The sequence below is a fragment of the Mus caroli genome, unplaced genomic scaffold, assembly GCF_978045245.1.
Source record: "Mus caroli unplaced genomic scaffold, Mus_caroli_1 scaffold_14, whole genome shotgun sequence".
In the NCBI taxonomy this organism is placed as follows: domain Eukaryota; kingdom Metazoa; phylum Chordata; class Mammalia; order Rodentia; family Muridae; genus Mus; species Mus caroli.
In genome coordinates, this window is record NW_028227269.1 from 54,165,358 (window position 1) to 54,237,446 (window position 72,089).

At 40.5% G+C, this 72,089-nt stretch overlaps 1 pseudogene; it reads left to right on the plus strand.

The window, feature by feature from the left end:
• Positions 1–26,858: 26,858 nt before the first annotated feature.
• On the plus strand, positions 26,859–27,515 carry LOC147001241 (glyceraldehyde-3-phosphate dehydrogenase pseudogene; annotated as a pseudogene).
• The last annotated feature ends 44,574 nt before the right edge of the window (positions 27,516–72,089 follow it).

A 72,089-nucleotide genomic window follows, 5' to 3' on the forward strand; every position in this document is an offset into this window, starting at 1 on the left:
CTATATTCCACATGCTGCTTATATATGCTCATAACATATATAGTTATGTGTATATATCAATTCTGCAGTTAAACATGAGTATGTATAAACTAACATTGCATAAAAGTGAGAGGGGCTTATGTAACAAAGAGGCTACACATGACTATGTCAAAATCCATGATTAGTTGAAAACTATGGATTTGTAGTTTATTATGGATTTGTAGTTTATTTCATTTAAGGAAATAAATTCCAGTAACTTAGGGAGATGAATAAAAAAAAATCAAAACAGTGAGAATGCTTTCTCATGAAAAGAAGTTGAATTTTGTTGATTACTGAGGTGGTTTTAGTAAGAATGCCCCTGCCTTCCCCCACCCCCTTGTAGGCTCATATATTTGAATGCTTAGTCGCCAGGGAGTGGGACTCTTTGGTAGAATTAGAAAGATTAGGAGGTGTGGCCCTGTTGGAGTAAGTGTGTCCTGATGGAGGTGAGCTGTGAGGTTTTAAAGCCCATATCAGGCTCAGTTTCTTTCTCTCTTTCCCTGCTGCCTGCGAATCAAGATATAGAGCTCACCACACTGAAGACTACTATGACAAACTAGTATAGTAATGAAATTATTTACACTCTTATTTGGAACTAGATCCATTAATTAAACAAACTTGTTATGATGTATCCTGTTTCAAAATCTATGATGGCTGCTGTGTGCTGTTGGATTTTTTTCTAATTTTTTATTAGGTATTTACTTCATTTACATTTCAAATGCTATCCCAAAAGTCCCCTATACCCTCCCCTTCCCCTCCCCCTCCGCCCTGCCCCGCTCCCCTACCCACCCACTCCTACTTCTTGGCCCTGGTGTTTCCCTTGTACTGGGGCATATAAAGTTTGCAATACCAAGGGGCCTCTCTTCCCAATGATGGCCGACTAGGCCATCTTCTGCTACATATGCAGCTAGAGACACAAGCTCTGGGGGTACTGGTTAGTTCATATTGTTGTTCCACCTATAGGGCTGCAGACCCCTTCAGCTCCTTGGGTACTTTCTCTAGCTCCTCCATTGGGGGCCCTGTGATCCATCCAATAGCTGACTGTGAGCATCCACTTCTGTATTTGCCAGGCACTGGCATAGCCTCACAAGAGACAGCTATATCAGGGTCCCTTCAGCAAAATCTTGCTGGCATATGCAATAGTGTCTGCGTTTGGTGGCTGATTATGGGGTGGACCCCCAGGTGGGGCAGTCTCTGAATGGTCCATCCTTTCGTCTCAGCTCCAAACTTTGTCTCTGTAACTCCTTCCATGGCTTTTTGCTCCCAATTCTAAGAAGGAGCGAAGTGTCCACACTTTGGTCTTCGTTCTTCTTGAGTTTCATGTGTTTTGCAAATTGTATCTTATATCTTGGGTATTCTAAGTTTCTGGGCTAATATCCACTTATCAGTGAGTGCATATCATGTGAGTTCTTTTGTGATTGGGTTACCTCACTCAGGATGATACCCTCCAGGTCCATCTATTTGCCTAGGAATTTCATAAATTCATTCTTTTTAATAACTGAGTAGTAAATGCACACATTCTTCCTGACTCACTTCCTCACTTTCTTTAGAGCCTACATTTTGAATTACAGAAACTTTTAGAAGTAACTGTGGCTAGCTACTGCTTGTAAATTGATGGCACATTTGTATTTTCTAAGAATTACAGACTAACCTCTTACTGCCTCCTTAAGAATATGTACAACAAGTATGTGTGTGTGTGTGTTATCGGATTTTGATTAAAAAACTATTTTGTTCCTGGTTGTTGATATTTAACTTAATAGTTATTTGCATTAGGGATGGAGGGTCAAGCATGCCCTTTCCCTGTGCTGGGTTCTATCACTGAAATACACTGAGGGACACATTCATTATTCTGGTGGATAATGGCAAGAGGTGGGGTGATGTCCCGTGTGGATCTTATGGAGCTGCCCATTTCTAACGTATAGTGAGAGGTTAACCTTCTTAGTAATTTTCAGAAGCAAATGTGGTCATAGAGTGTAAAATAAGAACGTGCCCACCTTTGGGGGTAGTGCTTTCTCTCCTTGGCATATGTACTTCAGAAATATTTAATTGTGTGTTAGATGACATATGGGGGAAATTAAAAAATATATTAACTTAAGGGAAAAACATGAAATGAAAACATGAATGTGTGTACCCACACAGATATAATTTGGTTGGGTTTACTTACATACATATTGATGTACCTGTCTGATGTTAAGTGTTTTGAGAATGCTTGTATGGCAAACCCTGAGCAATAGCTATCTATGAGCAAGGAGTGGGACTTACTTGAAGGGCCATGAAGAAATAAGGTACTTTTTTTTTTTTACACTGTATAATTTAGTCTTGTTTGAAAAGTTTCAAATACGTTTAAATATGTATGAGCTACCAGGGAGTGGAAAGATGGCTCAGTGGTTAAGGGCACTAGCTGCTCTTCCAGAAGACCTGTGTTTGATTCCCAGTTTGCCTACGTAGTGGCTAACAGCCATCTCTAACTCCAGTCTCAGGAGATCCACTGCTCTCCTCTAGCCTTCTTGGGCACTGCACACACGTAGTACGTGGGCATACATGCAGGCAAACCAAGCATATATAGAATAAAATATAAAAGAAAATTAGTAAGTTTTCTTCCAGCTAGTACATTTCATCTATGTTCTGTTTCCTCAAGGGTGTAAGATCTCACAGTTCTCTTACCTATTATTATAAATGCTAGCCCATACATTCTCTGTCATGTTTAAAATTAGCAAGATGAATTATGAGGAAGTATTTGGAAAGCAATTCTTGTTTGTTATGGAGTTTTTGAAAAAGTCAAAATGTAGTTATTTGGTTTGCAGTCTTTTGCAACTGGGTTCAGTTTTTAAATAACACAGTTTTTGGTTTAACATTTAAGTGACTATAGTTCCCTGGGTATATTATCATTTGTAGAATAGGCATTTTCTGCCTTCATTATTTCTACAATACAAGCTAGAACCTCCCCCTCCCCCCACACACAGAGTGAGGAGCCTAAGAAGAAGTGTATTTTATTTAGTATGATAATCCTCTTCAAGTCCCCTCTTCCTGCTTTTGATCTAGGGGAAAGCAAGCTGCGAGCCTAATGAGGCCAGAAGATTCAATGTACTAAAAAAAAAAAAAAAAAGAAAAAAAAAAGAAAGAAAGAAAAAAGAAAATAAAGAAATAAAGAAAAGGAAAATTGTATTCTGGCTAACCAGGTTTTGAAGTGAAAGTTAATTAAGAGCAGTATACAAATAATCCCTGCAAATGGTGACATTTAAAAAACGCATGTTGAATATTCTGAAGCAGTTATGTAAATCACCCAGAGTAAGACTCTGGAGGGAATGTGACACATGCAGGCTTAGCTTTTAATACCCTTTGGTAATGTTTTCATTAGACATAATGTTTGCTGGGGGACTGGGTATTTGGAGGTAATCTGATAACAGAAACAGTTCTAAGACATGGGGAGCCACAGAAGCAGAGGTTTCCCAGGGTTGAAACCTGTAAGGGCCAGCAAAAGATGAGGAGGGCAAGACCTTCTCTCCGGGTGGAGGTGTGGGACCTGCCTGCAGTATACAGAACAGCTGAGGAGAAGCAGGGGCTGCAGCTGCTTCAAGGGGGCATTGTCTCAGGGATGCAAGGGTCCTCCTCGTGGGCTCTTTAAACAGCATCACTGCTACAAGTTGCAGGACTGTGACAGATTCTAGTTCTTGATTTTGGTATGACAAGCAGCTCTTACTCCATAGCCAGGGAAAACAAATACAGAATATTTAAGCAGCCGAGACCATGCAGTTGCCCAGTGGTGGACTGGGGAGCAGATTCCTTGCTTTCTGATTTTAACCTTACATAAGATAAACTACAAGTTTGGTAACTTACATAAGATAATCTACAAGTTTGTTGGCTGGGCCCTCTGGCACTGCTGCCCCTTGGAGCAATTCTGTACACATAGAACTCAGCTCTATCCTGCGGTTCCTCCTGTTCCCCTCTTCACTTGAGCTGGTTTTGGTCTGTTCACATCCCATCTGTTCCCCCCCCCCCTCATCTTCTTTCTCTGGCATCAGTGGCTTTGGTGACCTCCTACATTGGTCTTATGACTGTTCCTGTACATGACTCACTTGTAAACATCTATTCTCAAGACGATCTGTTCTTTGTCTTTCTCTCTCTCTGTGTGTCCCTCTGTGTCTGTCTTTCTCTCCCTCTTTCTTTCTCTCTTCCCACTCCATGTGTGTGCATGCGTGTGTTGAGACCGCCTTAAAAAAGTGATGAATTCTTCTGTATGTTGTTAGATTTTGGGTAATAGGGAGGGAAATTGGGCTAATCTATTTTATATAGCTCAAATTTTGATTTTTAGACTCCTTGAGGACTGGAAATATACCCCCCCCCTTCATTTTGCCTGTCAACAAAACTTAATCAAGAGTACATTCTTTACTAGCAACATTCAAAAGAGATGATTCTAAGTTATGGCTTGGAAATAAACTCCTCTTATTTCATTTTGATCTTTAGTGTTCTTTGACTCCATTTCCTGCAAATACTCAGGATATTTTCCGTTCTGAAAAACTTTATATGCTAATTAAGCTATTACAAGTAACAATATTCATGATCTTCCGAGAGACGGTTAATGGGTCGGTATGGGATACAATTCTAGGTTCCTAGCAGTAATCTGATGTTCAGAACATGCCCATCTGTGCCTATCTCAATCATGGGAAACTTAATTGGTTTTGGATTAGAACCTTAATTTAATGGGGCTGTTTTATTATCTAGAACTTGCTTGGGAAGCAAGTTTTTGTTTTGTTTTGTTTTTGTTTTGCTTTTAGTTTTCCTTGGATTTCCCTCTGTACAAGCTTTCATAGAATCTGGCTTGCACAACTGCTCAAAATTAATTTTAGGCTGAAAGCAAAAGCACAGGTTATCTGAGTGACTTGTGGCAGAATCAGCTAATATTTACCAGCAGGATAAGCAGGGTTCAAGATCCCCAGGGAGCTGGGACTTTGTCTCATGTTGAATAGTTTCTGCTTAGAACCTGAGACTTGTTGAAACTCTAGCTGGAATCAGAAGAAAAAAAATCAAAGTGGGAGAAATATTTAAATTAATGGATCCAGAAAAAAATAAAATAAACTTCAAATCTCACATGAAATTAACCTTGGCTTTATCTTGTTGACATGTCAAGCCATTACACTTAGCACAATTAAGGTACATGCGATTGACGAGCACACCGTCTCTTGAAACAATATTTTCACAGTGCATTAAACATAAGGGTTTAGGATAACAGCATATTAACCTGGAAAGAGTCTGTCATTAGAATGCTCATGATTTTATATGGTGAGCTGAGCTGGGTAAAATGGGAGAATCTGTTTATGTAGATAGACTGGCTCTCAGGCTGTGAATGGATGTGCTCTCAGACCGTGTGCTTAGAAGGAGTAGTTTCCAATTCAGTCCATTTTATCACATGGTAATAGTGATCTCTCATTGACTTCTAATGCTGTTCTGTCTTACTCATAGAACTTGCTCAGCCATCAGAGAAGTTTCCTCCTGGAACAAATGCAGAGAGCCTCAGTTAAACAATGTGCAAAGAGTGAGAGACCTTGGAAAATTCAACCCTAAAAGGGATATCTCCCTCAATCCCCCACACCCCACCCCCGCTCAGAGCTCAGGGAACCCTGCAGAAGAGGAAGTGGAAAGACTGTAAGAGCCAGAGGGGATGGAGAACCGCAAAGCAACAGCACCTTCTAAACCCAGTAGCACCTTTGAGTTCCCAGAGAGTGCCTGTGTGAGCCTGGGTCAGACGCTCTCCTGGTGCTGAGTTGAGGAGTGGACACAAGCTCCCATCCCTAGCCCTATGCCCAGCAGTGGATGGACAACACAAAACAATCTAAGTGGTGTCTTTGGAGCTTCTTTGTCTCATAATGGTTCATTAAAGCTTAAAAAGAATCTCTATAGCTCATGTGCATACGTATCATGGCTTCTAGTTTTATGTTTCTATGGATCCCTGCGTGTGTGAACATGTGTGCCTGTGTCTACACGTGTTTCTTATGCTTTTGCCTTCACTCTTTTGACTTCTGTTTTTGTTGTTGTTGCTGCTGCTGTTTGTTGGTTGGTTTGTTTTGTCCTGTTACACTTTGCTTGCTTTTGTTATTTTAGTATTATTCTTTAGATACTTGTCTTTGGGGCTGGAGAGATGGCTCAGATGTTAAGAGTACTGACTGATCTTCCAGAGGTCCTGAGTTCAATTTCCAGCAACCACACGGTGGCTCACAACCATCTGTAATGATATCTGATGCCCTCTTCTGGTGCGTCAGAAGACAGCTACAGTGTACTTATATATAATAAATAAATAAATCTTTTAAAAAAGGATTTACTTATTAAAAAAAGATACCTGTTTATTTTCTAACTAGAGACAGAAGGTGTGGAATTGGATGGCAGGGGAGGTGGGGGGATTCTTAGAGGAGCTAGGGCGGGGGAAGCCGTAATCAGAATATATAATCTAAAATCTATTTTCAATAAAAGTTAGAAAATAATTAACACCGTTTTGTAGAATCAGAATTACAGAGAAATTAAAGCCCACATTTTCAATAATAATAAAAAAAAGGATTACAGAGAAATGTTTCCAAGTTTTCACAGTTGAGTCCCATGCAGTTTGGCTCCAGAATTTGTGCTCCCCAGTCCTGTAGGAGAGGTGTGAGCATTAATCAATATTGAATTCTGTTTAGAAGTTTTACTAGTGTGTTACAGTCTAGTCCTGCCCTGAAACAGTTCATGTTTAGGCATCATTTTATGTGTCAGGAATTCAAGAACAGCTCATCTGGCAGGTATTGTATTGTATCTGTCAGGCTCTCAACGGTGAAGCACATGGGGCTGGAGGAGTCACTTTTTGCATGGCTCAAATAGCTAGCAGTTTGGTATGGGATGTCACCTGAGAGTTCACCTGGGATTATTGTCCAGGGTAGCAGTTGTTCTCCATAGGGTCTGTGTCAGGATTATTGCGTTCTCCTCACAGGATGATGGCTGGCTTCTAAGGATGAATGTTCCAATGTTACATGGCAGGAAGCCTTAGCCAAAAAAAGCAGCACAGTTAATTCTTGATATACTGCATCTGCCAACGAAATGGTAGAGATCGCCTGGATTGCAGCAGGGGTCTGGTTAATGGGAAGGGTCTACCTCATGCCTCCCGAATAAATCAGACAAGCCTCCATTAATGTTTCCTAGACTCATCTTTTACTTCTTTTCTTTGGACCAGGCTAACCTTGAACTCAGAGATCTGCCTCCCAAGTGCTGGGATTAAAGATGTGAGTTGTCATGCCCAGCTTGGTTTAGGAGTCTCTCAGAGAAGGATGTATTATTTTTAAGTCTAAAACACCTAGTACAGAGTTAGTATTCATTAAGCACTTGCCAATTTCCATTTTAACTTTTGTTCTAAGGCAACTATAAATTCCCACAAACAATAAAGAATTGACTGCAGTCCAGAAGAATAGGGTGGGTAAGCGATTGAACAGTACAAATATTCTATTTTCACACATAAGCACTTCACCTCCCAAGTTACATAGCAGTGTTTTCTTGTCTATCATTGAATTCTATGTCTGTGGACTCAAGGAGCAGTAGGCTTTGTCTAGCGTATTCCTTAAACTGCATCGCCAGGACGTATTCCAGATATATTTGGGGGAGTGAAACTTGATAAGAAAATGATGTGAACATATCTAAAATAACAAATGAGCAATCTGATTTACTGGTAGATGCTTGCCTCTTAAGGATCTAAGGTATTGATGCTTAAGGAAGCAGAAATCAGTACTGGGGTACGAATTTTGATATGTTTCCTATTTTAAATGCTTAAGAACATTTGTAAACCAGGAGCATGTGTCATTAAATTCTTACAAAGAAATTAAAAGTATGTGACATTAATGTACAGTATAGTGAGGGTATATATCAAAGGCAATTTGTTTTTATTTAGAAAGGTAAAGTCGGTTTTGTTTTTTTCCTTCTGGTGAGAACGTGTTCTAATTTAATTCCTGCTGTTAGGTGTTCACTATTTACTTAAAATTAATACTAATACCAGACACTCAGCCTAAAGTACTAGCTACTCATTTGACCTGGAGTTCCTCTCAGTTTTTTCTTCCTCAGAAATGATAAAAAACAAGTGAATGAAAACAAACCAAAAGAGAGCCATTTAACTCGAACATTGACCTTCTCAGAACTAGGCAGAAACCTAGGCTGCCACACCTGTGATCAGTGTCTGGATAATTTGAGCTGTAACAAGTCTGGCTCGCCAGAAATTTTTGTCTGAGAGTTCTAAGATTATTTGATATCACTCTAAGTACAGAAATATAGCTTTCTTTTTTTGTCTTTTTTTATTAGATATTTTCTTTATATACATTTCAAATGTTATCCTGAAAGTTCCCTATACCCTCCCTCTGCCCTGCTCCCCTACCCACCTACTCCCGCTTCTTGGCCCAGGCATTCCCCTGTATTGGGGTATATAAAGTTTGCAATACCAAGGGGCCTCTCTTCCCAGTGATGGCTGAGTAGGCCATCTTCTGCTACCTATGCAGCTAGAGATATGAGCTCTGGGGGTACTGGTTAGTTCATATTGTTTTTCCACCTATAGGGTTGTCATATGAGGCTATGCCAGCGCCTGGCAAATACAGAAGTGGATGCTCACAGTCATCTATAGGATGGAACACAGGGCCCCCAATGGAGAAGCTAGAGAAAACCCATGGAGAAATATAGCTCCTTAACATACAGGAGGATGTGTTATGGTCTTACATCTAACAGGAATCATTTAAATATTTGATTTACAGAATGTATCCATGATGCTAGTTCAGGAAGACCCTGGACACCTGTCTGTACATTGCTGCCCCCAGTCACCAGGACAATCTAGGGTTATACATGCCACAGTCTGGTGACCCAGTCACACTGTTGTGTGTGACTTTCAGGCCTAGCCTTGGCTGCAATATTTGTGCGCCAGCCTACTATAGTGAATGCCAAACCAGGTGGCATCGCTTGCACACCAGCCTCATCAGACCCAGCTGTTTCCTCCACTTGCACACTTTCACGATCACCACAGAACTGGAACCACCAGTATTCCTCCAATTAAAAACCAAACCTGAACTTGAGAGAGGTGGCCTGGCATCTCACATCAGAAACACTACCAACAAAAGAAATCTACAAGCCCAGATGATGTAACAACCATAAACAATATGAAAGGTCTTGACAATATTTCTTTACAAAATCTACCTGTCCTATAGAAGTGTCCTTCAATGAGAATTTCCTAAATGAACCCCCAGCTCACAGAATTTAAAAGAACACTCACAAAAATGATCAAAGATTTTGAGAAGTTTAGAGAAGACACCAATAAATACCTCACCGAACTTAGAGAGGCTTGAAATAATTCCTTGAGTCAAATCCAAGAAAACAAACAAATAAACAGGCAAACCAAATATGCAGGAGAATGAAATGATAAAAATCAGAATCTAAAATCATACTTACTAAAGAGAGAGAATACTGAAAATAAGCAAGCTGAAGTGACAGTGGATGGAGGAACTAATAACGTAAGTTGAAAACCCAGGAGACAGCCGGGCGGTGGTGGCGCACTCCTTTAATCCCAGCACTTGGGAGGCAGAGGCAGGCGGATTTCTGAGTTCGAGGCCAGCCTGGTCTACAAAGTGAGTTCCAGGACAGCCAGGGCTATACAGAGAAACCCTGTCTTGAAAAACAAAACAAAAAACAAACAAACAAACAAACAAAAAAGACAGAAAACCCAGGAGAAAGCCTCACAAGCAAAGTGGGTCAAAGAGAAGACAGAATGTCAGGACTTGAACCACTCAAGCAAAGAATATAAAAAGGATTAGAAAACACATGAAAGGTGTATGTAGGAAACTGGGGACACTATGAAAAGACCAAACCCATGAACTACGAGTACAGATGAAGGAGAAGAATCCCAGGACAATGGTGTAGACCAGATCTTCAACAAGGTCATAGAAAACTTCCCCAAATGATGTGGAGACCTACCTATAAAGATACAAAGAGCACACAGAGCTCCAAACGGACCGACGTGAAAAGAAACTCCCCACGGCATATTATAGATAAAGCACTAAATACACAGAGCAAAAGGAGGGTGTTGAAAACTGCAAGGGCAGAATCGTGAGTCCCATGGAAGGGAAAACCATCAGAGTCACAGATGACCTCCTAACAGAAGCTCTAACAGCCAGAAGAGCACGGAGCAATGTATTCTAAGCTCACAAAGTCCATGGATGCCAACCCAGATTTCTTTACCCTACAATAACTGTCTATTGCATTTGAAATAGAAGGAAAGACTTTCTATGATATAAACAGGTTACAAGGATTCATGTCCAACAAAATAGTCCTACAGGAAGTACTAGAAGCAATATCCCAGGCTGAAGAGAGGAATAAACACCCAAGAGCTTACAGAAAGAAAATAAATGAAGTTATACCTGTTTTTTAAATGCCTATTCTTATAGCCAAGTTACATAAGTGTAACTTGTACCTCCTCCTCCCCTCATCCAAGAGGCTTATATTTGCAACATATGGAGACTATTACAGAGATTCACAACTGGTCAAAATGTAGAGACTAAGGGACTGGGCGGTGGCAAATCCAACCGATACATATGCAAAGCTGTAGTGAGAATTTGGGTCTCTTTAAAAACCCAGTTATGTGATTATGTTTTTGTTTTAAGCCCATGTGTGGGATATGGGATTGCTTCAGTGGGTCCACAGCCATTAACTATGATTGTCTAATGCTTTAGGATGGGGTGTGATTTTTGCCAGCTGCAGATAGTTTAATTCAGGTGACTCTGGAGAGGGTTTAAATGGGAGAGCCCGAGACGGACTGTGGTGGCTACTCCTCTTCCTACTGTTGTCCCTGCTGCTGATGGTTTCTGCTGTTGCATTTGCTGGACTCCTGTATATTCTGATGACAAAGATTGGACCTGCCCCTAAGAACTGGACACCCATAATCAGCAGGGAGTAGCCTTCCTTTTCTCTATAGTCTTCTTTCTCTCCTACCTAGTGTGAGGGGGTTGGAAAGGATTGGGGTGGAATAAAGGTTGGAAGGGTGGTAGGTAATAGAACCCAACAAAATAGCTCCAAAAGTGTGCTAATGTAAGTGACTGAGTACCTGAGGGCCAGGCACAATCATGGTAAAAGAGGTAGAAGATTGGAAGACTGAGAGGCCCAGGATGGGTGAAGGTACTCCCTCATGATCTGACTTTGACTTCCCAAGCTCACATCACAGGAGGAGCAAACTGGCTTACAGCTGTTCTTTGACCTCCATGTGTGGCCTATGGCATGTGCACCAATCCACAATAAATGAATGCAAATTTTTTTGTATGTGTACCGTAATCTACATGTTAGGAAAATTCAGGCATTTGAAATGAGTTTTCATAAAGATGATCATAATGATAAAAGTCCATACCCTGGTGTCCACATTAGGAGATGAGAGTAAAGCAAAGAGTGACAGATCTGAGTGACTTTTTTTTCTCCACTTCCCCCATAGTCCCTAGCTCCAGCCAAAATGCTCCAAGTCTGTAATGAGCAATAATGAACTAGGACATAAAAAAAAAAAAAAAAAAAAAAAAAAACAACCAAACCCAACCCAAAACCCTCAGTTCCAACTTCATCAAGGCCAATTGCTAATGACATCTCTCTCAGAAATGAAGAACACCTTCACCCCAGCCATTTCAATAGGGGTGGGTTGCATCTCATAAGCACACACACAGAATTATGAAAATGAGCATGTGTGGAGATTTAATAGCTAATTTTCCAAGTTGATTATCTTGGCCAGTTCATTGGGAGGCTCTTGCTTCTTTGCTAATTTAATTTGTTTCATCCTTTTTATTGTCTCCTTTAAATAGCAATTAGGGAAGATAGCACTCCATCCTGCCTCCTACTTGCCCTTTTGCTAAATCATGATTCCACCCCGTGCCAGATAGTTACGGGTATATGAGGAGATGGCGCTGGTGAAAGGCAAAGTAGGCGAACCACTTGACTCAAGCTGGAGTAAGCCAAGAGAAAGTTGCCAATGGTCAAAGTGGTGTGTGTGTGTGTGTGTGTGTGTGAGAGAGAGAGAGAGAGAGAGCGCCAGTGTGTGTGTGTGTTGAATACCTTGCAACAACTCATTTATTCACATATTCAGAATCGTGAACTGCCTATTTTGAAGTGAAAATGCACTTATAGCATGCCAACTGCCATGCTGCAGTTATTTAAAAGCTAGTTATCAACCAAGTAAAAATCTAGAGCCTTTCTGCTTTGTACTTCCTCCTTTAAAATAATATGTTTGTATATGTAGCAAGCTGCTATTAAGTGCTATAGTGAATTTTCGTGTATTGTCACTAAAAGGCATTCCCCAAGTGCTTGTTTTTATGCTGCCTTATCTTAGGTAAGCCAAAGGGAGCCTACTCAACATGTAGCACTTTACTAATAAATTTTCAGGCTGCACTTAAAACACTGTATGTTCTCATAAGGGTTGTAGAAGAGGCCTCAATTCAATACATATTGATTTTTATAAACAAAAAAAAATGTAGGAAGAGTGGACCTTGCTCTTAGGCAGCTATGGTGTGGATGAAACCAACCATGAAATAGGGTTCACTGAACAGAGCTCATGTACTGAGGGCTTTGAAGACCAAGGTGATTCAAGAAGTTAGGCTAGAAGCTCCTTGAGGTGGTGTCTTAGTCAGGGTATCTATTCCTGCACAAACATCATGACCAAGAAGCAAGTTGGGGAGGAAAGGGTTTATTTGGCTTACACTTCCATACTGTTGTTCATCACCAAGGAAGTCAGGACTGGAACTCAAGCAGATCAGAAAGCAGGAGCTGATGCAGAGGCCATGGAGGGATGTTCTTTACTGGCTTGCTTCCCCTGGCTTGCTCAGCCTGCTCTCTTATAGAACCAAGACTACCAGCCCAGAGATGGTCCCACCCACAAGGGACCTTTCCCCCTTGATCACTAATTGAGAAAATGCCTTACAGTTGGATCTCATGGAGGCATTTCCTCAACTGAAGCTCCTTTCTCTGTGAGAACTCCAACTGTGTCAAGTTGACACAAAATTAGCCAGTACGGGTGGTGAACCTCCTTGGAGACAGTGGCTGACACAGTGTGGGTGTCAGCCAAGGAGGTTCTATATATAGCTTTTGATCCTTATAGCTCTGAAAAATCCACAGAAGTTGTCATTTTCCTCTACGTTATCCCTTAATCTTGCTTCACATGCTGCACATAAATGAAGAGGAAGTGCAGAGATACTAGCTCTGCAGGGAGGCGAGTTATTAAAGAGAAAGTAGACATTCTTAGATCTTTGAAAGAGTGCTTGTTTTCAGATATGTGCTGTAAAATAAAGATAGAATTCTATGAGAAATTAGTTAGAATCATAAATTTCCTCCCCATCCCCATTTTCTTCTGTGTATGAAAGAATTCTTTCTGCTAGCTAGTTATTAGTTATAATAGCAGTGTGCAGCAGCAGGAGAGGTTTTTTTTCGCCCACTAGGAAAGTAAACAAAACTTAGGAATGCATTGGATAATCCCGACAGCAACTCCTGCCTCCAAGCTTCAGTTGTCCAGAAAAGACAAGTTGTCTTCATAGCTATGAGGACTGTCATAAGACTTTCTGATTCTTCTAAATGGGCTGTATTTTCTTAAAGGGGATATTTGTTTGCTAGGTGGACTGCCCTAGTATATACTAGAACATAGAAGGTTCTCGATGTTTGTCAAGTGAATGAGCGTGTATTGAGAAATCTGGAAGGTTACCCAGAGGCTCAGAGAATAGAAATTCCTCCTTCCCTGGCTTTGTGGTGTGTTGGCAACAGGGACATAAGTGGTCATCAATGAAGTGGGAGGTGAGGACAGTGTCCTCATGGAAGAGCCTAGTATGTAGATGGGGTGTTAAAGAAAAAAAGGCTAGGAGTTTGGGGGCAGTTTATTAACTTTGGAGGTAGAATTCTATCAGTATCAAAGAAGCGTTCTCTGGGAGAGCAGTTATGGAAAATGACACCCAAGGAAGAAGTGTGATGCTATATTGGAATGGATGAGAGAGGAGGGCTATCTTTTACCAACATTGGAAGATCTGTATGTAATGTGTAAATTGGCCTTAAGCATTCTCTGTGACCTGGTTTCCATTCTTCAGAGTCAGGGATGTGTGAGCTTGTCAGCTTACTCTTTCTTATAGTCACCCAGAAAGGCATGGCTTCCACAGAGGTGTTCAATACAGATTTATTGATATCATGAATTCAGTAGGAGGCACAGGGGCGAGAAACATGGGAGGTAGGGCTGAGTGTTCATTGCTTCTAATTGCTGGGTCTGCTGTAGGTTGCCAAAGTCTTTTTGTCAAATGAGTTCAAATCATCGTAGTGATCGCCCCCCCTCCCCCGTCCCCCTGAACGACGGATTCAACTTGTTATAATTGCTTCAAAGGGCAGAACTGAGGACACACTGTAGAAGTTAAAGGGAAATCAATTTTGCTTAGAATTTTATGATAACTAAAGTTGTTCAGTGCCTCAAAAATACAGCTTTTTAAACAGCTGTGATTCATAATATGGGAATTATGTGAATAAAAACAGAATGACCACAACTCATGGATGCTCAAGGATCTTCCACTGAGAAAGAGTTTGGTCCCTTCTACTACAGAGCTTAGTATTATGTCTGGTGGTGTTCTATGGAAAAATTTAAAACACAGGCAGCATAACACAAGTAAACCAGGAAAGGAGACATAGAGACAGTATTGAAAAGGACAATAGCTAAAAAGATCTCCATGTATCTTTTTGTTAATATTTGTATATATTTGTCATATATTTAATGTATTTATTTATATAAAATATTTAAATACTAATTTAAATATAATAAATGGCATAAATTAATTATATAAATAAATTATATTTTATATATTTATTGATAAAATAAGACATGCCAATATTTTAGTATTAACATATTGATATTAAACATATATTAGCACAATAATTAACATGATAATTAAACATAATATGTTAATATCAAGATATTAACATATCTTTATGTTAATATCAAAATATGAACATATCTTTATGTTCATATTTTTGTTTGAGATGCCAGAAAAACATCCAGGCTGCTTTCATTTATAACGTACTAGGCAGCAGGAGCACATTTGAGGAAGAGAGAAATAGGAGAGATTGAACGTCTCCATTCATTAATTGGCTCTTTAACAGGCCCTCAGAGATTGGTCAGACTGAGGCAGGGGAAGGGGAAGTCCTTTCAGTGAGGCAACAGGAGTGTCTGCACAGGGGAGGCTGCTGGGAAGCTGGTCTGTGGCGGGTGTTTGGAGGAGGTGCGCGGTGATTGGACTCACTCAGGATCTCAGTGTGCGCTTTTCACAGAGATGATGGGAACAATCAATGGCCATTTCAGGGAGGCACACTCACTTAAATCCCTCTTCTCTGAAATTCTGCAGGATTCTGACTTCTATTGGCTTGTGCGCTAAGAGACCTGGGAGTCCCAGCTGGTTTTCTAACTAGCTGTTTGGTCATGATGCTCCACTTAACCTCCCGAGGCTTATTTTCCTCAACTGTAACCCAAGGGAGTTTGGTTAAAGCATGCTTCTTAAATTTCAATGTGCAAATGGGATATCGTTCAGATACAGCTTTGAGTCCCAGTGTCTGCAGCAGGGCTGGAGGTTCTGGATTGCTGAGAAGTTTCCAGCAACCCTGGCGTTGCTACCTGCAAACCTTACTTTGAGTTGTCAGTGGTTAGGATGGCATAGGTCCTTCCACAGCATGACCACTTCACGAACTGGTAATTTACTTGTGCGGTTTCTATGTTGTTTGTAGTCATTTGCTTTCTAGTTTAAGGATTAAGGAGAGTCAGATTGAGCTTAGCCTATATAGGGAATCAAGACATTACACAAACCCTCACCTTTGGGTACTACTGTGCTTCACGTAGATAATTACTCAGTTTGATTGTGCTTTCTTACATCTCAAGTATGTAACGCAGGTTCAGCAAGCCTAATAAGACTCAAGGACAAACCTTACCATACCTTGTCAGGTCTCTCACCTTGTGTTCCAGTATTGAAGGCTGCTCACATGGTTGGTGATTGTGTTGCTTTAGGGGGAACCAATTAGACTTCCTTGCCAGATGGAAGGAGGTCTTTGTGCCTATACTTACTTCATGAGTCTTTCTCAAGTCTTCAAATACACTAAGGAGCCCTGTGAACCCAGCACTCACCTCTGCAGGCAACCAGCAACACGGTCATTGCTTGTCGGAGGCTGATGAGAGCTTACTGTCCCGGTGACCAATGTATTTAAATGTTATCACTTATTTTCTGATAAAGCACAGATGGAGATTTTTGGAGGTCTCCAAACTGTATGTGGATGCAACTTATTTTATGCACTCTAAAACATTGTTAAGCCCAAGGATCTGATCAGGTGCAATGCACATGCATGACGATTTATAGTGGAAAACATGGCACTTGAGGTTTGCTATCTGCAGCTAGCATATGACAAACGTGTTTAAAACAAAGAAGAGGAAATAGGTACCAACTTCTTTCCATCAGTATAATCTTAACAGGCCAGTAATAAAAAAATCTTTTCACAAATTTGGTATAAAAAAATCTACTAATTAGAGGAATTCATTCCAACAAGTGCTTGAATAAAGGATCACAACAATGTCAGCTGTGTTCTGAAACAGGAACTGGACACGCCAAAGCTATACTTAAGTGAATACTTCATAATTGACTCAGATTGGAAAAATCTTATTCGAGTCACTAGACGTTAAACAAGTGTATTTGACAAAATTTTCCACTTGGCTGGACTAGCTGCCTAGCCAGCTCACTGGGATCCAGCTGTCTCTGTTCCACAATGACTAACATAAATGTTAGGGATTCAAACCCAGGCCCTCATAGTACAAAGCAACTCAAACCCAGATCTTAATGCTTATGCAGTGAATACTCTTATCTACTGAGCCATCTTCCAAGCCCATAACCGAGTCTGAAATCCATATATATTTTAATATATATACATAAAATACATTTTAAGTTTTGGGGGGAATTTTAATATGAATGCTGAATTTATATAATTTCCCTTCTCTCTTTCTAAACTCTCTTCCATCCAACTCCTCCTGCATCTCTCTGTTCTTTATAAAATTCATTGCCTCTTATTTTTTTTTACATATATATGATGGGCTAGATTACATACATATCAATACTTGGATGGCATAGACTCCTCCCTTGCATTACTATATAAATTATTTACTTGTGCTTTTTCATAGTTGCTTGTAATCATTCTCTTTCTAGTTCATAAGATTAACGGGAGGTGCTGCCTACACCGCCCCACACCACACCCATACTTCCCATGTTTATAGGGGACAGCCTGGTGAGTTTCCCCCACATTTGTTTTTCATCTCTTGCTGCATCTAGGCTGGGCCCCTTAGCCAGTACCACAGCCTAGCAGGCCATCTTTGTCTTGCAGTAGCTGACCTCTAGGCTTCTACAGAGTTCTAAATCCCATGCCCCAGCCTAGTGTCACCACTTCATCCTGTGCTACCATCTAGATTTCTACCAAGACCTATCTTACCTGCTCTCACCCACAGGATCTTTATGGTCCCTCTACCACACTACTCCATACCCAGACTACCCCTGACTCTCCATCCATGCCTTTTCCATAGTCTACCAGATTTAGCCTGGGTCCCACAGCCAGTGAACCAGACTAGTCTTGCCTTCCCTGACTTCACTACAGAGGATCTCTAGGTTTGGGCCAGTATCCTCCCTACCTATCTGCTATAGAGCAGGACTCTCCCATGTCAGATCCAACTCTTCCACTCTGACTGGCCTACCCCTACACTCCCAGCTTAGCATAAGAAGCAAATCCTGCATACCACCCCACCCGCTTCTGCCCACCTGACTGCATTTCACCCAAAGCAATTCTAACCTTTAGACCACACCCATGTCCACATTCTCTCTTCTCCCCAAAGCAGCTCCATCTGTAACAAATTTAAAACTAACAAAAGTGGTCCACATGTCCAGGTCTCAGCACAGGAATACCAACAATATGAAAAGCCAGGCCAGTATCTTTTCTCTAAAACCCACTAGTCTATGGAATTGTTCGTCAATGAGAATTATCTAGACTGACTCTAGGTCACAGAAATTAAAAAGAAACAAAGCAAACCAACAAATAAAAAACCACGAAGCTTCTCAGAGAATTCAAGGAGTTTAGAGAAGACACAAAGAAACAACTCAATGAGATCATCTCAGGAAGAGAGCTTAAGGAGAATAAATACAAACATATGGCTGATAGATGTGACAAAGACAACCCGGATTTGAGGAAGAACTGAATAAAGAGGCAGAAACATTGAAGAAGAGTCAAGATGAAGATGGAATTGAAAATCCCAATAGCTCATCTAGAACTCAAAGAAAAGTCTTAGGCATAGAATGAATCAAGCAGAAGATAGAATATCAGTGATAAAATAGAGTATCTACATCAAATAAGTGAGGAACACTAAACAACCACAGCAACCACACAGTAAAGGAACACAGAAGATGTGGAACACCATGACAAAAACCAAATGTTTGAATTATAGGCATACATGGGGAAGAATAATCTCAAGTTAGTGATCAGTGGCATAGCCCAGGTCTTCAATAAGAACATAGAAGAAAACTTCCCCAAACTAAGGAAAGACCACACATACAAATATAAGAAGTACAAGGAGCACCAGGTAGACAAGACCAGAAAAGAAAGTCCCAATGATATATTATAGTTAAAACATTAAGTATATATAACAAAGCATACTGAAGGCTACAAGAGAAAAATATGCAAGTCACATATAAATGGAAACCCAACAGAATAACAGCTGAGTTCTTGGTAGAAATGTGAACAGCTATAAGAGCCTGGAGCAATGTATCATTCCAAGTCCTAATAGGACAGCTAACCTAAAATAATATGCCACCAAAACTATGTGCTCCGATTGAAGGAGAAAGAAAAATTTTCCATGACATGAACAATCTAAAATTATACCCAATAAAGCAAACCTAAGGAAAAAAATGCAGGAAACATTATTTCAGATTGAAGAGAAAAATGAGCATACCAGAGATACTTTTGAACTCAAACACAAAGCTGCAGTTATTAAGACACAAAATGCCACTAAGAACACACCACCACCAAAAATCAAGAACAGGATGACTACAACTAACACATACATTTCAATAATAACTTTAAATACTGACTGCATCGACTTTCTAACCAAATGACAAATGCTGACTGAATAGAACAAGACACAAAGAAACCCATCCACCTACCACCTAGTAGCACTTCTTAATTTTGATGATAGGCAAGCACCTTAGAGTAAAGGACAGACAAAAGTCCAATCAAATGGGACCAGGCACCATTCAGGCATCACGATCCTGATATCTGACAAAATAGACTTTTAACTAAAACTAAACAGAAGAGATAAATAGGGGCACTTCATCTGAATCAAAGGAACAGTTAACCAAGAAGGCATTACCTTCCTAAACAAATATTCATCAAACTCAGGGGCACCTAGTATCATAAAAATTCTAATATTGGAATTAAATACACAGATTAACATTAATCCATCAATAGTAGGTGATTTCAGTACCCCACTTTCTCCAATAGGTGGGTCATATGGATAAAAAATATAAAAAAATATAATTAATTGACACCATCCATCAAATGGACTTGGTAAGATAGCTGTAGAATATATTATCCAAAAGCCAACAAATACACATTCTACTCAGCAGCATATGGAAGCTTTTTAAAAACAGACCACATCCCACCAACACAATACAAATCTTTACAAAATCAAAGAGATTGAAATTACTTCTTGTGTACTATCTAATCACAATGTAATAAAACTTAAAATTGACAACAACAACAACAACAAACCCCTGTAGTAAATATGCAAACTCATGGAGATTGAACAACCCATCACTAAAAGAATGAATGGGTCAAAGGAGAAATCAAGAAAGAAAGAAAAAAAATTCCTGGAACTAAAATGAAAACACAACACAACAAAATCCTCAGGACATTGAAGACAGTCCTATGAAGAATGTGTCCACATTAAATATCATAAAGGCATGAGTAAATGGCCTAATGATACAATTAAGAAAGTGGGAAGGCCAAGACGAAACCAAATCCAAACCCAGTTAATGGGAAGAAATAATAAAAATTAGAGTAGAAATCAATAAAATGTCATTGAAGAAAACAGCAAAAGACTCACACAAATCTCAAATATGGTTCTTTGAGACAATAAACAAAATCGACAAACCCTTGGGCCAACTAACCAAAAGAAAGAAAAAAAGAAAGAAAGAAAATGAGGACCCAAGTTAGGAGAGTCAGAAATGAACAGGGAAACAGTACAGCAGACAGAAATTCAATATATTAAAAGGGAATAGTCCAAAAATGTGTACTCCATTAAGCTTGAAAATATAAAAGAAATGGATGATTTTTAGATTTAGCTGATGTAGAAAATATTTGATCTTAATTAGAAGTTTCTACCCTGCCTTGATCATTCAGTTCCCAGATAAAAGACACACAATCTTTATATTTATAAATCTTTAATCAGCACTTGAGCTGGGCAGATATCGAAACTCTAAGCTATTAAGTCTACTTCCCCATCAGTAACCCTGAGTTATATAACTTGCCATATCTGGGCAACTTTAACTCCAACTGACCAGTTTCCATGGCCATATTTTCAAGATTCTATGGAGTCTTCACCTTTCTCTATCCCTCCTCTCTCCTCGTGGAACTAACTCCTCAGATCCCAAGCCTAGGACCCAGACTCCAGGACCCAATCTCTCTGCTGCACCCATATTCCTGAGATTTCCTGGGTGTGGTTTCCCTGTCGTATATAAAAGTCATTACCACACAGCAGAAATCCTGCTTTTAAAATCTTTCTAACACCTATTCCACGGAATTCCCTGAGCCTTGGGTATAAATAGTGCACTGTTGATGTACCAAATGGGGGGTGGGTATGACATGGTCACGCTTTCTGCATCTTGCTCAGTTATGGCTTCTGTGTGCTGAAAGAGAAGTTTCTTAGGTGAGGAGGGATGGCTACACTTGTCTTTGGGTATAAGGGTACATATTTAGAATGCAATTAGAGGTTATACTAGTTTAGAAAAGTGGAGGTAATACATCTCTAGAGTTCATGGACTTACCATAAATCCTTATTTAACTTGTTTACAAAAGGAGTCTCTAGTAGAAAGATCTTTGGTTAGCCGACACTGACTGAGAGGAGGGTAGGCTACATAAGCCTTCAGAAGGACAGGGAGGGACATAGGGAATAGCTGTAGGTGTCAGGTGGCTTGTCTGCCTCACCGCTGAGGTGCCCAAGCGCTGCCCCCGCTGCCCGCAAGCTGCTCTGGGGAGGCAGAACACCGTCTGAAATAGAAGTCGAGTCCTTTGGTTCCCAGTCTCCTGTGTACCAAGACACTGCTGGGGTATGGCTGGAAGTTGGGAACGGGGTTCAAGTCTACACACCAGGCTGGAGGAGATGGTTGAACCTGGGATGGGGCAGAACCTGGCTTGGTTCCTAGTGAGTGCTGAGAGTATATGGAGGAGGAAGAGAGGCAATGGCCTTCTCTTGGAGACTTAGCCACAGCTCTTTAAGTCAAACACCCTCCTCCACCTCCTCATCAAGATGACCCTTGTTGAAAGAGAATGTCCTTGCTTTTCTAAACTGTTTTATTTGATGGTGGATATGAATGCATGCACCTTACTCAGGTGAACCAGGTATTAAGCACCCTTTGCTTTTTGCGGGAAGGGATGGCCAGGAAGGAAAGCTCACTGGCTAAGCACGCAGGGACTATCTAGATATCTCATTAGCACGGAGAACTCTGGTGTTTCTTGTTTTTTGTTTTTGCCGCGTGACTGATTATCATGGTCCTCTCAGTGGGGTATCATGGTTAAGGGTTCCAGTGTAATTTTGGCAGTGCGCTGTCCCCATGACTATTGTTCTGGATTCTGAGATTCCTGGGGGTTTGAGCCTGCTCATCCTTACCAGTTCTTCTGTCTGGTGGCATGGTCCACTTGCCCCATATCTAGGGATGTGTGAGACACTCTAGCTTGGCAGAATTTTGTTTCTCTTTTGCGTTTCCAGCTCTCCTGGCACTGACTCTTCTCTGACTGCAGAGCAGCCCACTCCCTTTGTAAATTAACAGGGTGTGGATGACATGGATTGAAACTGCCCATCTTATGGCTTCTTCAACCAGAGAGCTAGACTATTCCAGAACTACTCCTAAAACGAGTGAGAAAGAATTCTGATTGGCTGTGCCAGGCGACTGCTGTCCTTGGGCCCGTGAACTGTGAGTGGAAATGCATGATTATAAAAGAAATGTCGGCTCCAATGGTTTGGAGTTGGGAGGAGGGCAGTATATCCTCAAAGAAGGGGGATGTATGCATGTTAAGGTGAACGGTTGGGCAAGAGCTACTGATGCGTTGGTCAGAGAGTTTGGAGTAGACTCCTTGCTTTGATATTCCCTGTCCCCCAGTACTGGTTACAATTCTGTACAGGGTATTCTAGTCCCAGTCAGTAAGCTGTAGTTATACTGCTCTCTCTGCTCCTTAGACAATGAGTTTGCCAGTGTCTCCTGGACTCCACGCTGTCCCACCCTGAGTGATGGCCTGTCTGCTTCTGTAATTGATTAACCAGCCTGAGTTGCAGAAGGAAAGGGAAGGCACAAGCTGAGAGATACTATGAAGACTATGTGCAGAAGATCGGACAGTGTCCTCAGACATGTCTCTAACCCACGTCTCTCTCTTCTCTGCCCCCAGTAGCCAAGGAACATATGTGATATGCACAAGTAGTCCATATGCCACATAGGAGGCAGGGACAATAGAGTGCATGTCTTAAATCTGGGGAATCTCTGAACACAGATCTTACACAGAGTGAATAACAAATACCTGTAGACTTTATCTAAGTTTAACCTGTATTAAAAATGTCAGAGATGTAGCTTGGACTAATTGCGGTTTTAAATGTCCTCAAATCAGAGCATTTTACATCTATTACACATGTTGGTATTGTTTCTAAGTGAGAATAATAGAGCCGAGTCCTATTTGTCACCACAGAATGTATCTTTGAGAAGACTATTATATATCTACAGCAATTTTAATTAAATGCCACCAACAAATGAGTCTGAACGTCACTTAAGACGCTGTTTTTATGATTCCAGCACATTGTCTTTTACAAGCGGATACTAATGAGTCCCATGAAGGCAATGGGCGCTAGGAATAGAAGCAGATTTGGAACAAATGTATTCATTAGTCTCACTTGTCTTCTGATGATAGATAAGTTGAATTTTCAGCTGGACACATGTCCAGGTCCAAACTTCTTTAAAACAGAGGCTTTAATGTACCAGGAAACTTTATCATAAGTAGATTATGTTACCACTTGCTGTATAAAGGAATTCACTTCTTGCGGCTACCTAGTGGATCTCTTTTCATTTTTCATACATGGTATCTTTTAATTAGCTTTCCCTGTTTTAAATAGCAACATATTCCCACTGTAAAACATTTAAACAATCCAGAGATGAATGTTAAGTTTTAACAATAAGATTAGATTCCCACAATCCTATTCTTCAGGAATCTTGCTCACGATTTGATACATATTTGCTTATTTCATTTAACAAGCACTTGCACAGCAATTCTATATACTAAGCATTTCCCCAGACACTTTGCAATTGTACTTGATCCAGTGCTCATGACCTCTGTGTGAGGAGGTGTGATTATTCCTCTACTCACAGAGGAGGGAGTGCTCAAAAACGTTCATCAGTTGCACAGAGACACACATTTCTACCGGCAATGTTGCGATTCAAACACAGGCCATCTGACTTCAGACACCTTGCTGTTAATCACACCAAGACCAAGACACTCTTTCAGTTATCTCTTTATACAGCAAGGCCATCCTCTGCTACATATGCAGCTGAAGCCATGGGTCCCTCCATGTTCACTCTTTGGTTGGTGGTTTAGACACTGGGAGCTCTGGGGGCTGGGGGGGGGCGTCTGGTTGGTTAATATTATTGTTCTTCCTATGGGTTGCAAACCTCTTTGGCTCCTTCAGTCCTTTCTCTAACTCCTCCATTAGTTGGCTGTGAGTATCTGTCTCTGTATTTGTCAGGCACTGGCAGACCTCTCAGGAGTCAGCTATATCAGGCTCCTGTCAGCAAGCACTTCTTGTCATCCACAATAGTGTCTGGGTTGGTGTCTGTATATGGGATGGATCCCTAGATGGGGCAGTGTCTGGATGGCCTTTCGTTAAGTCTTTGCTCCACACTTTGTTTCTGTATTTCCTCCCTTGAGTATTTTGTTCCCCTAAGAAGGACTGAAGCACCTACACTTTGGTCTTCCTTCTTCTTGAGTTTCATGTGGTTTGTGATTGTATCTTGGGTATTCCAAACTTTTGGACTATTATCCACTTATCAGTGAGTGCATACCATGTGTGTTCTTTTGTGACTGGATTACCACACTCAGGGTGACATTTTCTAGTTCCATTCATTTGCCTAAGAATTTCATGAAGTCATTGTTCTAATAGCTGGATATACTCCATAGTGTAAATGTACCATATTTTCTGTATTCATTCCTCTGTTGAAGAACATCTGAGTTGTTTCCAGCTTCTGGCTACTATAATTAAGGCTGTTATGAACATAGTGGAGCATGTGTCCTTGTTATATGTTGGCACATTTTTGGGGTATATACCCAGGAGTAATATGGCTGGATCCTCAGGTAATATTATGTCCAATTTTCTGAGGAGCCACAAGACTGATTTCCAGAATGGTTGTACCAGCTTGCAATTCCACCAACAATGGAGGAGTGTTCCTCTTTCTCCACATCCTCACCAGCATCTGCTGTCACCTGAGTTTTTGATCTTAGCCATTTTGACTGATGTGAGGTGGAATCTCAGGGTTGTTTTGATTTGCATTTCCCTGATGACTAAGGATATTGAACATTTCTTTAGGTGCTTCTCAGCCATTCAGTATTCCTCAGTTGAGAATTCTTTGTTTAGCTCTGTACTCCATTTTTAAAATAGGGATATTTGGTTCTCTGGAGTCTAACTTCTTGAGTTTTTGTATATATTATATATTAGTCCTCTATTGGATGTAGGGTTGGTAAAGATCTTTTCCCAATCTGTTGGTTGCCTTTTTGTCCTATTGACAGTGACCTTCGCCTTACAGAAGCTTTTCAATTTTATGAGGCCCCATTTGTTGATTGTTGATCTTAGAGCGTAAGCCGTTGGTGTTCAGTTCAGGAAAATTTTCTCTGAGTCCATATGTTTGAGGCTCTTCCCTACTTTTTCTTCTATTAGATTCAGTGTATCTGGTCTTATGTGGATGTCCTTGATCCACTTGGACTTGAGCTTTGTATAAAGAGATAAGAATGAATCAATTTGCAATCTTCTACATGCTGACCTCCAGTTGAACCAGCACCATTTGTTGAAAAAAATGCTGTCTTTTTTCCACTGGATGGTTTTAGCTCCTTTGTCCAAGATCAAGTAACCATAACTGTGTGGGTTCATTTCTGGGTCTTAAATTCTGTTCCATCGATCTATCTGCCTGTCTCTGTACCAATACCATGCAGTTTTTATCACTATTGCTTGAGGTCAGGGATAGTGATTTCCCTAGAAGTTCTTTTATTGTTGAGAATAGTTTTTAATATCCTGTTTTTTTTTTTGTTATTCCAAATGAATTTGCAAATTGCTCTTTCTAACTCTATGAAGAATTGAGTTGGAATTTTGATGGGGATTGCATTGAATCTGTAGATTGCTTTTGGCAAGACAGCTATTTTTACTATATTAATCCTGCCAATCCATGAGCATGGACGATCTTTCCATCTTCTAAGATCTTCTTTGATTTTTTTTTTCATAGACTTGAAGTTGTCATACAGATCTTTCAATTGCTTGGTTAGTGTGATGGTTTGTATATTCTTGGACCAGGGAGTGGCACCATTTGGAGGTATGGCCTTGTTGGAATAGGTGTGACCTGGTTGGAATAGGTGTGTCACTGTGGGTGTGGGCTTAAGACCCTCACCCTAGCTGCCTGGAAGTTAGTCTTCCACTAGCAGCCTTTGGATGAAGATGTAGAACTCTCAGCTCTGCTTGTGCCATGCCTGCCTGGATACTGCCATGCTCCCACCTTGATGATAATGGACTGAACCTCTGAAGCTGTTCCATTGATCTATCTGCCTGTATAATACAGCCCCAATTAAATGTTTTTTTATAAGTCTTGCCTTGGACATGGTGTCTGTTCATGGCAGTAAAACCCTAACTAGGACAAAAGTTGGTACCAGGGACTGGGGTATTGCTGTGATAAACCTGACCATGCTTTTATTTGAAAGAATGTGGATTTTGGGACTTTGGATTTGGAACACAGTGGAATGCTTTAAATGGGGCTTAATGGGTCATCCTAGTAGGAATATGGGAGACTTTGTTGCTGGGAGTAATTTGAACTGTGTTGACCTGGCCCAAGAGATTTCAAAGGAGAAGAATGTCAGAATGTGGCATAAAGACTCTTTTTGTGGTATTTGGTGGAGAATGTGGCTACTTTTTGCCCTTGTCTGAAAAGTCTGCCTGAGGCTAAGGTGAAGAGACTTGGATTAATTCCATTGACAAAGGAAGTTTCAAAAAAACCCAGCAGAAACTTTGTTCTCTGGTTAAGTCTTATGAAGAGAAGTTTGAGGTATAGTCTCAGCTGTAGTTGATGGCCCAGGATAAGACTTGTCTTGGTCATGGTGTCTGTTTACAGCAGTAAAACCCTAACTAAGACAGTTAGCGTCTGTGACTTAGAGTGTTCAATGCTCATGGGAATTCCTATCAGATACTTGTTTAAAACATTTTTTTTTAGGGTTCCTCCCTGTTCCAAAGACACCCACGTCTTCTTGTCATGCAGTGAAAGCCTTCTCCCATAGACAGGATGGTGAAGGTAGGTGTGAATGGATTTGGCCATATTGGGTGCCTGGTTACCAGGGTTGTCTTATCATCTGTATCTGGCAAATTGGAGACTGTTGCCATCAATGACCCCTTCATTTACCACAACTACATGGTCTATGTGTTCCAGTATGACTCTACCCATGGCAAGTTCAGTGGCACAGTCAAGGCTGAGAATGGGAAGCTTGTCATCAACAGGAAGCCCATCACCATCTTCTAAGAGCGAGATCCTGCTAACATCAAATGTGATGCTGGTGCCGAGAATGTTGCGAGATGTTTTCTGGCATCTTTACCTTTCTTTTCTGGCATCTTTACCACCAGGGAGAAAATTGGGACCCATGTGAAGGGTGGGTCCAAAGGTGTCATCACTTCTGCTGATGCCCCCATGTTTGTGAGAGGTGTGAACCATGAGAAGTATGACAACTTGATCAAAACTGCCAGCAATGCATCCTACACCACCAACTGCTTTTTCCCTCTGGCCAAGGTCATCCATGACGATTTTGGCATTGTGGAAGGACTCATGACTATGGTCCATGCCATCATTTCCCATCTTTAGACTGTGGATGGTCCCTCTGTAACTCTGTGGCATGATGGCTGTGGGACTGCCCAGAACATCATCCCTGCATCCACTGGTGCAGCCTGAAGACCAGTGCTGTGGATTTGCTTTAATGCTTGCATCATGTTATTTGGAGTCCCCAAATTGCACAAGATTCTGCATGTAAGACGCTGAGTGTCCCTGCCCCCGGTTGTTTCTCTGTGTTAAATGAATCATGAAGGTGTTGGCCTTTTGAAGTCTGTGGAGCTGCAATGGTGCTTTGTTGTCAGTTTGTGGAGAGTAATACAAAGTCTTGGCAACAGCTTGGGTTGTTTGGGGGGGTTCCCTGGAGCCCTTTGGCCAACAACTCAATTAGATGTGATTCAATCCTGGTACTGGGAAGCTTCATTTGGTGACCCGAGATGGCCAGTTGGGTCAGTGTCCCTTCGTTATTTTGATAACCTCATTTGAATTTCTTTAATATACACACATATACTCTAGGAAGCTACTACTGTATTAGGTTCCCGCAGTATCCCCCAATACCCCTCTAGTTTAGCTTTCTCTCCCCACATTCCCTCCCCTATCACCTTCCCCCTCTCCCTCTCCACTTGATCCTCCCACTCCACTCTCCTTCCATCCACTCATAACTATCAGTTTTACTTCCCTCTCCTGGATAGATATCGTCTAGTCCCCCATTCTACACCCGACCTCCGTGTTTTATATATCAGAGCTTTGTTATTAACAGCTAATATCTACAATAAGTGAATACATAACATATTTGTTTTTCTTTGTCTTGATTACCTTTCTGAGGATGAATTTTTCTAGGTTGTTTCCAGTGTCTGTCTATTATGAATAAAGCAGCCGGGAACATGGTTGACCAGGCGTCTCTGGTAGGATGGGTATATGCCCATGAGTGCTATAGCTGGATCTTGAGGAGGATCAGTTCCTATCTTCTCGAGGAGCTGCTGCTAATTTCCATAGTAGCTGTATGAGTTCACACTCCCACCAGCCACGGATAAACATTCTCTTCACTCCACATCCTCACCAACCTGAGCTGACATTTGATAACAGGTTTTCTTTTTTCTCTTTCTTTTTTTTTTCTTTTTCTTTCTATTTCCTTTTCTTTTTCTTTTTCAACAACTCCTCAAAGAAACTAATCATTTGAAATATACACTGGCTTCAAAGTTTAGCATCTATGATAATTTATTATTCTCAGTCTAGCACTGAACAGTTAAATATTGTTGTGACCTATTTATTTATCATTAAATTAGGACTTGTTATTTACTGAATAGGACTTACTTTGTCATTTTTTTTTCTTCAAGTGAAACTTAGGTATAACAGGAGAAAAAAATCAACCCAGTTTCGTCCTGGTGCTGCTACGTACATAACTTTCTCCTCTTCCATCAGAAGCAGTTCAAAAGTCAGCCGTCATACTACACACCTGCCTTCTCTTTTCCTCAGTGCTGACTTTTTTCTTTAAAGTTTGTCTTATTGAAAATAATGGGTGGATTTTAATGTAAAGCATTCTCAATTAAGAATACTCATTAAAATAGATACATTTGAGAAGGTTGGTTTTCTCAAAGATTGACTTTTTATCCTAATGCATGTCCATTTGACATTATTATACTATAAAACCTTTTGTATGTCTTTAGTCACCCGTGAGCTCTTCATTGTTTTACTATTGTTGTTGTTTCTATCGTCTAAATGATCATACCAAGCTCAGAACAAGTTCTGTGTGGAATCTGATATCCCTGAGGTTACTTTAGTCTTTCAGTCAAGCCAAGTTTCTACTTCAGTAAAAGACTCAACTGAAGCCTTTGGATGTCCCTTTAGAAGTAATCATTCCATCAGATTGACACTCCATATGGAAATACATTAGGAGTTTGTTCAGTCTCGTTGCTTCACATCTGACATGATGGCCTTTCTACAGGGGAGGTCTGCTGACAGCATACTGCTGTATGGTTCTCCAGGCATGGTTTTCTCTGGACATCTCTCTACCAATCATGCAGTTATACATCGGATGAGACACAGAGGGCACTGGCTTTGGGAAACCTTTCTGTCCAGAATCATGACATCTTCTCTGGCATCATAGGAAACACACAGACTAACTCACCACACATCCTAGATCTGTACCCAATCTAATCTAATACCACTGGACACTGTTCGTTTGCTATTCTCCCTCAGTAGGTACTAAACAGCCCGTGGGTAAGTCAGCAAGATATTATTAGCATCCCCAACAAATCTGCTCTAGCTTGAGCGTTGGCATTCTTACAGAAGTCCCCTACAAGGTTTAAATCTTATTCCCTGACCTTTTGTGACACGGTTATGTCATGAAAGTAGTGCTTTCACAGATGCCATTATACAATTGTTCAAGGGAACTCACTCCTCTATTTCTCTGTGTGAAGGTCCAGAGACAGACAAGGTGCTGTTTAAGAACCAGGAGTTCACCAAATCTTCTAGACCCCCCCTTTTTTTTAATACTTCCTGAGCCTCTAGAATGATAAGATACAATTTGTGTCATTTATAAATGGCCTGGTTTGTGGTGCTTTATAATCCCCAGTGGACTAAGACAATGTCTAACCTTTTGGTGATTTAATTGTAGACTGAAGGAACCATTCAGGGTGCACAATCACAGGGATGTCTTTTCTCATCAGTAACACCCATTGTACAGATTCTGGAGTATCATAGAATGGTCATTAGGGGTTAGATTCTGCAAGCAGACTATGTTGCTCCTTTCTCTCACTGGCTTTGGTCGATGAACTACATTCATTAACCTCTTTGGGCTTTATGATCTCTCTATAAATAGTAATGGTTACTAGATCCTATAGTTGTTATAGCCTTTAAATGGGCTATTAGGTGTAAAGTAGAGAGTACAGTGTCTGATGGATAGGAAAAGCTTATCATTGCTGTTTTAAGAAACAGTTTAACCTCTAAGATCTTGACATTCAGGTTGTCTGTGGCTAAGAGATTCAGAAAATCCAAAGATTCCATTCATACCTGGCCTGAAAGCTCTCTGTGGCAAATGTTGAATCATAGAAAGATGCTAGAGCTATGGCTCTAGAAAGTTCTCCAGTGGCAGATGAGGTCGCGTGAGAAGTGGAGTTCCATAGTCAATCTAGCCCTTTGAAGAATTTTGGCTCAAGGTTTAGGTGTAAACCTATTGAGTCAACAGTCATGGCAGCAGTCTGAACTAACGAGAAGTTCGGTTATTTCTGCAGGAAATGCAGACAAGTGATCAGAAGACTCCAAGGTTCACAAAAATCTTGAATTCAGTCACTTGAAGTTATAGTAAATTTCAGTAGTTGAAATGTGAAAAAGTTCCAACTTTGGCTAAATCCTATGGCCCTAAACTACATGAAGGGTCTCTGGGACAGTTAACGAGTTCCTAGTCATCAGAGCTGCCTCCAGTGCAGTCTGCATTTATTTGGTCTGCTTTGTTTTCTTTTTTGTGAAGCCAATGTGACCATCCAACTTTCCTTTGACCCACAAATGCTGTGTGATGTAAGGAGGAGCTATCTCAAAGGAAAACCCTCAGAGTTCATCATCCCTGAAAGCTCTGATCTAGGGGAAGGCAAACATGACTCTGAGCCTAGCTCTCCAGAGACTGGCCTGTGCACGAGGTGATGGCGTGCCAAAGTGAGGGAGGTGGAGTGAGGAGGTCACGTTAGAATACAGAGAATAAAGCAGTGTATAACCTGCAGATAATTATAAAAATGTTAAAGCCATGTACAAACAATTCTAAAAGAGGGCCAGTGATAGAACATGAACAGGCCTCTCTCATTGCCTTCCTGACCCCATCTGACCCCAGCATTCCCACAAGTCAATTATATGATGCCCAGCTGGCCATGTGACAAGGCAGATGTCACTCCAACCCCCAGCTACTCAACAGCCCCAGCTCAAAGATCAGCTTTAGGAGAGACACCATTTAAGGTGACTTTTAGAAGGTCTCTCTGCTTCTGCCTCCAGTCTTCAGCTAACAATCACAAGACATAACCACCTAGCTGAGCCTTGTCAAACAGGCCTGTCAGAGGCTGTGGAAGGAACTGTTTTAGACGAGAGTTTTAGAGTAGTGAGTTATGTGGCAGTTGATAGGCTCGGAAGAGAATGTGAAAGAGAAAGCCTTGCGGATCTCCTCTGCCTGTCCTCTCTTTCTAAGGATGAAATAGTGATCAAATACCCTTTGCTGTGTGGGGTAGCTGGAGACCAGCTTATCATGATATTAAGCAGAAGGCAGAAATACTTGATTTCACCACTAGATGGAAATTATATCGTTGTGATGTTACTAAGCAACAAGAGATCAGAAACCCGTAAGGAGTGCCCATAGAATACAGAGTGTTACCTTGTCCTACTAAGTTCCTGCTGCATTCATTCCCTTTAAAAGCCTGACTGAAGAAGGAATAGCCACAGTGTGAGTGTGGTTGGTAGGGTGTGTGTGTGTGTGTGTGTGTGTGTGTGTGTATGTGTGTATGTGTGTGTATATGTGTGTATGTGTGTGTGTTTGTATGTGTGTGTATATGTGTGTATGTGTGTGTATGTGTGTATGTGTGTGCATGTGTGTGTATATGTGTGTGTATGTGTGTGTGTTTGTATGTGTATGTGTGTGTATGTGTGTGTATGTGTGTGTATGTGTGTGTATGTGTGTGTATGTGTGTGTATGTGTGTATATGTGTGTGTGTGTTTGTATGTATGTGTGTATGTGTGTGTATGTGTGTATGTGTGTGTGTGTATGTGTGTGTGTTTGTATGTGTGTGTATGTGTGTGTATGTGTGTGTATGTGTGTGTACATGTGTGTGTATGTGTGTGTGTGTATGTATGTGTGTGTGTGTGTGTGTGTAGGATCATGAAGGGGTAATGCACACTTACTCATCTGCAATAATAAACAGATGAAACAGCCAGTATAACCCAGAAAACAGTCATTATTTGTGACTTAGAAGAATAGATATCATTAGAAATAAATTCAAATATTGAGGACTTTATCTCCTCTTATCCCAACACCCTTTGAATAAGGCATTTGCAAGTGCTGAAATTATTCCCCTTGGAATATTTCAAAGCTACAAGTGTTTATTAAAAGAGCCAAGTATTTAAGCTTTAAAAGAATATAATGTCATCAATGAATTCAGAGTCTGTTTTTTTTTTTTTTCTACTTGAAGAGAAACTCAGCTGGGCAGTGGGGACCGATAAACATTTCCTTTGCTGACTGATAAAATGGCCCACAGAAGCAGGGCTCTCACCCAGTGATTTGTAAATAGCCATGTATAAAAACGTGAATGGTCAGAATAAGAGATGCACCTTTTAACTGTTCCTTACCAGTAGTCATTTTCCCATCCAAATGCTAACCGGGCCCGACCCTGCTTAGCTTCCGAATTCAGAGGAGATCAGCATGTTCAGGCTGGTATGGCTGTAGACACCAGCAATCATTTCCGTTATTTCTTCTGGGTAAGGTTTCATCCCTCCATTTCCCCTGACCATCAATTTTTTTTTAAAATAAGTTTAAGAGCAAAAGGAGAGAGAAAAAAAAAAGCTAAGCCTAATAGAAGAGATCCAGGAGCTGAATGCATGTATTTATTTCCAGTTTGTTTTAAGCAAGACCTGTATGCCCCGCCCCCACCCCAACTTAGATCCATTACTGGGGCACCTGGTGAGTTCACCTATCTTTGATGAGATATGGGTATCCAGCAAGATGGACATGCTTGATGAGGGCCAGAGCCTGTGCCCAACCTGCCAGCGTTGCTGTGGCGAGCACTTGTCTGTGTAGCGCTGTCTAAAGCAGCCCCACCAAATCCCACCTAAGTGGTCAGAGCATAAATGAGCCTGCCGGTAGGTAGTCCTACCCTGTTCACGAGCTCTTTCAGAACAATTTCCATTACTTTTTTTTTTTAAATACTGTTTTTGGCAAACACTTGATACTTGAAATAAAAAATGCATGAGTCACCTACTGGGGTAGGCTCAGTGTGTGGTTCATTGAATTTAGCTAAATCGTGAGCCATCCATCAATAGTCCTCTTGGTGAACATACTTATAATAATTTCGCACATTACAAACAAAAATAGGTATGATTTTCAAGATTCTTGAAGCTATTTCCCTTAGGGATTCTTTGGATTGTGTTTAGTGCAGTTTTGTTTTGCTAGGTGTCGGCCTTGTTTACAGACAGATCCAACACTTGTCTCTCATGTGGTGAAGGCACTTCGCTTTGGACACATCCTGGAGTCCTGAGTTAGGATTAAGAATTAAGGATGGTGTTTGTTCTTGACAGATCACTGACTTTTCAGATTAACTTTGGCATCTGAAAATGATGCCCCTCCTCTCGGGGGAGTCTCAGAATGGCTATCGAGTGCTAGAATGATTTTTAGTCTGTTGTCTGAGGGAGGGAGCAGGGCAGAACCAGGGGGGTTAAGTGTCTACCCACCACCGCCCCCTATTGGACCTTACTCTCCATTGCCCCAAATCAGTGAGTGCTAGCATGAGGGAGTCATGTGACAACGATGATGGCGAAGACGACGACGACGACGACGACGACGACGACGACGACGAAGAAGAAGAAGAAGAAGAAGAAGAAGAAGAAGAAGAAGAAGAAGAAGAAGAAGGAGAAGCGACTTGTCAAAGAAACAGAACAAACGATTTCTGGGTTGAGAAATCCCTACTCTTCCTCCAGTGGCTGCCAGAACCAAGCTGTGACTGAATCACTAGATTGCTGTCCTCTTGGGGAGTAAAAACAACCCCAAGGTGATGGTGGTGGTGGTGGTGGCGTGGTGACTGTCCCAATTCATTTTCTCTTTCTTTAGTGCAAAGCAAAACTCACACAGGACTTCTGTTTTGTAATATAAGCAGGATGTTTTTATATGGGTATAAGGTATGAAATGGAAGTTCTTCACTATGCCTGGTGTATGCCTGATGTATGCTTGGGTCTATAGGGTGCACGAGGGTGGTCCAGCAAACTGGCTGGGGCATTTTCTTTGTTGTGACACACACCTCACCTGTATTCACTTTTTCCAGAATCGCTAAACGTTCAGGAAAATTGTGTCACTCTGGGTATCTCATTCCTCTCCATGAAGCATATAAAATAGATGGCATCCCACCGTGGTCTGGTTTCCAAGATACACTCTAATTGCCCTTTCTCCAAAGATGCTAGTGTCGGGGAAACGTAAAGACCAGGCACCTGAGAAATGCGGCGTTCAGTCGGGAAAGCAATGTGTACTACTAATTCAGGCATTCAGTTGGTTAGTGCCTCCTAGGAGCTCAGGTCTCAACTGCGCGCTAAGCGTGCCGCATAAGTCCTCGCGGCCAGCAGATGGCGCACTTGCACAGCCCACATATTTTTCAGGCTCCCAAGACAAACAGCATTTATTACCATCCAGAAATAACATCAACGGTGGTTTGAACCAATTGTAACATTTCCCAGGCTACTGAAATTATGGCGTACCGTGAGCTGAGGCATTTGCTAATATAAAATTATTAGAACGATCACGAATCTATACCACTTTCTGGTGCTAATTGTCTCAATTAGCTATTTTATAAATGAGATGATGTTTTCAGTTAGGGAGAATTGTAAATTGGCGAAGGTCAAATAATTTAGACCGATGTGTTGATTGTCTTTTAACATTGATACTTCCCTTGCTCTTCCTGTTTCTAATGTCCACCTCTCTCCGTGGCATGCACAACGTCCATTCACTGGTGTGTTGACTAGGGACCTGACAGGAGGCACCCGCACACGTGGGTGTGTTTTACAGGGTCACCAGAACCCCTGGCCTCCTTAGGCTGTGTTAGAATGGTCAGTTATGATAACACCTCATGTTTGCTTCGAAGGAGACATTGTTCTGAGTATTTATGGGCTTTATTTACCGAATCCTCCTGACAACCTGCTAAAGGAGTCAGAAAATTTAGTAACCTGCAAAGAATACAGATACTTGTATTTTTCTAGATATCTTAAGTCCATACTTTTTTTTTTTTAATTAGTTTTTGGCTTGGATATTTTTCAGCCTTTTACTTTGTGTGTGTGTGTGTGTGTGTGTGTGTGTGTGTGTGTGTGTGTGTGTTGGATCTTCTGGAGCTGTAGATGCAGGCAGTCTTAGGTGTGATGACTTGTCAGTACTGAGAAGGGGGCTTGGGTCCTCGGAAAATGCAGCAAATGCTTTGAGCCACGGAGCATTCTTTTGAGCGCCAAGTCTTAAAGTCGAAGTGGTGGGAACTTAGAAGCTTGTGTTTTATCATATCAGCTTGGCCAGAGCCACTTTTGTTGGCTTAGAGAAATTCTGAGGGATTCTTTCTACAATCTCAGGGTTTGAAGAAAAAAATTCATCAGAGATGGAAAAGAGGTTGTCAGAAAGGAGGAAGGTTGGCAGAGCCAGGACTCTCGTATGCAAACCTTCTCAGACCTCCCTGGGCGGGTTAGCCACAAGCGAGTGTTGGTGGTGACGGAGAGTTTTGCTCTAACATATATTTATTTCAAAAGCACACATAGGAGACGCTGCATGGCAGGTTCATCTAATCTTTATTAAGATGGTGATGAGCACTGTTTACAGATGAGAGGACAGTAAGTAAGGTACAGGCAGATTTTAGACTAGTTTCTGGCTTCCGATCTGGCTTCCGGTCTGGCTTCTGGTCCATATTCCTGACCACTGCTTTCCACATACCCTAGGTAGTAGATTTGCTAGCAGAGTGGAAGCTACTTAACCAAGGTCAGAGACCAACTCAGACACTTAGATGTTGATTCACTTCTAACAGAAATGCTTACATCTAAATAATTTCTAAAATTAAAAAAGGAGAAAATACCTAAATCAGATATTAACCTTGATAAAGGAGGGTAGAAACTATTAAAAACAACAAAACAACAACAACAACAACAATAAAACAAGAAACTTTTGAGCAACCTTCAGGTGGTTTCTTTTCTTGACCATAGTCACCTACCCTACTGCCCTCGCTTTTCTCTTCACCTTTTGTCTAAACAAAAGAACAGACATGACTTTTACCATTTTGGGTCTGGTTTGTTTATTTCTTTACTTTTTATTTCTTTATTTTGTATTTCTTTTCAACATGCTGACCCCCCCACTCCCATCCATTTCTCATGAGTTTATTCTTCTGCATAAATAAATAAACAAACAAACAAATAAATAATATCCCACATGTACCTTACATTTTATTTACCCATGCATTGGTACCTAGACCAAAGCTTTGGATTGTGAATAGTACTGGGATAAACACAGGCAAGCAGACATCTCTGTTGTATCCAGGAATTGGTATCGCTGGACCCTGAGGTCATGGCTAGTTGTAAATTTTTCTAAAATACTTTTTGTATGCATGCCTGTGTGCATGTTTGCATCCAGAGGTGTGGGGTGCATGCATGTGTGTGGTGCATGGAAGCCTGAGGTCAACCTTGCAGGTCATTCCTCAGGCGTTGTCCAGCTGAGTTTTGGAGACTGGGTCGCTCATTAGCCTAGAACTCTCCAAGCAGGCTAAGCTGGTGGGCCAGCAAGCCCATTGGCTCTGCCTGGCTCTGCCTGCCCAGTGCCAAGGTTACACGCTCATTATGTCCATCTTCTTAATGTGAGTTTTAGGGATCAAAATAGGATTCCTAGGCTTACACAGAAGCATTTTACAAGCTGAGCTTTCTCCCCAGCATTCCCTATTATCTTTAAATGCACGTTAAGGTTAATGACGCTGAGGAGAGATATGGAAAAAAAAATCAGTACTTCATTTTCACTGAAGATGTAGCAAAAGGAAATCGCAGCCAATTGCTGTCATGTTTTTGTGAATACACACTATCTTCCTCTTTTGATACTTCTACTGTGTGTCTGTGCAGTGTTTTTGAGAGACAGACCTCAATTTCAAGCTTGTATGTGAATCACCTTGGGTCTCGTTGAATCCAGATTCTGATTTCGTAGGTCTGGGAAAGGTGCTTAATAGTCGGTGTCTCTCAGTGTCCACTACTGCCACAGCCTTGTCATAGAATTGTAAGGACAGAGGGAGACACCAACCCCTGTATTCTGCCACATCCTACTTGCCCCCCTTCCGCACAGCAGTGGTTGTCAGTGTGATTTAGTCCTGGCTGAACAAGATTATCAGTTTTTCCATTTCCTGACACATATATACAGGCAACGAAACCAATTTATTGAGAGATACATAGAAGAAGAGGAAAGAACAAAGATACACACACACACACACACACACACACACACACACACACACACACACACACACACAGAGGCGGGGAAAGGAAAGGAGAGACAGAATCTGTTGGTGTATTTTTGAGTCCCAAAGGCAAGGGTCTCCTAAAACATTTCAGTTTAGCAAACAAGGTCCTTTTATACCTAGGACAACAGGAGTGGTTCTGGTTCGAATCCGAGATATCCTCCACAGGCTCATTTTGTTACAAAGGTGGCCCCTGTCTTGTGGTGTTTTGGGAGGACATCAGTGATTGGGGTATGCCTTCAAAGGTTGTGCCTGGTCCCTGATTCTTCCTCTTTGCTTTCTGTCTACCATGAGGTGAATCAAGTACAAGAGGACTAAGGCCTCTGAAGACAGGAACCCCAAACAGCTTTCCTTCTTTAGGTTGTGTTCCCAGTTCCTTTTGTCACTAACTAAAACAAAAGGGCTCAACCAGATACAGGAGGGATTTAGATTCAAGGTGAATGTAGCAGGAGGGTGATTGCCACCCTGGAAGAACGGAACTAGGAAGAGATATTGAGGCTTCCCAGAATAAGGTCTGGGAAGATCTATAAGAACAATAGTAAAAGACTTAATTATTGTGATGTGGTTGCTGACCAGTTACAAAAGAAACCAGCTCTCATGACGGTCTGGACAGTAGCTCAACATAAGCTTTGATTACTTGGATGCCTTTTGCAGTCATTGTAAGATGCGAAATATTTGAGATGGTATTGCTGAATGTTTTAATAATTATAATTATGATAACATTTATAATATTATAATAGTAGCATTTCTCCTTTCTCTTCCCTCCATCCAAAACTTCCCATGCATCCCTTGCTTTCTTTCAAATTCATGTCTTCTTTCTTCACTAGTTGCTGTTGGTTACTAGCACGGTGTGTGTGCCACTACTACACCCTTGTGGTCGCCGTGCCATGCCAATAGCTGATATGATTTATAGGGCTCATGGCTGGGCCGGATTGTTGGTTGCTTTTCTCTTTTGGAAGCTTGCATGGTGCCTTCTGGTATCATGAAATCTCATCCTCATGGAGGAAGCAGTTAGGCCAGTTCCCAGCTCTGGGGCCTCTGGCCCCTCTTTCTGAGGTGCATTCTGGAGCTGAATTCTTTAAGTTATAAGGTTTGCAAAAGATATTTTTTTTCATTTAAATGCATTGAGCTTAATTTGAAAAAAAGCAAGGGATGCCACTGAGAAACTGTTATCAGGAGAACTGAATAATAAATATACACTAATAAAACTTTATTAGTATATATTTATTGTACATAGATATAGGCGTCATAAATATATTTTCATACAAGTATTCTACACACTTTAACCATACCAACCTACTCCCTTTTGCTACTTACATTCCTTCCCCATGACTTCTTACTTTTACTCTTATGTTCTGAATACATCTGGTTTTATGTACTTATACATCACCTAAGAGCCACAAGTGACTGGAAATGTGTGTCTCTTTGAGTCTAAACTTTTCATTTCAACACAATAATCTTCAGTTGCATTCATTTTCACTCATGAAGGTGTCTCTTATTGTTTTATAAAGTTCAGACTTATTTTCCATCAATATTTTTATATAAGGTATATACACGGTCATGCCAGATGTTATTTTTCATGTGTTTTTAGAATAACCGTCAAAGCTTTCGCCTTTAAAATTAACGTTATTATACCTAGAATTCATTTAAATAATATTGTCCTACATTATTCTGATATAGTAAGTGGATAATTGATTGACATTACAAAAATGAAAGTCTTTAGAATGTAGATGAAGTCAAGAGTAACATTACAATTTGGTTTTATTAAATATCATAAGAATCTGAAGGAAGCCTAAGGAGAGTCAAATTCTAGGAGTTAGAATGACCATGAACTCTGTACTTAAATACACTGTGAACCTCTGTAGGAACTGAAGAATTTTCTATTGATTATGGATTGGTGGGCAAAGGGGGACAACAACAGTGGGAAGGTACATGTTCCATGCTTCCTTTGGTGACTCAGTTAATACACAGAAGCACTGCCCGGGAAGTCCAGAGATCCTGGTGTTAGCTCAAACACTTCCCTGCACTCAGCTCTGAACTCCATCCTCAACCCCAACACAGAAGACCTAAGGTTTTGTGTGGACAGTATTTTGTAGTGCTTACCAGAGACACGTTCCCTAGATGGAGCGCTGTTTTTTGTTCTGAAAGAAAGCACTGGCAAGCTTTTGAGACAAAGATTCTTCAGGAATAAGAAAGTCACCTTGATATGAGAAAGGAACTCTCTAGAGCAATCTAGAACTATTCTAGGCCAGAATATTGGGTGGTCCAATTTTGGGACTATGAAAATATTGCTAAGAGTCTATGAGGGATTTCAAGACTTGTAAATGAATAAACAACCCACACATACATGCTATTCTATTCTAGTCTCTATACATGCCATTTTAATGAATACATAACAGTTCTTTAGAGTGAAATGAATCCATGGTAGCTTTCTCACATGCTCTTAATATAGATATATTATCTAAAATATAAAATACTTTAAGTTCTGTTAGTCTTCTTCTTTAAAAAAAAATTAAGCACGCTAAAAAAAGAGATTAAGATAGATTTAAATTTAAGTCCAGGTAACTTAGACCTAAAGGAATACAATTGAAATTCAGCAGCAAATGTGGTTCGGGTTCTATAAAAAACCTCCGTAGATTGATCAGCGGGTGCTCTTTCTGTGTCCTTAGCACTGTGAAGAATTACCTAGAGGCAAGACAAGAGCTCATTAATTAAATACTTCTGCACTGGACACTCAGCATGCCTGACAGTCCTCTCATTATGCGCCCCAGGGAGGAATACTGGTTGTCAGGAGCCAATGTAGAATAATTTTCTTGCTACTGTAACTGCACGAGAAAACGCTCCACAGCACTTTCTCATATCTATTAGGTGAGTCATTTGAGGGGAAAATGGCTTGTCACTGCATAGAAAGTCAAAACATTTCACGTAAAAATATTAAAATGAATTTTAGGACAAGAAAAACCTTCATTCGAATGTAAACATCTTTCTCTAGCACCCTAGGGACACCTCTACTTTCGCTATCTCTTTCCTCGGGTATATTTTTCTTGTTTGTTAACATAGAGGATGTTTTATGTGCCCTGATATGCTATTACTGAATTAAAGAGTGAAAAATTCAGTTGTTTTTAGTAACTACCATAAGCTGAGAAATTGAGCAATCCTCTGGCTTTTTTATTGGGTGAGATCTCTGGGTAGTGTGGACAAACCCCACCTGTTTGTATGCTAATTAAAAATTAATAAATGAAAAAAGTTAATTCTCTAATGCTTTGCTGAAATAGATAGCTATTTTAAGTATTTCAAAGCTTAATGGTTTAGTTTATATAGACTCTGATGCTTAAAAACATGGCATGCAAAATTGTAAGAAAAAAGTCTTAATGCTTTACCTGCCAATCTGTGATTTCCATGTTCCTCCTGCTCACCCGACCCTCCTACCACATCCCACCTGCTCACCTGACAATAGTCCCACCACACCCCTATGCCCACCTGTGACTCCCCCCACATCCCTTTGCCCACCTGTGACTCCCACAACATCTATTTGCCCACCTGTGACTCCCGCCATATCCCTTTGCCCATCTGTTACTTCTAGCATGTCTCCCATGTCCACCTGGGACTCCTCCCATACCTTGTCTTCCCTAGGGCTTTTCCAAGTCTAGAGATATAGGGCGGCTGATAGGACCATCAATCACTGGGGTTAAAGTTCAATGAGCAGGCATTTCAAGGTCTGTGGTATGTAGTTCCCCTATAGCTCTCCAGGAGGGATCAACCCCAGTTGCCTCATGTTCTCAGACATCAGTGTATCTTTTATTGTTTTTTGCTGCTTCTATATCTCAGGTTCTCTACTCCCTCACTCTAGTGTTCTGGGAATGACTCTTAACTAGATTACCTGTACCCATGATCCTGTAATAGACACACGAAATGATTCTCTATTAGGAAACTTCTTTGTATCATTCATTTAGTCACTATGCCAATAGAAAGAAACAAACTATTCCATTAACAAATTAAAAAAAAACACAGCTGATTTAATACTCATTATGATAAGAACCACTGTTAAACTCTGATGAAAATTCTTACTTGAGCAGTTAGGGTTCTCTCAAGAAGAATACTATTTGCTTTATATAAACAAGACAGAAGTTTGTTTAAACAGAAGTTTAAAACCAGAGCTGATGCCAGGTCTAATGGAAGGTTAACTGGAACAGTGACTGCAGAACATGACAGCAGCCTTAGGGCTGAGGAACACGTGCCTTTCAGGGCCATGGGGGGTACCCCCACGTTTTACAACCAGCTGTTGGCAGAATGCAGAAGCCTAAGCTCTCAGTCCACAGTTGCTGCTGGCAGGTTACTGCTGTTGTCTTGGCTGCTGTTTCAGGCTGAGACTGTACCTGTTGTCACTGTCTCTGCCAACACCACCAACAGTAGAAAGTGTTTCTTCTATTCCCCAGATTTCTAGTCTTCTACTCGTGGATTCCCCTGGCAGAACCATATAGAAGCTGTCTGGCAAGTGTCTAGTAAGAGCCACCAGTGCTCTAGCCTCTCATCGCACATATTAAAGCACAGGTGTTGTGAATGAACAAAATGAGGGTCCATAAAACTGAACCCAATTCATGTATTGAGTCTTTACCATCTTTTTCGTTTAGTGTCAGGAACAAGACGAAGATGTCAGTTACTGTAACTCTTCCTTTTAAAGAGTTTTCTATTTAAAAAAATGAAAACAGATTCTTTTCTCATATAATACATTCCAACCACAGTTTTCCCTCTCCCCCTTCCTCCCAGATACCCCCACCCACAGCCCCACATCCATCCCACCTCTGTTTCCACTTCAGAAAAGACAAGGGCTCTAAGAGAGGACACCCAAATAGGACAGAACAAGATACAATAAGAAAAAGTGAAATCTCTCATATAGAGGCTGGACAAAGCGACTCAGTCCCAAGAGCAGGCAAAAGACTTAGAGACACATCTGCTCTCATTGTTAGGATTCCCACAAGAATATCAGCTTAACTAACAACCATAGCATACACGCAGAGGACCTGGTACAGATTCATGCAGGTCCCACGTTTGCTGCTTCAGTCTCTGTGAGCCCCTATGAGCCCTGCTTAGTTGACTCAGTAGGCTGTGTTCTGGTGTCTTCCATCCCCTCTGACTGCTGCAGTCTTTCCTCCTCCTCTTCCAAGAGGTTCCCCAGTCTCCAAGGGGAGGAACCCGATAGAGAGATAGAGACCTCCAGTTTATATCTCTCTCTGCATAATGCCTGGCTAATTACCAAAATCAATTCTATTTCCCTTTCCTAGGAAGGTCCATGCATTCTCATCTAGAAACTTTCAATTTACCTAACTGTGGTGGGTTTGGCCTAATTGTTTGCAATTAGTGAGTCTGCTTGTAAGACACTGAAGGACCCTGCTCCCCGCCCCCCCCGCCTCGCCCCCATTGGTTCTGATTGGTAAATAAAGATGCAGGCAGCCAATGGCTGGTCAGGGCATCCAGAGGCAAGACTTTAGATTTGGGTCTAGGAGGAGGAAGAAGGAGAAGGAGATCTGCCTTACTGGTAGAGAGTGAAGGAGAGGAGAGATGCCACACTCAAAGAGAGTACAAGATGGAGAGGCATAGCCGCCATGGGAAGGAGCTGGGAGAGTGTGGTCCAGTGTGTGGCTTACTTGGGCCGCCCTCTGGGTCCAGGGCAGCCAAGATAAAACACAGAATTTAGTAAGTAGTAACTAAGAATTATCGGCAGGAGACAGTGGAGGTTAGGCAGTGGCCCAGCTATTGAGCTGCTTAAAGGAATATTAAAATATAAAGACTGTGTGTGTCTTTCATTAGGAAACATAAACCGTTGCGGAGGGTAGCGAACCCGCAGACAAGATTTATTAGTTAATTATTTCTACAACTAACCTCTTTGGGTCTGTGGCTTGAGTATCACTTACTAAACAGGTGATATTTACTCACTTATAAGTGAATGCATACCTAATATTTGTCTTTCTGGGCCTGGGTTACATAGGATGATTTTTTTTTCCTAGTTGGATCCATTTGTTTGCAAATTTCATAATGTCATTTTTTTCAACAACTGAGTAATATTCCATTGTGTGACCCAGCCAGGAAGGCTAGGCTAACAACCAAGGACATAACTCTTATTTTTAAAAACAGCTTTACTGAGATCTTATTCACGTCCTATTTAATTACTCATTTATTCCTAGTTACTGTAGTTTTAGAGGGCTTCAATCACCCGAAGGAAAAATCCTGTGCCTTCCAGACCTCACCCCAGCACTCATACGCACATTTCTCCCTTCATCTTTACCCAGAAAGCAATTATTAATCTAATCTCTCTCTCTTTCTCTCCTCCTCCTCCTCCTCCTCTTCCTCCTCCTCCTCTTCCTCCTTCTCCTCCTGCTACTTCTCCTGGTCTTCCATATGAATATAGTCATGTAATATTGGGTCCTTAGTAATTAGTGTCTTTTACTTATGGCAATATTTTCAAAGGGTATACATGTTGTAATCTGCTTTTGTTATTTAAGGCAAATAATATTATATGTCTACACTTCTTTAGTATTTCCCTTTTTATTGTAACTGCTTTAATACAAAATGGCTTGAATACTGGGAAAAGACAAAATTATCATATCTGATTTGTCTACCTTAAAAAGTTGAAAGGCACAATAATGCTTAAAGAGTTTTATATGGAGACTTGCCTGTGTACCAACCAGTAAATATTGTGAAATTTTGTTCATTTAAAATATTAATAAAAAGCTTTTTATACTTCTGAGCATTAGTAAGATGCTATATATACAACATATATAAACACACACGTGAAGATACACTAAGTAGATATATAGATATATACAGACACATTTATAGACACTCATACACACACACACACACACAAATATTTTGATTTTGTTCCAAGAATAGAATATCTAAGCTCAGTAAAATGTTAAATTTAGAAATAATTTTCAAAAATTAGTAAGTGATAAAAATAAAGTTTTAAATTATCATTGAATGAGAGACCTGGATAGTGATCTGGAGCCTTATAACTATCAAAGTTTCAGACAATAAAACACATTTTAAATTACCTAAAGTTATTAGATAGTCTTCGAAGTTCCCTGGACAACTGAAAGAAAGTAACTGTCAATCTGAAACTCTATACCCAGTATACATATCATTCAAAGGTAATGTGAACTGAAGATAATCTCAGACAAACACTGAGAAGATTGTTCACCAACAGACTTATATTGAAATAAAGAAAAAAAAAAAGGCAAAACCAAAAGGATCCAAGAAGAAACATAAAAATATAGGAGAACCATGGACCACAGTAAAGAAAAATTGATAGGCAATTATCAATATAAAACAAAATGATACTGACCTATGAAGTTTAATTTATATGTACAGTTAGATGTATTAAAATAATTATTTAAAAAGTGATGGCAAGGTAAATGGAACTAAAGTATTCTAAGGACCTAAAAAATAGAGAATCTAGATAATGGTAAAGGAGGTTACACCATGCAAACCTGAAACAAAATCAGTCTAATCTGATGGCAACCAAAGTAACTTTAAGCCAAGAAGTGTTACCATAAATGAGGAGCAGGAGACATTTAAAATTGACAAGGGGACTGGGGTTGTGTTGGCTAATGCAGTATCAACTAAGTCCCAGGGCATGCCTGAGAGGGATTGTGCTGACAAGGTTAATTGAGGTTGATGTGAGGGAGGCCCGCTTGGAATGTGAGAGCTTCATCCTGTAAGTGGTGTCTCTGAACACCAGGATTCATTACTCTCTGTTTCTTGAGTGTAGATACAATGTTGCACACTACGTCAGCTCTTGCCAACACGAGTTCCCTGCAGTGATGGATTGTAACCTTGAACTGTGAGCCGAAATACATTCTTTCTTCCTTAAATTTCTTTTGTCAGTGTATTTTGTTACAGCAACAGGGAAAAACTAAAACAAGGGTTAAAAGACTCAGAAGATAGAAATAAATTAGGTTCACATGTGGAATTTTCCCCTACTAAATAATGGTTACAAGAAACCAATCACTGAGCAAGGAGGCGGGACTTTTGGGTCAGGGAGAGGAAGAGGGAACAGGAGAAAGAAACTCGCTTTTTGAACTGCTGGAACAAGGCAGATACCATGTAGGAAGCTGGGGTTAGTTCTAACATAGAATACTTTATAAAATCAGGTTCTGCGCCCAGCGATTGGGTTATCTGTTGACTCTAAACTAAGATTGTGTGGTGTTTTCCCTTACGTGGCAACTCAACTGGGTTCCAGAGAAGGGTAACTGTGGCAGTGCGTGGGATTACAAGAAGTGCCCCCCAGCTAGCCATAGGCATTTGAAAGTGAGGGGTGAGCTTGGCAGCAGATAGGCCTGTGGTAGTGGTGCACACCTTTAATCCCAGCACTGGGGAGGCAGAGGCACTTGGATATCTGAGGTGAAGGCCAGCCTAGTCTACAGAATGAGTTCCAGAAAGCCTGGGCTACACAGTGAAACCCTGTCTTGAAACAACAACTGTGGCAACAACCACAAAAGAAAACTAAGAAACAAACAAAAAGTCTAGAGATAGAGGAAACTTCTTCAATTTGAAAGTCTATTGTTGAGATTTGGTCTGTTGCTATGTATTGTAATGCTAACTACTGGCCCGGTTTGCCCCAGGAATGGGGAGGTTCTCTTGTAGACCCAAATGATGCTATGTAACCTTGCCCCCTAGTTACTCCCAAGGGATGAATGAAGATGCCTACAGCCTGTAGCTGAGCAGAAGGGAGATAGGCAGAGTTTTTGGTTCCTGGGCTTAGGGTCAGAGAATCACCATGAGGGGAAGAGGAAGGAGGTGCCATGGGGTAGGTGAGTCATGAAAATATGGCCATGAGGGTTGGCCAATTGGAGTTAAGAGTGGCCCAGATGTAATGAGGCAAGTTGTAACTCGGAGTTGTTGGTAGGCAAGTAGACATAATAGCATAGAAGGTAGATAACTGCCCATCTTTATTGCTTTAATGACTTATTATAAACATAAAAGTTTTGTATCTTTTACCTGGGAACTGAATGATGAAAGGTGGGTAAACCCCACCCACCCTGATTGAGATTAATATTTAAAACAATTTGTGTCTTCAAAAAAATCTACAGTAAGGGAGATGGTTGTCAGTAAAGTGGTTACCACATAGGCACATGGATCTGAATTCTATCCCCAGACACCACATAAAAATCCATGGTATTAAGGTGTGTGTTTGTAATCTCAGTGTTGGGGAAGCAGAGACAGATAGATCCCCATGGCTCACTGACCAGCAGATTATCTAGTGAGAGTCTGTCTTATAACATGTAGGTGGATAGCTGTGGTAAAAAACACTCAGGGTTGTCCCCTGGGCTCCATATATATGCATATACACGTATATGAGCACGAGTCTACATGTGTGTCTGTGTGCATGCATGCGCACACACAAACACATGTCTGTGACAAAATCATACTTAATAGGTGAGCTAGTGAATGGTTTCTCTTTAATATGAGGCTTAAGACTGAAGTTTGCTACCATTTTTAAAATTTTATAACATTTTAATTAACTTTCTTTTGATAATTTCATACACATATAAAATGTATTCTGATTACTGGTCCCTACATTTGTCTTACTTCCATCCCTATCAATACTCCTTCCACGTCTTTCCCAGTGTCTTTCCCGGATTTGTGGTTTTTGGTTTTATTTTGTGACACATTTTGCTTAACCAGGGTCAGCTTTGTGACCATCAGATTTGAGCTTTTCATTGGATCCAGGTTGGTTCATCAGTGGGTACACAACTAGAGGCAATGATTCCCTTCTCCACGAATCTCTCAGTAACAACCATCAGTGAGGAGCAGCTCCCTTCCCCCGTCCCTCCTCCAACCATGCCTGTTGATAGGCATGTCCTTTGTTTAACAATTTTATTTCTTTTAGTTTTAAAAATTATGATATGATTCAATCATTCTCTCCTCTTTTCTCCCCACAAAGCTCCCATATAGCCCTATTTGGTTTCTTTCAAATCCATGACCTTTTCTCCCATTAATTTTTGTTTTATATGCATATATATTCTGAAATGCATAAATTAATCTTACTTAGTCTGTACTGTGTTACTTGTGTACGTGTTTTCAGTGCTAACCATCTGGAATTGGATAACCAATTGGTGTGCTCTTCCTGGGAAGATTTTTTTCCTGCTTTCATCATTCCTTAGTGGCTCTTTGAATAGGGTTGAGGACTTGTGAGTTCTCCTTGTCTATTTTAGCATACCTGTTGTGTTGTCCTTGTTCCACTCATGTTTAGGCAGTCATGTAGGTGAGACTTTATGGGTGTGGCTTCTGACATTACTAGGAGATAGGTTTGCAGCAAACTACTTGATCCTCTGGCTATTGCAATCTTTCCTCCCCTCTTCCACAATGTTCTGTGAGCATTAGATGCAGGAGTTTCTTTATGAATGTATCTGCTAGAGCTGGGTTATGAAATCCTACATTTTGATTGGTTGTGGTTTTCTGTAGCAGTCTCAATGTGTTGCAAAGTAAATTTCCTTGATGAGGAGGGTGAAGACTTATCTTTGGGTATAAGGACAAATATTTAGGTTGTTGTTAGGAATTATGATGGTTTAGTAAAATGGTGGTAGTAGATTCTCCTCCAAGATCCATGACTTTACTAGCCCTAGGAAATTAACTAGGTTTCCTGTACCAGGCATGATTTCTTTCTTGTTGAACAAGTCTTAAGTGCAACTAGAGAACTGTTAAGTTCTTGACAAGGTATGTGAGTCACTATTGTACCTTTAGGGTTAATGTATCCTGCTGGTAATTATTGTATTTCATAGGTGTTATAGCTGGGTAGGACTATGGTGTCTTGAAAGCTTGCATAGTGTCTTCTGGTACCATGGAAGCTAGTCCTCAGGGAAGAGACTGTAGAGGAATTTTAAATCGGCAACATGGCTGTTCTCATCACAGACCTTCTAGGTCTGTGAGGTCCAGCTGGAATGTAGGCATGCCCTTGGTACATACCTCTGGCTGGAATCCTTTGGTCCCCACCTTTAATCTCAAACAGTGATGCCAAATTGAGGGGAAGACAAAGTGAAGAATCAGAGAAAGAATGGACAGAATGAGTCAGAGTTAAGATACACCCAACCCTCAGGAGAAAAGCTATTTAAGAGCAGTGCAGCAAGAGGCAGTCAGTCAGTTCTGTTCAGTCAGTTGAATTCAGTGCAATGGAGTTGAGTTAATCAGTTGGGAGTCAGTGCAGTGAGTTCAGTGCTGTGGAGTTGAGTTTGTTTGTGAGTTCAGACTGTATAATGGCATGGAGACAGTTGAAGTCAGAGAATAAGGAGCCAGAAGATTAGAATAGATTGCCAGAGTTAGTTTGAGGCCAAGCAGAGTAATTTAGTCAGAAGCTGAGAGAAGTCAGATCAAGTCAGTCAGCTTGGAGAAGAATTAGAGCCAGAACAGCTGAGTTGAACCAGCCAGCCAGAGTTCAGAAAGAATGAGCTTATTCAGCAGTAAGGCTATGAGATGGAAATTACATCAGGTGAATAAAAGTTCCTTTTACAGAAGAATTTCAGGCCAATTCAATCTTTGAGTCCTTATAAGGCCATGAGTCTGAGGTACATGGTTTCTTCTACCCCTGGGAGGCAATGAAAGGCAATAACAGTAGCCTATAATATTTTTTTATAGTCTCCTGGACAACCCAGAGCAACCACTTAAAAAAGGACATTTCATGTATGGTGTTGAGGTTTTTATTAAATTGTCTTTGACTCTTAGAGGGACCATTGCCAGCTCAGGTGAGAAAGTTCCATTTAAATAATATATGTTTATTTATATACAGACTTATGTGTATTATAGTTTCTTTTAAAGGTAAATGGTTAATAGTATGTTTTTAATGATTTTTTTCAGATATCCTTATGTCTATTTTACCCTCCTCCTTTCTTCTCTATTTACCTCTTTCTCCCTTCCTAAAAAGCTTCCTTCCTCTCCCATTTCCATGATCAGATAACTGTACCTTGCTCTTGTCTTTATTGCTACCCAACTCCCCACACAAGCAGTGGTGCCTGAAGGGCAATCTCCATTTTGCTTTCAGACTCCATTTTATGATTAACTTGCCCTCTGAATGAACTCAGCTACCGGAAAAAACCTCAACTTGTTTTAGGAACCATAGCACCCTGGTAACAATCACAATTCCCCTGAGCAAACAGCCACTTTACCCCTAGCAACAACCAATCAGTTCTTAAGGGGAAAGTACTTAATGTTTTAAAGTATATTGATAAAGCTAGCAACCATTGTTCATACCAAGCTGAAATCATTACTAACCCATAGTCATGCACCAAACAAATGTCAACCAATCATGTAACTGCCAAGTTGGGAAGTCCCTTACCCTGCTACAGCAACCATGACAAATAGGCAAGGCTTGTACCATCTCAGGACCTTTCATACCATCTACAGTGCTGGAGAGATTAGAGGTTCTAAGCTGGAGCCTGAATAAAGACTCTTTGATTTTGCATATGAATTGGACTCCTGGTGGTCTGTGGTGGTCTGTGGTGGTCTGTGAGGACCTCACAATCTGGGCATAATAGTACCTTTGTATTTTCCTGTTTTCTGTAGTTATTCAGGGACATGAACTCATATCTGAAGATTTGGAGCTAGGATCCTCAGAAGAGAGAGAACATTAGATGTTTGTCCTCATTATTATCTCAGTCTGGATTACTCCCCCTCCATCTATTTTTTAGTTCCTTACATTTACCTGAAAAAGTTCAGAATTTTGGTTTTCTTTTTATCTTAATCGTATTCCATTATATATGTGCTCCACATTTTTATTATCTATTCATCACTTGAAGGGCATTTAGGTTCTTTCCACTTTCTAGCTATTATGAACAGAGCTGCAATAATATGACTGAGAAAGTATCTGAGGCGTAGGATGTTGAGTCCTTTAGCATACACCATATGGTAGTTGTAGTGTCATCTTTTTGAGAATTCTCCACATTGGTTTCCATAGTGGCTGTACCAGTTTACAATTCTAACAGTGAGTTCCTTCTTCCCCCTCCATACACCCTCCAGTTGTTTTGCTGACTTTACCATTCTGACTGGGATAATTTTTTTCTCTTCCATAATTACTAGGGAATAGGAACATTCTTGTGCAGCCCAGTGCAGATAAAACTGAATACGTGAAGAGACATTTCATTCGCAGGTATTGAAAAGCTAAATATTTTAAAGATACAAGTTCTGGTGAGATGGTGAGATGACTAGGTGGGTAAGAGCAACACAGGATCTATAAGCATAAAGGGCTGAGTTCAAATTCCCAGCACTCACGTGAAAAGCTTTGCATAGTTGTAGTACCTATATTCCAAGCACTATGAGGCAGAAACATGCAGATTCTGAGAGCACTCTGGCTAGCCAGACTAGACAAAATGCCTAACTTCCAGTTCTAGGAGAAAGTCTATCTCTCAGTAATAGGTAAAAAGTGATAAATGAAGACACCAGCTTTCTGCTCTAAGCTCTCATGTAAATGCATGGGCATAAACACTTGCACACCTAATACATGTACAGAGGCACAAATACTTGCACATTCATATACAGGCACACATCATCATCAACAACAACAACAACAACAACACACACACACACACCTATAATTTCCCCCAAATTTATCTATAGACTGAATACATTCCCAGATAGCATTGCTGTAAAATAGAGCAAATTGAAGTTACAGTTTTAGATATAGAGCTGTGCCATCCAAGGAAATCTTGTTGAGTACTGGGATGCAGTCAGCTGTTTAAAGTCCTTCTCAGCTACAGATAGCTGCCTTGCCTAGAGTCACATCTTTCTAGGGAAGTCTACAGTCAGAAAGAATGATCAAAAGTTCATGGCTGTTTTGGTCCCAACTGAGTTTATTCTGGCAGTATTCAAAGTCAGGACCTGGGAGGGGACTGATTGAGGAGTGAGTACAAAAGCCTCAGATTAAACCATTCAAAAAATTTTTTTTACATTGGCAATATTTATCTACAATAATTCTTTATTTTGTGTGACTTTTCTATATCTATGTTTTAGTTTATGATAAATACCTTGTATCATATGCAAATGTAAATTCAAGGTGGATTATAAATTTAAATGCCTAAATGAAAAGCTTCTGACTGTGTACAAGTAGAACCTTCTAGAAAACAAACAAACAAACAAAGAAACAAATTACCTTCATGTTCTTAGGTGAATAAACATATTTGAATAGGACAGGAAAAGCATTGATTCTAAATGGCTGTGTTGAAATTAAAGACTAAGGACAATATGGATAGAATTAAAAATCAAGCCAGAAACTTGCAGAAGATGTTTGCAAAAAACATATATTGTATCATATATGTATATATATATACACACACACATATACTATATATTACATATATATATTACATATATATGTATATATGTGTGTATATATGTGTGTATAATTCATCCAAACTTACAAAACATGAACAACTTAAAGAGAGAAAATGGACCACACTCTTGACTAGGCACTTTATAGAACAGACCATCAAAAGGCCATACACATATATTAAGATAGGCAATGCCTTCAGCTTCATTGGAAGAGAAGCCAAAACTACACTGACATGCCATTTTGATAAAATACTTTTATTTCTAAATATTTGTCAAAGGGAATGAAGGGCTACATGAATGAGGGTTTATATATGATGCTCACTGCAAAGTATGTTCTAAAGATTGAGAACAATTATGTCATACTATTTAAAACAATACAATTTTGGTTGGCTCTCACATAAAAGCCAAAGTGGAGATAAAAAACGTTTCTGATAATAATGACTGTTGGTTTGAAGAACTGATGAAGCATAGCCCAGAGTGGGAGTTAAATCTTACCATTTCATATCATGTATGTCTTGCTTATTCACAAATGTGTACCCTTCTTTCCCTTTTTATGGGCTATAGTCTTGAACATTGAACTCTAGGCAAGCCCTCTGCCACTGAGCCACACCCCCAATCTAGACTTGCCTTCTAAGGAAAAAGGACAATGATTGGGCATCAGTGAACATGTATGATATGACTTCTGAGTTGGAAGAGGTACTGAGGGCCTCACTACAGAGGGAGAACTTTTATCATTATCCGGTCAAGTTTGCTCTGGCCCCACCACTGGCTTCCTGGTGTTTCTGGAATTCTCTCCTCTCTAAATTATTTGGGTTTTGCCATGCCAAACTGGCTTAGAGTTTGTGCTAAATGATTTTGGACAATTTACATATGTTTATGGGCCTTATCTTCTTCATCTAAAAAGTAGATATAATATCTGCTAAATGTTAATGTCTTAAGCAGAGTTTGCAAAGGTCTGACTATGAGCCAGACCTTCTTTTCATCCATGATAGGACTCTTCAGTTTAAATATACAGAATATATTGTTCTCTGGTTGCCTTATGTGTGGATAGCTAATTTAATGTGGCAGTTTCTAAATGTGTACATATCTGGTCATATAATGTTCTAGATTTGTTTTTTTTTGAAGGTAGATTCTTCCTCCTCCTTTTCCTTTTCAGGTGAGATTAATCTTCAAATCAGCAGGCTTTACATAAAGTAAGTTAATGTAGGGGGGCCTCATCCAAATCAATAAAAGTTCCCAATCTTTAAAAAGGTTGTCTTTTCTCAGAGAGAAGGGTGCTCTGAGAGCAGGTGGCTGGCAGACTCAAATTGCAGCTCTTCTTTGGATTCCCAGCCTACGGTCTGGCCCCTCTCAGAATGTGAGCTCTTCAGGCTCCATGATAGGTCAAGCCAGATCCTTAAAACAAACCCTTCTGTGTACATACTCTCTAGTTCTTAAGAGTAACCTGATGAAAACAACCCACAATGTCCACAAGATCAAAAGAAGAGTTAGGAGGTGGAACTCTGTGCTGAGTGGTGGGTGTGTCAGCCTCCCCTCTTATCCATACCTGGTGTCTGGCATACAATATGTTTATTGTTACTTTTGGAATAGATAACTACATGCACAATGAACTAGCTCTACAGAGGGAAGTTTAAAGAAATGGGATTTAATTGTAGATTTATTTCAAAATAAGAGTATCTACTTTTAAATTTCCTTTTTGATTTGTTACTAAATCTTTACAGGGAAAGCATATAGGTTTGTGGAGCTTCTATAATAAATAATAATAATTAGAAGTTGAGGCTTTGTGCATTAGTTAGAATGTGAGAAGAGAATGAGTGTTCTTTATACTTGGCACTGGAAATAGGCCATGCACATTACAGAAGCAGTTCTACTTAAGTACCAGCCATGTTCTCTGGATGGTTCTCCAAAACAAACAAACAAGATTATCTGATTATCTATCTATCTATCTATCTATCTATCTATCTATCTATCTATCTATCTATCTATCATTTATTTTTCTATTGTCTTCTTTTTTGGGGGGGCAAAGTCTTTTTGTGTAGCTTTATATGATCTAGTATTTACTAGGTTGTCCTTGAACTCTAGAGATTTTCCTGTCTCTGTCTCCCAAGTGCTGGGACTAAAGGAGTGCATCACCATGCCCATCCTCTAGAAGTCATTTTGTTTTCAGGAATGGAGAACCAACGGGGAAAGGGAATGAGAAACTTCCTCAAAACCCTACAGAAGAGGCGAAGCTAACGGTGTTGAAGATACCAGGAGAGCACAGCCCATAGAATCATCTAAACAGGGCTTATAGGAGCTCGCAGAGACTGAAGTGGCAACCACAGAGCCACAGAGCTTACATGGGTCTGCACTAGGCCCTCTGTATACATGCTGTGGTTGTTTAGCTTGGTGGATTTTCTAGGGGGTACTCCTAACAGTGGGAGTTGGGGGAGGGGTTTTGCCTGCTTGCAGGGCCCTTTTCCTCTTACTGGGTTGCATTGCCCAGCCTTGATATGAGGTGTGTGCCTAGTCTTATTAGACTTTGTTATGGGATGTTCAGGGGATATTATTAGGAGGACTACTCTTTCCTGAAGGGAAATGGAGGAGCAGTGAATCTGGGGGAGAAAGGAGGTGAGGGGGACTTAGAAGACTGGAGGGAGGGGAGGCTGCACATTGGGAAGTATTGCATAAGAGAAGAATAAAAATCTTATATATAATCTCTATCTATCTATCTATCTATCTATCTATCTATCTATCTATCTATCTATCTATCATCTATAAGTTTAAAGTCTTTTTACAAAGGATCAAGGTGATCAGACCACATACTAGAAGGATTAAAGTGAGATTTAAAGACTTTTTATTATTTCAAAAAATGTGTGTGTGCATGTGCATGTGAGTGCAGATGCCTGCAGAGTAGAGATTTCAGAGGCTCCGTTGATGGAATTTACAGGTGGTACTGGAAAGCCAAATCAGGTTTCCTTCAAGGTAATTAGCCATCTCTCCAGCTCCAAAGTGTGATTTGTAAGATGGGAATCTGGCCAGGAAAGCAAACTGAAACTTGGTACCACTAAAGAGGCTGTTGTAAAGCACAAACTTCCAGCCACAAGACCATCCAGAAGAAACCATCTATGAAATAGTATAAAAATTGTGCTTTCCCCCCTCTGCTATCCCTTTTCTTTCATCTAATGCAAGTCACTCTTGGTTATGACTGGACTGGGGAGATAGTGGTGCCTTCACATGGGGGTGTTTTGAGTGTTCTCAGCAGAAGCTCTCAATATTTCAAATAAATGCTGCTCTGATTCCAGAGACTGCAGACTTTTCTTTGGAAAAACAGATGACAAAGAAAGAGAATCAGACTTTCTAAAGAACAGCCAGTGGATGAATGCTGTGTTCTTAGAATCATTGATTGGGTCTAATGCTAAATCTATGACTAAGACAAAGTTCCTATGCTCGTGAAATGTTGATTCCAATGGAGGAGAAGCAGGTAGCATCCATATCTGAGATATAGAAGGATTTCAGATAATAACAAGTGCTTAGACCACAAGGGGCTTTGGGCACCAAGATGAAGAGCTTGGATTTTATTTGAATCACCATAGGAGGCCATTGGAAGAGTTGAAGCAGTACAGTGATATGATATGGTTTATGTATTTCATGTATTCTTGACCCTGTCACTTAAAACTTGGTTAGTAATTTTGAGCCTAGTAGTGCCATTAGAGAGGCTCCAATTACTAGCTCTAAATCAAATTGACCAGAAGTGCTGTCATCCTTAGGAAAAAAGTTGAAGTCAACATAGCAGGAACCAACCCAATGTAAAAATGAACAAAGAATTTTAACAGACACTTCATAAAAAGATATATGAATGGGCAATAAGTATATAAAAAAAAGATGCTTAACACTGTTAGTCGAGACAATGCAAATTAAATCACATGAAGTGCTACTACACACACTAGAATGGCTAAGGCTGAAGACATTGTGTTGAGTACTGGTGAGAATGTGCGGTAATTGGACGCTCATGTGCTGCTGGTGGCAAGCACTAACTTAGTCGTTCCTTTAAAAGATTGAACTGTTATTCTGTGATTCAGCAGTTTCCCCCTAAGCATCCGCCTAAAAGAGACAGAAGCATGTACCCACACAAAAACTACATAGTCCAAAACTGTGAACTCAGACATGAAAGAGGTGGACGGATAAGCACATTCTCGTTTACTCGTTCACTGAAGTTCTCATCAACAACACAGAAGAAGCTGCAATTGCCACGAGCAACACGGAGGAGCTGATTTTTTTTTTTTTCTTAACAAGATAGATACATAAAGAATACACGATATGAGAGCCTGCTTCTATAGAAACCAGAGAGCAGCAATTCACAGTGACAGACATAGGACTTGGGATGGTGGAACTATGATGGGCTTGCACTCTGTGGGATGATGCGAAGGTTCTGTATCTTCACTGTAGTGATTAACGACGTGGATACACACGTCTATCTAATCCACTAAAATGCATACTTACTGATGCTTGTGTTTTATTGTGTGCATGATCAAAAGCAAAGCAGGAAATACATTGTGTGTTTTCACTAGGGAATCCTTAATTCTCAGAGAACCCTGTCATCAGTCAGGCTTTGGATTAGAGAACAGCTGCAGACTTGGGCTTAGTTAACACAAGACACATGCTCTTGCATCTCTGCATCCCATCCTACTTCCCCCTCATTCCCTAGGGTCTCTTTGGTTTTCCTCTACAAACTTTGAACATTACAGCACAGAATTTCCTGCCTTAACTGTATAATCACATCATCAAGGTTGTATTAGGCTGAGTCAGAATGCATCCAGTTGGTATAAACAGCATTTCATTTAGGAATATTGGTGAATGTTGGCTATTTCATCTTCTTACACTCTTTTTATAGAATCACTTTGTGTGTGATTATTTTGAAAGCCTTCCAGGACTGACTTATTCATTTTTGTTTTGTTTTTGCTTTGGTCATTGTACAAATAAACTTTCAATACATGTACACCTTGTGTAATGATCACTTCAGTGGATACAGCATTTACTACCTCTCAAACATAGCTTCTCTCATTCACTCTTATTTTTGGTTTAGTTTCTGTGTTTTTCTGGAGCCATCTAGTATATTATAATGCTCTCCATTTATCATTCATTTCTTATGCTGATGGAACACACGCACACATACACACACACACACACACACACAAGTACACACACACACACATACACACACCCCTCACATGGGACTCAGAACACCATACATGCCAACTATTTCTGTGTTACTGCAGGATATGAATCAGTCTTTTCTCTATCAGCACCCCAATTGGGGGTTTGCCTAAAATTGGGTCTACCACTTTAGTAAGTGGCTGAGTTAAATATTGTGACTCTAATTTTATCACTTGTCACAATGATCCAACTGACAGCAGAGTGGTGGGTTGCCAAGAAGGCAATTAATTATCCTTCTGTCTCCCTGTGTATTAAAATTTGTTCCTTCTCCCTAAAGAGAGGTGATGCTATGGCTTACAACTACTATACTCTTGCAGAGCTCTCCATACCAATTATGAGGGTTCTGTGTTATGACATTCTTTGATAAGATGTTATGACACTCTGTGATAGAAAGCCGTTGTCCTATTGAAGCAGAAACTTCATCAGAAGCACTGAGAATCAAGGGTGTGCTCTTGATGCCCTAGATGGGAGGGGACTCTCTGCTCACTGGTCCAACGAAAGGCCTCCACATAGGACTTTCAATGTGACCCAGATTATTTACTGCCTTTATTTTCTATCTCCCACTTTTATTTAGTGCTCAATGGCAGGAGGCTTATGGTACAGTATTTCTTAACTTACTATTGAACTCTGTAACACATTTTTGCAAAGGGCAAAATTAACTTGAGTGCATCAGTGGTAAAGAGTTGATGATGTTATTTCTTTTATTATTTGTTTGCTTTGAACTTGATATAAGGTCTTGCTATACCCAGGCTGGTCTTAAACTCCTGGGCTCAAATGATCTTTCTACCTTTGCCTCTAGAGTGCTGGAGGCACAGTTATTATACCCAGCTCTTTACCTTTAAGTTCAAATTGTGATTTTCGTTGTGGAAAGGTGAGACTAGTTGGTTTAAATGGAGCCATAACACTTATTGGAATCATACATTTATAACTTCCTTATAGGGAGGCTTATTTTGTGGTCTCATGCCAAATTGGTAATTATTTATGAGTAATTGAACTAACCTTCCTAGATTGGTTGTATTTCAATATCAGGGCCAAGAATTGTATGGGTTACTAATTTAATCAGTTTGACTCTTTCCTCCTAACTTTTCCTCTTTAGCTTTGAATAGATCAACTCTTGTGGCAAATAATAGACAAAACAACAGTAAGTGGAGACTGAAAAAGAGGGCTTTTCTTCCCTTGGTCTACCTGATCAAGAAATTGGAATTGAACACATGGGATGGCTCTTTTAGAATGTTTTTTATGGTAATATGTACAAATCAGCTACCTAGTGCCCTGTGTATCTGGACAATCCCTGACTCTGATGTCTGTTCTCATCATCTTTGTTGGTACCTTTGCCTTTGAACAGAATCTACTTAGATGAGGAAATACGTTGTCCTAAATGATAGTCTTCAAGAGAGGATAACATTATTTTTATGGTAATAGTGGTGTCCAACTGATGTTTTTTCATCTTGGAAACATTCTCTAGTTTTCATATGGAGAGGAAATACCTTATATGTGGTCTTTCCTAGTCTTTACATTGTAGCTAGGACTATGGACATGCAAAAATATATCAGAGAATGATGAGGCAGTGAAAAACAAACAAACAAACAAACAAACAAAATATCCTTAGATGACTCTATGGCACTTATCAACTGTATTAGTTATGGGATGCCAAAGCTTTTAAATTCAGACACCAGTTCAGAGAACCTGACCTAAGTTTGAACTCAGGTAGACTAACAAGCTGGTATCTAACATGAGTTTCCAAGAGTTGTCAGGAATAGAACCACACGCTGAGCCAGGAGGCCCGGGGGTGGTCCAATCTGTTAGTTACCACCTTGTGTAATCCTGGGCAGGTCACGTGATTGTTTCATAGCTCCCTCACCTCGAAAATGGGGTTCCTGCTGTCAACTTCAAATTGACATTATGTGGAAATAAGGAGCACCAGACATAGACTAGATGCTGAGTAAATGCATATTAATTCTACATCTAAAAAAAAAAATCAATGTTCTATAGGTTGAAGTTTTCAGATTGTCAAATAACTTCAGATGCTAAAGATATGCTCAGATTTCTCAGACATAACAAATTCCAGACCCAAGAATAATTAGGACAAAGATTCTGGCAATACGTTCTGTGGTACAAATTTAAAAATCCCCTGCCAGGAGGCACGGGGGGTCTTTAACTCCAGCAGAGGCAGGAGGATCTCTGTGAGTTTGAAGCCACCCTGTTGTGCAAAGTGAATCCAGTATATCCTGGGTTCTGTTACAAACCTTGTCTAGAAAGCAACAAAAACAAAAACAAACAAACAAACAAACAAACAAACAAACAAACAAACTATATCTGGATGACTCCATGGTACTTATCAACTGTATTAGTTAATTTTATCATCTGTGACAGCAACCTTAAATGGAGGATGGATTTCTTTTGGCTCACAGTTTCAGGAAGTTAAGTCATACCATGGTAGGCAGGGCATGGCAGGGTGGGCCAAGAGGCAGAGATGGTGGTTCAGTGCTGGCTCTTGGCTAGAGCTTTAGTCTTTCCCTTTTGTGCTATCTGGGCCCCAACCTTTGTGAAGTTGCTATTCACACTTGGTATGGGTCTTGCTGTCTCAGGAATCCTCTCTGGAAACCTGTTCACAGACACATTTGGACGTGCCCCTCATTAACCTCATAGATATTTCTTAATCTAATAGACTTGACAATAAAAAATAACCATCACAAGCCCTCCCCTTGTTAACACAACAGCAAAACACATTCCCTATAAACCATGTCATTCCATACTAGGGCCTCAAAAGGCTCATGCCCATCTCATAATGTCAAACGCAGTTGGTAACTCTCTGAAAGTCTCTATAGTCTTAACACCAACAACACTGTTCAGATGTCCAAGTTCAAAGTCTCTTCTGAGAGTCCAGGGGAACTCTCAGCTATAATCCTGGCAAAACCCACAAATATATAATTGCACACAGTAATTATTACCATACCAAAGAAATGGAGGAGTTGGGCATAGAAATGAGTGTGAGCCTAAGTGACACTTGATGTCTAGGAGGACAAACATTTAACTCTGTAGCTCTGTATCTGGTAGCTGGGGTGTGTTGTAGTGTGTAGTGCATACTAGTGGACTTGGGCAGACCTGTGGTATGGCTCGCTGTTTGCCCCACACACCTGCTCTTTGTTTGACTAGCTCCACTAGTTTCCTGCAGCTCTCTTTAGCTCATGTTTCTACCGTATTCAACCTATGTGGCTTTCTATTTCAGTTTAAGCTTTACCTTTACAGCCTAACATAGCATTAAGGGGTTACCTGCGGAGACTACAATCCTCCTAGATATGGTCTGGCCCCACAGACTTTCCTTTATGGTATAGTGGAAGTCTCCAGTGTCCCATAACTCTTGTATTCTGTATGCCTGTGAAACCATTGCCAAATGGATACACCAATTTCTGTTGCTAGCTAGAGAAGTAGCCAGGCTCCTCTGGACCACAGTTGTAGTGGCTTCTGAGTGTCTAGGCAGATATAACTTGAAAACCACTTCCATAGGCATCATTTCTGTTGTTTCTAGATACCTCCTTCTAAAAGTTCTTATAATCACTACCTCCTCAGTTACCAAGAGGTAGTCAAGCTAATCTCATGCTCACTTCCCCTCTCAGTGGTTGTCTAATGTATCAATTATGAAGCTCTGGTTTGGTCTCTGTTGCTGTGATAAACATCATGTCCAAAAGCAACCTGGGGAGGCGGGATTTATTTTGAACTTACAGGTTATAGCTTATCACTGAGGGAAGTCAAGGTAGGAAGTTAAGGCTGAAGCTTGAAGCAGAAACCATGGAGGAGGGATAACCAAGATAGCTGCTTCAAGGACTGATATTTGGAGTAATGAGAAGAGCAAAAAAGAGGTCATTGGTGAGCGGCATTCTCACTGAGATGATCCAGCAGCTGTATGTGATGTGTTGATCTGTTCCCACACTACCTCCCTGAACTTAGTTAGGACACTGTTTCTAGCTGTAAGGGAAGTTGGGAAACGTAAAAAGGCAATGGCCATTGGTCAATGACTAGCAGTGTCTGTTACATGCACTTCTCCATCAGTAGTAATTCAAATGTAATTACTGACTTTTCACTCATTCATATAATGACTGACAACACAGAGATGTGACAGATTTAATTTGTAGACCATTGGTCTGTCTTATTTTTCTCATACTTACATGTTTGTCTGCAATTTTGGCGTTAAGTTTCAATCTCTTAGGATTGGGTTGATTCAAATGTGTGCACTGTCAATCTGTCTATATAATATTAGGAGAGTAACTGTATTTGAATAAGTAGCTAGCAGTTAACTAAGAGTAGAAATAATTACACAGCACTTGTCCAAGTGAAGTGCTATAGAAATGCTAAAAAGTGATGCTACCAAAAAAAAAAAAAAAAAAAAAACAACTCGATTGTCGTGACTTCAAAGGAAGTGTTAGGTTGAAGTGTTTTGATGTGTATGGCATTTAAATGATCTAAATCAGTGTTTAGGTGTTCATGTGAGAGATTGTTCTAGCTACTCAGGGGAAATAAGAGTCTGTTCTACCCACTCAGTGTTTAGATGCTTCCGTGAGAAATTTGTCATCTTCAAATATATTATTTAAGAAATAAGGATGGTGTTGTCTTGATTAAATTCACCGAAAGAAGGACATCTCCTAACAACAGATGTGAGAGTCTTTTTAGACTGCCTTCCTTGTTCAGCCTTCTCTTCCTGCAGTCCTGCCTGTGATGTATTCAGATGTCCTGGACTTTTGTGTTAACTCGATGAAGACTGTTAGTGCAGCTACCTAGCAGTGAATAATTGCAGGAGTCAGAGATCTTAATAAAAAACAATGTGTCTTGTAAATATTTGTTAACTATAGAATGCCTTTCCAAAGGCAGTAACTTAAATATATGATTATGAAATGTAAAAGAAATTAATGGATGCTATTGCTTATACTAGCATTTTTAACCTAAGAAAAGATAAGTTATTTGCATAATAATGTGTACATTTTTTTTGAGATATCCCCAAACTAAGCACTATAGAACCTGTGAATATTTAGGTTAAACTATTGTCTAACATGTTGTCAAAGTGGTGAAACCTCAGGTTCTGGACTGGTTTTTAGGGCTGAGTTCATATCTATCCTGTGATCTTGAGCCACTGAGATATTCTTTCTCTGTACCTTGTATTTTTCCTCTTTAAACCTGTAAAATGGGTACTTGAATAAGAATAGTACCTGCCTACTGGGGTTGTAAGAAGTAAGAGGAAGCATATAAAAATGCTTACAATAAATATATAAGTACCCAATAAAAATTAGCAGTGAATTTTTTTTTCTTTTCTCAGATATATGTTGTCTGAACAGCTTTGAGATAGAAGTATTTCACTGAGCATCTGGGATTTTGGAATATATATATAAAGAGATATATTGGGGCTTATATCCAAGCATAAACTCATTTGCATCTTCCACATACCTTATACATTCATTTTGAGAATAGCTTTAGGGACTTCTTTTGGTATGCCTGTATTTGGATTGCCAGTCATTTCACAGAGCCAGCTGGGGGGTTTTTGTACAAGTAACGTTTATGTACCAGGTATAATTGTCATCTTAGAGGCTTCCTGCTGAATAAACTCATCATTTCTCATTCTTTCTGAATGCTGGATGGCTGGTTCAACTCAGCTGTTGTGGCCCAAACTCCTCTCCAAGCTGACTGGATTCAAACTGGCTTCTCTCAGCTTCTGACTGAATTGCTCTGCTTGGACTCAAACTAACTCTGGCAATCTGTTCTAATCTTCTGGCTCCTTTTCCTTCTCTGGCTTGTTCTTCTTTACCTGCAATCTGTCTTTTAAAACTTACCCCAGTAAAATTGCTGCCTCTCATATTCTCTCTCTCTCTCTCTCTCTCTCTCTCTCTCTCTCTCTCTCTCTCTCTCTCTCTCAAGTTGCCTCCCTTTCCTGTGCTGTTCTGGTGAGAGTTCGGAATATCCAATCCTCTCAAATCTTTCTTTGATTCATTGTTTTGTCCCTCGATTACACATCATTGTTTGGGATTAAAGGTGTGTATTAAAGGTGTGTCTATATTCTAGACAGAGGCATGTGTCATGTCTGCATTCCAGCTGGATCTTGGATGTGACGAGAACAGCCATGTGGCTGGATTAAAATTACTATACAAGTTTCTACTTGTAACAACACACTGATGCCATGTTTCAGACAAGTTTCAGATTTGGGTGCAGTTTGGATCTTTGAGCTAGAGGTGCTTGCGTTGTGTGAGGTGAACATCTAAACCCTTTTCAGTTGGTGATCTTAAATGCCTTTCCCTGGGCTTCTATAGAAAAGTTCGTTCATGGTATGACAGTGTAGCTTACTGGCCAGGCTAAGGAATCCTTCACTAATCTCCTGCCTTCTACCCTGGAAAGTGTTGGTTTACATAGAGCTGTCACTGGAGTGTTTAACAGTGTTGTTTTTAGAACTGGGATATAGTTCAGTGGTAGCCTGCCTAGCTTTGTGATGTACTTTGACTCTTCAAAAACACAAACAAAACCACCAAACAACAAGATCTCAGCCTGCAGTGCTAGGAAGCAGGATCTACTAGGCTGCATTTCTCTTGTTTCCTGTAATACTGGTGCATGATAGATGCTGAATATTGTTTTTTTTACCAAGGGCATAAAAGCAAAATTTTCTTCTGTATAGTTTTATTAGGTTTGTTTTTCTTTAGATACTGCTGTGCCAGATTATTATATATACTCTATTTGCCTAAAATGAAACAAGTAAACCAAAATGAGACTTATGGTTACCAAAAAAGCCCTTTTGTAAAACATTGATTAGTTCTTGTTGGGCCTGGTGGTGCTGGCCTGTAATCCCAACACTTGGGAGACTCCAGTAGGAGTCTGGGATACATATATAGTAAGACCTGATCTCAACAAACAGACAAACATTAAATTATCCCTGCCTACTGTAAATTCCCCTCTCCCTAAAGTAATGAAGAAACACAAGGCTAAACTGAAATGCCAGAGAACCAGCACAAGAGCCAGGGGAATGTGCAGTAACCACTTCAATTTAAAATGTAGATCTGCAGATTTATCATCTTCTTTCAAGGGATGCTTACCACCAAATGTTAAATTAAAACATCTCTGTGGGCAATTGAAAATACAGAGATGACGGCACTAGAGGCTCTTGAGAGTGAAAGTGTTCTATTTCACTATCTCTTATTATTTAGAGGTGCAATGCTTAACTCCCCGTGGAGCCTATTCTGAAGTAAAATCTTTCAGACTTTCCCAGTGGGGCAGAGTTGAAGAGAGTGGTTGTGGAGTAACACTGTATAAAGTTTTGGGGGGTTGGATAGCAATATGGCTCAGCAGGTAAAGACACTTAACTCGCAGCCTGACCACCTGAGACTCACATCATACCTGCAGAACCTCACAGAGGACACCTGCAACTAGTCCTCTGCCAGTGTGTGCACGCATGTGCACACACACACACACACACACACACACACACACACACACAGAGAGAGAGAGAGAGAGAGAGAGAGAGAGAGAGAGAGAGAGAGAGAGAGAGAGATCTCAGAACAACTGCTGCCATTGGCTGTGAAGCAGGTAGCAGGTCAGCTCTCTCCTGCCCTTATAATTGAACCACAGTCCAGACCTGTGCAAAGCAGGAGCCAGGCAGGTTGTGGACTTCTCTGTGTTCTTCCACAGCACTCTAGACCACCCTTTGACGTGTCTTTTCCCTCCAACCAAAGGATGGAAGTGCATTTCTTCCAGAACTTGTTGAGCTGTCTTGGTCCTGGGCTTTGACAGGATATAGCCTCTGAAGTGTAATGTATGAAAAAAAATACCATTTCTGGGAAATGAAAACAAGACTTTGAAGTAGTCTGTAGTATTGAAATGCGGCACTCTGTTTCTCTTGGAAGCAAGACTTGCTGGAGGCTCACTGGTGCAGAAGAGTCCTCAAGGAGAAGAGGCTCGGAAACAGCAGGCGTGGAATCTCGAGAAAGGGATCACTCATCCTATGAAACAAATTGCTCTAATTAAAAAGATGTGTCACGTCAGCAAGGGTAGCTCAGTTGGCAAGGTGATGGTGGGGACAAATTGGAAGATGGCTCCATAGAAGTATCTGCTTTGCCAACTTCATTATCGGTTGTCTGAGGTGTGATGAAGGAACTGTCTGTCTGAGGATGAGGGGGACTGCAGGCCTAGGGCATCCCCTTCTCTAGGAAGACAGGTCTTTGTGAATGCCCTCTCCTTTGTTTTATATGGCAGCAACAGGGGATATGCTCCAAGAAAAGCACTGAAGCTTTGTAATATCCAAAATGAGTTCAAGACCACCCAGTACTTTCCCCCTTCGAAAAGGACTTCCCAAACTTGACTAGCAGGCCAAGTGCAGAGCCAGATAAGGAAGCTGGCTGACTAAACAAATGTAAAAACATAGTTTTAGCGGTCAAAATGATTAAACCTGTAGCTACCAAAACAATATTAGCTGTTCTCAGAAAAATAACCATAACAAGATTAGCAATTCTTCTGCCCCCTGCCCCACTCTGAATTCTGACAAAGACCACAAACCATCTGACCTTGTTGCGAGAATTCCCCTGATGTTAATAGCTGTGATGTTGATAGCTGATCCATAAGTTCAAAATGTACTATTACTTTGCTGGTCAAATCATAATAACCCACCATGGGGGCAGGCAAAGTGAGTCACTAGGCCAAAGGGTTACTTAGTCACTATACAAACCAGCCAATGCCTGAAAGGGTTACTTGCCTTTGAGAACCTTGTTGCTCAAATCTGCCCCTTACAAAGGTATAAAAAGTGTGTTCTTTCTTTGTTCTTGGTCTCTCTCCCTGAGAGGGGAGTCCCCAACATGTTGGATCAATAAAAAAATCCTCATGCATTTTGCATCGATGGTGGCGGTCTCTGTGGTCCTTGTGAGTAAGGGTCTTTTGATGAACTGCAACAGCTTCTATTAACTTGAGTCTGTTGTAGTTGTAGCAGTCAGCCACAAATGCCTATGGAATCTTGCACATTTAATGTTTAACTTCTGTGTTATTTATTTATTTCCTGGTCTTTTAACCATGGAAGAACTCCAGTAAATGGATAGCATGCATTGAAGCATACTCAGTATTTGAGGTTACAAATCACTCTGTCTGTCTGCCTGCAGCTCTTCTCTCCATTTTTGTTAATTTGTGTATGTCTGCTTTGTTAACTGAGACACTATCTATCAGTATAGGGAATCCCTATTCCAATTAATAGTAGAGAGGAACCATCAAATCCAAAATTATATTTTGAAACAAAGTATACATGTTTGGGGTCTGTAACTGTAGGGTAACCCCCTTTTTTTATTTGACTTTGTATGGAGGTGTGTTATCACCACTGGCAAGTCTTGATATAGTAACTCTCTGTAGTATCTATCTGGCCCAAATTTCAATTAGAACGTGAATTTTTCTCTCTTCCTTCAGGTGCTTCTGAAAATTTAATGTACATACAGGTCACCTAGGATCTTGTTAAACTGATATTCAAATTCAGTGAGTTAGGGGCAGGGTTCTAGATGAATACGTCTCCCAGCTTCCAGCTCTGTTGATGCTCAGGGGAAACACTTTGCCAAATGCACACTTTAGCACCTCTGTTTCTGCATAGGAGCTTCTTGGGTTTCAGTTGTGTAATGGAACTCAAAGCTAACCTCACTTACCAGCTTTGAATAAATGGTGTAATCTGGGCAATAAGTGGGGGACACTCAAACTCTTCTTTTCTGAAAGGAAGGAAAAACAGATTTACCCGTCAGTTCTCCACTGCTGCTGTTCTCTGTGACTTCACATCACCACAGTGGTGGTCTAAATGGACGTCGGAGCGTCTCCTTTGTTCTCTTAATCATGTGAAATTGGGCTTTCCCTTCTAGTGTAGAGCTCAATTAGCCATGAGTGGGTTTTAAAGACATGTACTCCATTTTCAAAATATTTCCTCATCATTGGGCTTCCATCCAAATCCTTGAAGACTATTTAATAATTCCAGGGTCTTAGACATGAAAGTTCCTAACCCATGCTGTTGTTTTACAATACATAAAAATTTTAGTTATGTAATAATAAAGTAACCAGTGCTTTAATTCTTTAAATGTCATTTCTCCCATAACCCTATTAGTTTTTGGAGGGTAGGGTCTGCAGATTCATCATTATGTAACTGTTATAGCCAACAGGAGAGATCTAGTTGACATTATGCTTATAAATTAAGGCCAGGCATGGTGGCATATACCTTTAATCTTAGCATTTAATTAGCAGGCAGAGAGGTAGGCAAATCTCTGTGAGTTCAAGGGCAGCCTGGCCTACATACATGCTGAGTTTCAGATCAGCCGGGGCTACATGGAAAGACCCTATCTCAAACATGTGTAAAAAGGTTATAAAATAAAGGCTCTCTAAAAATAACAATGGCCATTCTCTGGGAAAGCTCGAGGGTTTTTTCTTCTTCTTAGGACTCAGGGTCACCAGACATATCCAGGTCTGCCATTGGTGCTGTATTGCTCTGAGTCTTAGTTTTTCCAGCTTACAGTGGGGTGAAAATACCCATCATCAACACGGAGTGGTAAGAGCAAGCTGTAGGTGTGAGTGTTGATTGTCTCTATCAGTCTTTTTCTAGGAAAAAAAAAGGGGGACAGATAGTGCCTATAAAAGAAAACATCCTGGGTAGGGGCAAAGCTTTCATGCTTACTAGCAAGCCCAGTGACCTGTTTATATTACACTATAGGTTGCTGCTGTTTCTCCACATAAGAAGATTGCATCTATCCTCCCTTATAGAAGGTTTGAAATGATATGGCTGGATTTAGAAAATAGCATGCATGTCAAAATAATTATTTTCCACATTTTAGATTTTAAAGCATCCCATATCAACCACTAGATTTCTCTTGCCAGTCTTCCGTGACCTTGGGACCGTTTATTCCAGATGCTGTAGCCATGAGATCAAGATGGAATTGCTACAAATAGCTTGTTGGGAGCTCTTTCTTCTGTTCCCCACTGCTTCTTTCTTCTGCAGCATCGACTGCTCCACAACCTCTTGCCTTTTTAGACCCTCTGCTACCTTTCTTGGCTACCACAGTGTCAGCACCCCATTGCTTCTTGGGATTCTCCAGCTGCCACTTTGTGTTACAGTTCTTCAGCTTCCTCCTGGTCTCCATTTGTTTGCCATATAGCAGGCTCAGTGCATTGCACCTATGAAAACCCACAAGCAGGTCAAAATCATTTGAGAGGAGTCTTTATTAGAGCCTAATGTTGCAGTGTGTGTGTGTGTGTGTGTGTGTGTGTGTGTGTGTGTGTGTGTGTTGTATATCAGAGGGAAACCTCTAAGATTAATCCTAAAAGTGTAGGACACACCTTGATCATTGTTAGAAAGGGATATGGCATAGGTGTGGCATGCAAATGTGTAATTATAATTTATACACCTAATAGCACAGCTTCCAGTTTTGGCAAGGCCAATGACAGCTCTCACAAGGGAACCAATCACTAGCCTAGAGTGAGACAGAATCACAGAGATCATGAGTTCATCTCAGAGGTAGCACAACACAGGTCCTAGATTTGATCTTTTAACACTGCTAAAACAAAATGAAATGAAGCCTAAACCCATTTATAGACCATGAGTAGATACCAGTTCAGTCTATCAGTTACAAATTGAGTCACTGGAAACCATATTCTTCCTCCCTTTGATTTAACTGAGGACAGTTCTCAATAAAATTCTAAGTTACCTTTGGGGCTGCTGTAGGTGAGGCCATTTGGAGCTTACTTAGCTTGTCTTGGCTACAGTGAAGCATTCTACCTTTGATCCAGATTAAAACAAATGTGACTGGTCCCAAGACCTCCAGACCCAGAAGTTGACCCACCCAGAGGTTGAGGCTATAGTGTTCTTGCAGCTGAGTATAGCTTCTTTAAGGAGTCCCTCTAATATTCAAAGCAGCTGGGCTATCACAGTGACAGTTCCTCCTATCCTCAAAGGGGGCTGCTTCCTACTCAAAGTAGCTGAGGACAGAGTCTGACAGAAGCTGTCAATCAAAGGTCCCAACAGCAAAGCTTATTGGAGAGAAAATAAATACGAAAAGGTCCTTACATCAAAGGCCCATTGGCTTACAGTAACATTCTGCAGTATTTAACTGCTTAGCTTCTCATAGGATCCTATGAGTGAGAGTTGAGTTCCTCAATGTCCCAGCCTGAATCCCTGCGATTGGGAGACTGCCTACGAGGGCTCCATAATTCATATGGGACTGGGATGTGGGAGAGGAATTTACATATTCTCTGAGAACTTGTAGAAGATTTTCAAGTCTTGGGAGAGGACGGCATATGGCAGAGAACATAAAGTGAGAGAGAAAGGTTAAAGGGTCAGGGCTTGAAAGAAGGGAACTAGGCCTGGTGGTTTCATGCACAGAGGAAGGGCATCTCTGAGGTGGTGCAGCCCGTCACATGCAGAACCCCACCTTTCAGTTAAATGAAAACTGTGCTGCTTGTTCGTTTTCTGGCGTATGGCAAGTGCTTCATTTCCACAGTAGCCCCTGTAGGGAGAATATCTTGTATATATGGTAATGGACACATCACCTGCTCATTTCACAGCCTATGGCCTGTGGCTTAGTCAAGAAATAGAGGTGGGACATCCAGGAGGCAGAAAAGATTCTGGGAAAGAGCCAGGCATAAGAAGATTCACCAGGAAAGATATGGCGAGAGGGATACATGGTCCTGAGCATGCCATGTGGCAGAATGTAGGTGAAAATAACATGGGTTATCTTAAGTTATGGTTCTAGTCAGAATAGAGCCTAGCTATATGCCTAAGGTACTTGTAAACATATTTTGAGTTTGAGCCGCATTTCTGGGAGCATGGAACTGGGAGGTAGAATGGGGTCTAACTTCTACAGCCACATAGTCTCCTGTTGATGGGGCATGGCACTTAGCTGTCAGGATTTTAAAACTTTAATTACTACTTGCTGCACACGTTGGGTTCATCTCTTTCCCTTTCCCATAAAATAACTGCTCTGCTATGAACCAAACAGTACAAAGGAAGATTCCTGAGCACCCAGAAGGAGACAGTGGAACGGAAGGAAAAGATTTCATTGGTGCCTGGCTAGGAGTAAATAAAACTGATAGAAAGCAAAGAGAGTGAGGGAACTATGGCTATAAAAATTACTACCTTTCATAGGAGGAACAACAGTGTCAGCCAACCAGACACCCTAGAGCTCTCAGGGACTAAACCACCAACCAAAGAGTACACATGAAGGGACGTGGCTCCAGCCACATATGTAGCAGAGAATGGCCTTGTCGGGCATCAGTGGGAGGAGAGGCCCTTGGTCCTGTGAAGGCTCAATGCCCCATACACTGGGAAATGCCAGGAAAGGAAGCAGGAGTGGGTGGGGAAACACCCTCATAGAAGCAGAGGGAGGGGACATTGGATAGGAAGTTTTTAGAGAGGAAACCAGGTAAGGGGATAACATTTGAAATGTAAATAAACAAAATATCTAATAAAAAAATGCTACCCAGTATGGACCCAGTAGTTCACATTTCACCAATTACAACACTTCCATCTCATTTAGTAATTGTCACATTCATATAGGGAATAAACTCTTACCTTTGTTTCACAAAAGAGGAATGGAGAGTGTGAAAGGCCTAAAGGAAAGCCTATAACTTCTCAGGCCAAGACTGACCTTGGCACACCTCCCAGGGGTCTCAGTTGGTTTGATTCTGTCTGTGAACCCATCTCACAGCTGAAGCCAGATATCCCAACCTTTTCATCTGTCAACAATATTTTCCTCATTATAATCCTTTCCTCACTTTTCCTTCCTTCAAACGTCTGCTCAGAGGTCACTTGCTATGGGATTTCTCCTTTGTCCTACTCCCAATGTGAGACTATGTATCAGGTTCCTCTGCTCTGTGTACAGTGCCTGGTACTTGCCCCTCCTGGCACCAACAGACACATTTGTTTGTATTATCTATGGAGAGTTGTCTGTCTCTGCTACAACATAATCTCTGTGAGGAAAGGACCAGAGCCTGTTAGCTCATTATCTGTGCCTGGCACATATTAAGCTCAAAATAAATGTCAAGAGAATGAATAAAATGGATGATCCTCAGATTTTCAATTGGTTCCTAGAATAAATATTGATAGAAGGAGGGATGAGAGCAGGGGAGTAGGTGAAAAATCTTAGAATTTGAAAGAAACTACAAGAAACATAGTGCCTGCCGGTGTTCTTAATGGTTTCGCTGTATTGAAAAGAGAATTTTGTTTTCTCTTTCATTCTTTTCACAGTTTTGCAATGATAAGTACCCTTGATATCTCTGAAGATAGTATTATTATATAAGAAAACTTAGATGTTTCGATCTCTTAGGTAGCTCTGAATTTATTACAAAAGATCCTTGAATTTATTAAAATATTGGTCATTGTATGTAGACTAATTAAATGATATGGTTATAGATAAGTGTTCGTACTCACTGTTCTAATATATATGTGTATATATATATGTGTATGGTGCTATTATATAGTACCAATTTATTTAAAAGCATCAATGAATTCACAGTGACTTAAAAATAATTATGTATTTGCTTTTATCTGCAGACATAAAAGCATACTACTGAAGATTCTCCTGCTTAAATGATGAAAAATTCTAGGTTAAAGAAGAGTAAGTCTTCCAACTCTACTATAAGGTGAGTTTTATAAAAGTTATTAAACTAGAGATTATTTTGAAGTATCAGTATTCTAGTTTTACATTGTATTTCTACATTCTCGTGGAAATTGCTTTCTTAAATCAAGGCCATCTTCAAAATTGCATTTGATTCTTTATGTTCCTTTGATTGCTTGTCCATTCTTTTGCTCCACAAAGACGGTTCATGGATCAATTACTAAAGGCTAGAATTGTTATGGGCTAACTTTAACTTAAAAATTAGGACAATCTTTTGAGGTATGAGTGTTTATATTTGTCCATAATTGTCAACTTAATTATATTAGTAGTTGAAGAAAGGGGTAACCATCTTTCTAGTCAACTGGAGTTCTTACAACCATCTCTCTAATATATTCTAT